Source organism: Amblyraja radiata, chromosome 39 (genome assembly GCF_010909765.2).
Source record: "Amblyraja radiata isolate CabotCenter1 chromosome 39, sAmbRad1.1.pri, whole genome shotgun sequence".
Lineage (NCBI taxonomy): Eukaryota > Metazoa > Chordata > Chondrichthyes > Rajiformes > Rajidae > Amblyraja > Amblyraja radiata.
Window position 1 is genome coordinate 1,321,506 of NC_045994.1, and position 70,159 is coordinate 1,391,664.

Sequence of the window (70,159 nt, forward strand, 5' to 3'; positions counted from 1 at the left end):
AATCTGCAACCCAGGAGTTTAATTTTATCGTGGCATGGGTGGCTTATGCCAGATACTGGGTGAGTTAGCAATTCTGGGCTACTGGGGAAAGTCATTGGGGTCTCGATGACCATGTCGAGGAGCACTGGGAACCATGGCTGTGTAGGCCAGTCGGGTACTATCAAAATACCTGAAGCAGAGTCCATTTGTATTTTGCGTAGTACCCGACTGATGAGGCAGAAGGGAGGAAATACATAAAAGAAGAATTTTCCCCAGTCCAGCACGAACGCATCCACCGCTGCTGCCTCAGGGTCTGGTTCCCAAGCGACAAACCTGGTGATTTAGTCTGGATGCGAATAGATCGATATCTGGCATGCCATATTGCTTTGTAATTTTAGCAAATACTTTATGGGATTTAACATCCATTCGGTGTTATCACTGAATTTGCGTGACCTGGTGTCTGCCACTGTATTTAGCTTACCTGGTTGGTAAGTTGCTGATAGCCAAATATGTCTGTCAACACACCATTGCCAGGTTGTGTTGACCAATTTGTCACATGATATCGATTTTATGCCGCCCATATGGTTAATATAGGCCACCACCGTGGTATTATCTATTTGTAACCGAACATGCAAGTGATGCAAATTTGTTGAATATGCTTTTAATCCATAAAATGCACCCAACATTTCCAGATAATTTATGCCCAGTGTAAGTAGTAACGATGACTCTAGGTTAGTCCATCTACCACCTGTGCTGGATATGGAATTAGTTGCTCCCCAGCCTTGAGCACTGGCATCTGTTTGAATAATTAACATTGGGTTAATGATGATGATAGGGCTGGAACTATGCCAAATGTTCCCTACCCACCACTGTAACTCTGATATTGCTTCAGTGGGTAATTTCATGACTCGGTCAAAGTGACCTGCATGTCGTTTTAAGCTTGCACTTTTGCTCTTTGTAAGTTTTGATAGTGCAGGGGTCCAAATTGTGTAGCTGGAAATGCTGCTACCATCTTTCCAATTACTCTCGCCACTTGTCGAATGGTTGGTCGATCGTTGACCATTAAATTGTTACACGTTTGTGCCAATTCTGCTGCTTTGTCTTTTGGCAAAGTTACAGACATGTGGACTGAGTTAATTGTGAATCCCAGATAGTCCATGGTTGTGGATGGCATCAACTTAGATTTATCTGGACAAATCCCAAGGTTTCAAACAATTGTTTGGTAGCTGACACAGCTGATTTAGCCAAATCCATGGTTTTGCCTACTAATAAGATGTCATCAAGATATGCCATGACAATATGTTTCTGTTTTCTTAATATTGCCAAGGCTGGTTTTAGTATCTTGGTGAATAATCTTGGGGCTGATGTTAAATCGTTAGGCAACGCTTTGAACTGCCATTTTTGCCCCATCCAGGTAAATTTCAGGTATCTGCGATGATCCTTTTGAATGGGTACTGAATAGTAAGCATCTTTAAGGTCGATGCTTGCCATAAAGTATCCTTTGAAAATCAGTTGTTTGGCACTCCTCGACCTCCTGCAGTCCAAGGAATAAAAGATGTCTGAAAAAGGGACCTGACACAAAATGTCACCTCTCCATGTTCTCCACAGATGAGACCCACTATCTGACCCGCTGTTTAGTTCAGAGATGCAGCGTGGAAACATGCCCTTTGGCCCACCAAGTCTATGCTGACCAGCGATCCCCGCACACTGACACTATTCTACGCACACTAGGGTCAACTTACAATTTTTACCAAAGCCAATTAACTTACAAACCTGTACATCTTTGGAGTGTGGGAGGAAGCCGGAGCTCCCAGAGAAAGCTCACGCAGATCACGGAGAGAACATACAAACTATGTACAGACAGCACCCGTAGTCGGGATTGAACCCAGGTCTCTGGTGATGTAAGGTAGCAACTCTACCGCTGCACCACCATGCCATCCATTATTTTCCCATTACTCCATTACTAGTCTCTCGCCAACACACCATTACAACTGCAAAGTAACGTCCCAACTTCTATACTTAGTATGAAGGAACTGCAGATGCTGGTTTAAACGATAGATAGATAGATAGATAGATAGATAGATAGATAGATAGATAGATAGATAGATAGATAGATAGATAGATAGATAGATAGATAGATAGATAGATAGATAGATAGATAGATAGATAGATAGATAGATAGATAGATAGATAGATAGATAGATAGATAGATAGCCTTTATTGTCATTCAGACCGAAGTCTGAACGAAATTGAAGCAGTCATACATACAATACAATAAAAACGACAATAAACACATATTAACATCCACCACAGTGAGTCCACCCAGCATCTCCTCACTGTGATGGAGGCAAAAGTCTTAGGTCTACAGTCTCTTCCCTCCTCTTCTCCCTCTGCGCTGAGGCGATACCCCCCGGGCGATGTTACAAATCAGTCCCGTGGCCCGTGGTGGTTGAAGCTGCCGCCCACCAGTCCTGCAGACGCTGCCGCTGGCCCGCGCCCGAACCCCGGACTCAGGCCACCACCGCCAGAACACCATCCCAGCCACCCTCACGTGAGTACCGTGCCGTCTTCAGCCTCGGGCTGGGCCGCCCCCGACATGGGCGCCGAACCTCCCTCTGGCCGGGCCGCCCCGACTTGGGCATCGCTTCTCCCCCCGGCCGGGCCACCCCGACTTGGGCGTCGCTTCTCCCTCGGGCCGGGCCGCCCCGACATGGGCGCCGAACCTCCCTCGGGCTGCGAGCGCCGCACCTCCCCGAGCTCGGCCACTCCGACGGGAGCCTCGTTCCACCCTCGGGCTGGCCGCCCTCACGGGAGCGTCACAACCTCTCACGGGAGCACTGTTCCAGCCCTGAGCCGGACCACCCTCACGGGAGCGAGCTCAGGGCGAGTCCTGACGGGCTCTGCCTCCGGAGCCTCGAGGTCGCCAGCTCCATTAGGCCTCAGCGCAGACGGAGGCAGAGAAGGGGAATACGACAAAAAAATCGCATTCCCCCGCAGGGAGAGACAGCAAATCCCGTTTCAACCCCCCCCCCCCCCAAAACACAAACTAAGAACCAAAAACTAGACTAACCAAAACGAAATAAACAACACAAAAAACACAAACAAACGGGATTGCCGGTAAGCCGCTGCTGCCAGGGCAGTGCCGCCACTCCGAACTGGAGTATCTCAACGGGTCAGACAGCATCTCTAGAGAAAATAAATAGGTGACATTTCGGGTGGAGACCCTTCTTCAGACTGAGAGTGAAGGGAAAGTGAAACGACAGATAGAGGCGGTGATGTAGAGCGACATAGAACAAATGAATGAAAGATATGCAAAAGAGTAACGATGAGAAAGGAAGCAGGACATTGTTAGCTGTGTGTTGGGTGAGAACAAGTTACAGACTCAACAAGATGACTTTGAAGCTAGTACAACTTAGATGTGGGAGGGATGGAGAGAAAGGGGATGCAAGGGTTACTTGAAGTTACAGAAACCAGAGGTGGAGATGGCAGGGCTGCCAACATTGGGTGAGAGTTGCGAGTGAGAAATTGCGAGAGACCAAGCGCAAGGGAGCATCGTGGCCGGGGGGGGGGGGGTCAGTGTGTCCCCCTCCCATTGGTACGGAACATTCGCACTTTTCAGCTTGAATTGAGCAATATGGTGCATACTGTAGTGAGTCTTTTAACTTACACTTGAATGCAATATATATGCTTTAAATTGGATTGGAGCGTTTTTGAAAGGGGGGAGGCTGTGCGATCACTGATCACTGGCCTTGGGGGTACCCGGTGAGGGAGTGGAGCAACCGTGGGGAGAGGGTGTGGAAGAGGGGTGTCCCCCCTCCCAGGGTAGGAACTTTTTGAAATTTTATGTATTAAAATCATGTTTTAGTGCAGTAGAAGTATGATTTCAATGTTTTTTGTATGAAGTATTTTTAAGAGGTAACGTTTTAAGGGGTAACTTTTTCCACACACAAAGGGTCCACACATGTCAATTGGCCTGCACTGCCTTCTGTGGCAGAGAATTCCACAGATTCACAACTCTCTGCGTGAAGAAAGTTTGTTCTCATCTCAGTCCTAACTGCCCCCCCCCCCTTTATTTTTAAACTGTGACCCATGGTTCTTTTTTTTAATTTTTTTATATTTTATTTTATTAGAAGTAAGTACAATCATATGGCATCAAAGTGCCTAATATATATTTTCATAATACATTTTATGTACAGCTTCTTATTTTTTTTGTTATAATAAAGAAAGATGAGAATAAGAAAGAGAAATTAGATAGTAAAGGATAGAAAGGCGTGAGATATATAGTGTGTGAAGAAATAGAAAAAAGACGAATGAGTGAAGAAAGTTGAGGAAAAGAAAATAGAAAAAAGAGAATAGGACATAAAAAGAATAAAATTAAATTAAAAAAAAGGTAAGATCATTGTTTATAATCTTGATCATCCCTCGTCCAGTCCTGAAACTGTTATTTTTTACAATTGTGTTGCATCGTATGATTCCAAAAAGACGACAAATGGAGACCAACTCGTTATGAATTGGTCTGATTTATCCATTAGGAGGAATCGCATTTCCTCAAGATGTGCGGTGTCCAACATACTTGCAATCCACATTTTAAGCGTTGGTATTGATGTATTTTTCCAAAATTTAAGTACTAATTTTTTTGCTATTATTAAACCATCGTTAAAAAATGAATTTTGAGATGTGTTCAGTTTATTCCCATCTTCCATTATGCCAAATATAATCATTTCAGTATTAGGTTCCATTCTTTTCTTGAATAATTTTGTGAATATTTCGAAAATATCACTCCAAAATCTATAAAGTTTTATGCAGGAAACTAAGGAGTGCATTATAGTTGCATTTTGGGATAGATATATATCACAAATGGGGGATATATTTGGATAAAATTTGTTCAATCTTGTTTTTGAATAATATAATCTATGTAAAATGTTAAATTGAATTAGATTATGTCTTACATTAATCGAACATTTGTGAATATATATCAAGTACTTTTCCCATGTAACCTTCGTAATTTTTTATCATTAGTTCCCGTTCCCACTCTTCTCTAAGTACCTCTGTCAATGGTAGGTCTATATTTAGAATACTATTATATAAATACGATATTAATTTTTGTGAGTCAGCTTCAATATTCATTGCTTCTTCCAATAATTCAGGAGTTATTTTTTGATATCCTTGTGTATATTTTTTCATGAAATCGCAAATCTGAAGATATTTAAAATATTGGTTGTTTTTCAGTTTAAATTTTAATTGTAATTGTTGGAATGATAGTAGGTTTCCCATTTCGTACATATCCCCGAACCTTCCTAATTCCGAGACTTTCCCATTGGTTATATGTCTTATCAATAAGAGACGGTTTAAATAAAGGGTTATTCGCTATTGGCATTAACAATGATAGATTTCTTAATTTTAAAGATAATTTTATTTGTTTCCAAATTCTTATTGTACCATATATAATTGGGTTCTTCTTATATATTGTGTTATTCAGTTTTTTCGGGGAGAAGAGGATCGTTCCTATATTACAAGGATGACAATCCTCTTTCTCCATTTTTATCCATTCTGTCTGTTGGGTAGAACTATCCAGCCAATAAATAATATTCTTAATATGCACTGCCCAGTAATATTACATAAAATTCAGAAGTGAAAGTCCCCCGACCTCTTTTGGTTTACATAAGTGTTTTTCTGTAATTCTATGTGATCTATAGTCCCAAATAAAATTAGTAATATTAGAGTCTAATTTTTTTTTAAAGTATTTTGGTATATTTACCGGTATAGACTGAAATAGGTATAGTAATTGTGGTAGGAAGATCATTTTTATTGCATTTATTCTACCTAATAATGATAAAGGAAGTGTTTTCCAAAATTTAATCAGCGTATTAAGTTTATTTAATAAAGGTATAAAATTAGCGTTGAATAATGCTTTATATTTTCTAGTAATCTGAATACCCAAGTATTTAAATTTTTCGGTTGCGATTTTAAAGGGGAACTTCAGTAAGTTCTTGAGGTTCTTGAGGTTTTAATGTCATGATTTCACTTTTATTCCAGATTATTCTATATCCAGAAAAAGACCCGAATTCCTCTATTAAATTTAATAAATTTGGTATGCTCGTTTGTGACTTTGTAATATATAAAAGTATGTCGTCTGCATATAATGAAATTTTATTCTTTGAGTCCCTAGTATTATAGCCCTGAATATTCGGATGAATTCTTATACTTTCAGCCAGAGGTTCTATCATAAGGGCAAATGGTTCTGAACATTGGGAACATTTTTCCTGCAGTTACAGTAAGTGAAAATCTAGCAGGCAAACAGGATGCTTTCACCAACCACCCCCATTTGAAGTCCACTATCTTCCACCGTATCTACCCAGTGCTTGGTACTTCCTTCCAGCAGCCACTGGTTGTCCTCCAGGATGCACCGAGCCGCAGCCTGTCACCTGGGCGAATTCGGCACAGAGACTCTCACGGCAGCGGTGCAACGCTTCGACACCTCCGATGGCCCGGGACTCTTGCACTGAGGCTGCTCCATGGCGGGAGCTGCAGTGAGCGACTCGCCAGCCCGGCAAACACTTGCCAGCGCCGCTCCCAGTCCACATCTGTCCCCGCCGCTGCTTCTGCTTCCAACACCCGCGGCCCATGCAGTTGATATCAGTTTTGAAATTTTCGTTGATCACAGAATTTCTCACAACAGAGCGAGAGAAATTTGTGATCAGCGTGAGAATTTGGTGAAATGCGTGATTCTCACGCTCAATGCATGGGAGTTGGCAGCCCTGCATCTCTATCCCCCTCTCCCTCTCCCCCCTCGCTCTCTCCCCCTCTCTCTCCCCTCTCTCTCCACCTCTCTTTCTCTCCACTCCATCTCTCCCTCCCACCTCACTCTCATCCCTCTCACTCATCCCTCTCATTCTCCCCTCTCTCTCTCCCCCCTCTCTTCCGCTCTCCTCAACCCCCCTCTCTCCCTTCCCTCTCTCTCTCCCCTCCCCCTCTCTCTCTCCCCTCTCCCCTGTCTCACCCCTCTCACTCTCTCCCCTTCCCTCTCTTCCCCTCTCTCCTCCCTCCTTCTCTCTCCCTTCTCTTTCCCCTAACTCTCTCTCCTCGCTTTCCCCTAACTCTCTCTCCTCTCTTTCCCCTAACTCTCTCCTCCCCTCTCTCTCTCTCTCCCGCTCTCTTTCTTCTCTCTCCTTCTCTCTCTCTCCCTCTCTTCCCCCCTCTCTCCCCCCTCTCTCTCTTTCTCCCTCTCTCTATCTCTTCCTCTCTCTCCTTCTCTACACACTCTCACCTCTCTCTCTGTCTCTCCTCTCACCCCTCTCTCTCTTCCTTCCTCTCCCCCATTCTCCCTCCCACCTCACTCCCCCCTGGCTCTCTCCCCTCTTTCTCCTCTGTCTCTATCTCCTCTTTCTCTTTGCCCCTCCCCCATCTCTCTCTCTTTCCCCCTCTCTCCCTCTCTTTTACCACCCCTTTCTCTCCCCCCTGTCTCCCCCATTCTCTCCTACCCTATCCTCTCTCCACCCCCTCTCTCTTCACTCTTTCTTCCCTCTCTCTCTTCCCCCCCTCTCCCACCTCTCTCTCCCCCCCTCTCCCTCTTCTCTCTCTCCATTCACACCCCCTCTGTCTCTCCCCTCTCTCTCCTCTCACCCCCCTCTCTCTCCCCCCACTGTCTCCCTGTCTCCTTCCCCTCTCTCCCTCCACCTCCCTTTGAGAGTCTGATCCTTCGGCACAGAGACTCTCGCGGCAGCAGCGCAATGCCTCCGACGCCTGCGACGGACCGGGACTTGCACTGCTCCATGGCCGCAGCTGCAGCGAGCGACTCGTCAGCGCCGCAAACACTCGACAGTCCCGGCTCCCCTCATCTGTTCCCACCACTGGTTCTGTTCCCATCCCTTCCTCAGCCCCGGCTCTCCAACACCCGCGGACCATGCAGTTTATCCGAGTTTTGAAATTTTCGTTGATCACAAAATGTCTCACCACAGAGCGTGAGAAATTTCTGATCAGCGTGAGGACGTGAGAGTTTGCTTGAGGGCGTGAGTCTCACGCTCAAAGCGTGAGAGTTGGCAGCCCTAAGATGGGACGATGTGACTAGTGGTGGGATCCCTATCGAGGTGGTGAATATGTTGGAGGATTATGTGCTGTATGTGATGATTGATAGGGTGAAAGCTAAGGAATAGGGGGACTCTGTCCCTGTTGTGACTAGGGGGAGCGGGAACAAGAGCACAGCTGTGGGGTACTGAGGAGACACATGTGAGGGCCCCATCTAAGAGGGGATTCCCTGTTCCCTAAAGAATGAGGACATCTCAGATGTCCTGGTATGGAACACTTCATCTTAGGCGCATATTGGGCGTAGACGGAGGAATTGGGAGTAGGGGATAGAGTATTTGCAGGAAGCAGGGTGGGAAGAAGTATAGTCTAGATAGCTGTGGGAGTCAGTAGGTTTATAATAGACATGAGTCGATATCCTGCGATGGAGACGGTGACATCAAGATCACGAGGCGCTACAAGAGGCTTGGTGTTGGAGCGGTTTTGTACCAGCAGAGAGAGACTTACACACTCGGCTCACATTCACATTGCTACTGGCCAGTGGTGGAGCAGAAAGTGAGGTGACAACACTGGCAAGCACCAACACAAGCACACATAAGAACTAACACAAGGGCTAACACAAGGGCTAACACAAGGACTAACACAAGGGCTAACACAAGGACTAACACAAGGGCTAACACAAGGGCTAACACAAGGGCTAACACAAGGGCTAACACAAGGGCTAACACAAGGGCTAACACAAGGGCTAACACAAGGGCTAACACAAACATACATGCACACACACACTAACACACGCACTAACACACACACTAACATACGCACTAACATACGCTCTAACACACACACTAACACAAGCACTAACACACACACTAACACAAGCACTAACACAAGCACGAACACATGCACTAACACATGCACTAACACATGCACTAACACACACACTAACACACGCACTAACACATGCACTAACACAAGCACTAACACACACACGAACACAAGCACTAACACATGCACTAACACAAGCACTAACACAAGCACGAACACACACACTAACACACACACTAACACACACACTAACACAAGCACTAACACACACACTAACACAAGCACTAACACACACACTAACACATGCACTAACACACACACTAACACACGCACTAACACATGCACTAACACATGCACTAACACACACACTAACACAAGCACTAACACACACACTAACACACACACTAACACAAGCACTAACACAAGCACTAACACAAGCACTAACACACACACTAACACATGCACTAACACACGCACTAACACACACACTAACACAAGCACTAACACAAGCACTAACACACACACTAACACAAGCACTAACACACACACTAACACAAGCACTAACACACACACTAACACAAGCACTAACACAAGCACTAACACACACACTAACACACGCACTAACACACACACTAACACAAGCACGAACACAAGCACTAACACACACACTAACACAAGCACTAACACACACACTAACACAAGCACGAACACACACACTAACACAAGCATTAACACATGCACTAACACAAGCACGAACACAAGCACTAACACAAGCACTAACACACACACTAACACAAGCACTAACACACACACTAACACAAGCACTAACACACACACTAACACACACACTAACACAAGCACTAACACATGCACTAACACACGCACTAACACACACACTAACACAAGCACTAACACAAGCACTAACACAAGCACTAACACACACACTAACACAAGCACTAACACACACACTAACACACACACTAACACAAGCACGAACACAAGCACTAACACACACACTAACACAAGCACTAACACATGCACTAACACACACACTAACACACACACTAACACAAGCACTAACACACACACTAACACAAGCACTAACACACACACTAACACAAGCACTAACACAAGCACGAACACAAGCACTAACACACACACTAACACAAGCACTAACACGTGCACTAACACACACACTAACACACACACTAACACACACACTAACACACACACTAACACAAGCACTAACACAAGCACTAACACAAGCACGAACACACACACTAACACAAGCACTAACACAAGCACTAACACACACACTAACACAAGCACTAACACAAGCACTAACACACACACTAACACAAGCACTAACACACACACTAACACACACACTAACACAAGCACTAACACAAGCACTAACACAAGCACGAACACAAGCACGAACACAAGCACTAACACACACACTAACACACACACTAACACACACATTAACACAAGCACTAACACAAGCACTAACACAAGCACTAACACACACACTAACACACACACTAACACACACATTAACACAAGCACTAACACAAGCACTAACACAAGCACTAACACACACACTAACACAAGCACTAACACAAGCACGAACACAAGCACGAACACAAGCACTAACACACACACTAACACACACACTAACACAAGCACGAACACACACACTAACACAAGCACGAACACACACACTAACACATGCACTAACACACGCACTAACACACACACTAACACAAGCACTAACACAAGCACTAACACACACACTAACACACACTAACACAAGCACGAACACAAGCACTAACACAAGCACGAACACAAGCACGAACACAAGCACTAACACACACACTAACACACACACTAACACACACATTAACACAAGCACTAACACAAGCACTAACACAAGCACTAACACAAGCACTAACACAAGCACGAACACAAGCACTAACACACACACTAACACACACACTAACACAAGCACTAACACATGCATTAACACAAGCACGAACACACACACTAACACAAGCACTAACACACACACTAACACAAGCACTAACACACACACTAACACAAGCACTAACACACACACTAACACAAGCACTAACACACACACTAACACAAGCACTAACACAAGCACGAACACAAGCACTAACACACACACTAACACAAGCACTAACACATGCACTAACACACACACTAACACACACACTAACACACACACTAACACAAGCACTAACACACACACTAACACAAGCACTAACACACACACTAACACAAGCACTAACACACGCACTAACACAAGCACTAACACACACACTAACACAAGCACTAACACACGCACTAACACAAGCACGAACACACACACTAACACAAGCACTAACACAAGCACTAACACACGCATTAACACACGCATTAACACAAGCACTAACACAAGCACTAACACAAGCACTAACACAAGCACTAACACACACACTAACACAAGCACTAACACACACACTAACACACACACTAACACAAGCACGAACACAAGCACTAACACAAGCACGAACACAAGCACTAACACAAGCACTAACACACACACTAACACACACACTAACACAAGCACGAACACACACACTAACACAAGCACAAACACACACACTAACACAAGCACGAACACACACACTAACACAAGCACGAACACAAGCACGAACACAAGCACGAACACACACACTAACACAAGCACGAACACAAGCACGAACACAAGCACGAACACACACACTAACACAAGCACAAACACAAGCGCGCACAGAATGAGATCCTGAAACCATTACTATTCACATCCCACCAACATGGGTCATGCTAGGGCTGGGACCTCACCCAGCGCGCCGCCTCTGGGTAGAGTCGGTACTACAATGCTCTGACAGCACCACCTCCAGACAGAGTCAGTACTACAGTGCCCGGCAGCGTTGCAGTACCGGCCCTACCCGGCCGGGGGCGCCATCGTGCGCTGCAATACCGGCCCTACCCGGCGGGGGCGCCAGCGTGCGCTGCAGTACCGGCCCTACCCGGCGGGGGCGCCAGCGTGCGCTGCAGTACCACCGTGGGACCACCTGATGTGAATGGTAATAGTCTCAGGATCTCATTCTCATGAGAAAATGCAGCAAACACACAAAAATATTACATCTCACTATGCATCACCTATGTCATCAAGCGCTGTTAAAAGACCATCAAATAGAGTGATAGTGTGGAAACAGGCCCTTCGGCCCAACTTGCCCACACCAGCCAACAATGTCCCAGCTGCACTAGTCCCACCTGCCTGCGCTTGGTCCATATCCCTCCAAACCTGGCCCATCCATGTACCTGTCTAATTGTTTCTTAAACGATGGGATTGTGGTGCCACCCGGTGGTTAGGCCACTTGTATTCCAACCCTTGGCAGTCGGGGGTTGGGTCAAGTGACTGGGTAATGGCAGGAAGCAGTTGTCACGAGGTTCTGGGGGTGTGTCATAGTATATGTATGGAGCCCTAGGTCAGCTCCGCCCCCTGGGTCAGCTCCGCCCCCTGGGTCAGCCCCGCCCCCTGGGTCAGACCCCCCCGGGTCAGCCCCGCCCCCTGGGTCAGCCCCCCCCCCCGGGTCAGCCCCGCCCCCTGGGTCAGCCCCCACCCCCTGGGTCAGCCCCCCCCCCTGGGTCAGCCCCCCCCCCTGGGTCAGCCCCCCCCCCCTGGGTCAGCCCCGTCCCCTGGCACACCAAGGTGCAGGGTGGCTCGTCGATCGAGTTGACATGGGGGGGGGGAGAGAGGGGAGTGCAGGGGAGAGATACGTTTTTTGCCTTCCATCACAGCGAGGAGGAGATGCGCTGCGATGGATGTCTGTGTAAATTGTGTTGTGTCTTGGGTCTTTTTCTTTTTGTATGTATGACTGCAGAAACAACATTTCATTTGGACCTCAACGAGGTTCAAATGACAAATAAAATTGTATTGTATTGAGCAGCGGTGGTGCCTTGGAGGGCCCAGTAACCAGACCCTGCGCCAACCGGGAGTTCAGCTGCGCCACCTGTCCCGAACGGCCCAGCTAAAGGGGAAGTGGTGTTACTACCAGCAGCATTGGGGCCTCGCAGCCCATCAGTGCCGCCCACACTGATCGCATCCAGGAAACGCCAGGGCCGGCCGGCCGCCATGTAGTCACTGCGGCACTTGGCCTAAAACATCGCCTCTACGCGTGGGATCGACACTCAGGACAACGGTTCCTGGTCGACACGGGTGCGGAGATTAACGTTTTACCCCCGTCGGGGTTGGACACTCGTTCCGGCAAGTGGGGGCCTTCCCTCACTGCAGTCAACGGCAGCACCACAGACGTATGGAGTTCGCATGAACCCGCTCATCTTTGGCCCCTGCCATTTTACCTGGACCTTTGGGGTGGCCGACGTCTCCCAGCCGTTGCTGGGCGCAGATTTCCTCCGGGCCCAATCCCTGTTGGTGGGTGTGCCCCCCCCCCCCCCCCCCCCCCCCCCATCCCCATCCCACCCCCATCCCCCATTCACGTGCGTTGATCTCTTTACCGGAGCAATAACGTTCGCAAATACAACGCTAACGACAATGTGGAGCCGCGGAAAATGTTGGAGAGATTTTGAACAGTTCTTGTTTAATAAGGTCATGCGCAGAATGAGGCCATTCGGCCCATCAAGTTTACCCTGCCATTCAATCACGGCTGATCCTTCTCTCCCTCCTAACCTCATTCTCCTGCCTTCTCCCCGTAACCCCTGACACCCGTAGTAATCAGTACGGGTTCCTGCACAGGGAGGAACTGCAGATGCTGGTTTAAACCGAAGAGAGACACAAAGTACTGGAGTAACACCTCCCACTTTGTGAGGCAGGTAGCTCTACCAATGTGCTGCCCATTTGCAGTTCCCCGTGCGAGCGGGTTTCAGCTAAAGGCCGGAGTTTCAGCAGTGACCTCAACACCACACAAGCGGCTCAGTGTCAGACTGAAACAACAGCGCCCTGTACCACACGCTCGAGTGTCATTGTTATATGCGAGCGCTCACACTGACACTAAACTATGTGTGGCAAGGAACTGCAGTTGCTGATTTAAACTCAACATTGACACAAAGTGCTGGAGGACAGAAGGCGTGGGTGACGTTTCTGGTCTTCTTCAGAACCGAAACGTCACCCATTCCCTCTCTGCAGAGATGCTGCCTGTCCCTCTGAGTTGAAGAATGAACCGGCTGCAGAGCCCGAGCCACTGACTTACTCCAGCATTCTGTCTTTTTTTTGTAAAACAGCACCTGCAGTTCCCCGTTTCTGCTAAGTCAGCTGTTTTTTAGGCCAAGTTTGAGGGGATGAGCGAGTTCCTCAGTAGAAATGACCTCGCTCGCGATGGTGAAACAACGGCACAAAGTGCTGGCGGGTCGGGCAGCATCTCTGGAGACCATGGACACAGAGTGCTGGCGTAACTCAGCTGTCGGTCAGCCTCTGTGCCACTTGTCTCCGTGTTTGGCCCAACCTTCCCCATACAAATTAAAGTACACCAAATTAAATGAAAGAAGACACAAAGTGCTGGAGTAACTCAGCGGGTCGGGCAGCATCTCTGGAGAACATGGACACAGATGCTGCCTGACCCGCTCAGTTACTCCAGCACTCTGTGTCTTTTTTGTTGACATCCAGCACCTGCCATTGCATGTGCCTCTGGAATGAACGAGGCCCCTGTCTGCCGAGTCCGGGATCGTGGTTTCTAAGCGAGGTTTTGCTGCATTCCCCGGATTGCGCCGTGGATACGCGAGTCCCGACGAACCCATGACTTCACTGGGCTAACTAACAATCGATGCTTTGAGTCCTGCCCCCGTTGTTCACGCCGCTGTGTGCGGCTGGCATTGGCACATGCGGCTTTGCAGAGAGCGGGCAGATGCAGTGGCCCCGTTATCAGAGGGACATTGGTATGCAAGCGGGCCCGGGGCCGGTTCTCCGCGGTAGCCGGGGTCCCAGTATGTCCACGCCGCCGGGAAGCAGCAGGGAACAGCGCGGAGGAACTGGCCGCGTCCACCGTGGAACAGTGAGAGGCAGCGCCGAGCGGCCGCGCCGGGCCACGATGCCCCTGGGCTGGATACTGCTGCTGCTGCTGCTGCTGCTGCTGCCGGAGGCGGCGGAGGCCAAGGCGCCCCGGGACCCTCACTGCCCCGCCACCTGCTCGTGTACCAGCGACAGCGCTCTGTGCATCGCCTCCAGGTCTATCCCACACGGCTTCGCCGGAGACCTCATCTCCCTGTAAGTCACAGCCGTCAGTCAGTCAGCACCGGGCGGGGGCGATGTCACCAGAGTGGCGCCGCGGGTAGAGTTGCTGCTGTCTGTGCAGAGTTTGTACCTTCTCTCTGTGACCGCGTGGGTTTTCTCTGGGTCCTCCGGTTTCCATCAATGATTTGGATGAAGGGATTCTAAGTAACATAAGCAAATTTGCACTTGACACCTGTCCTATCCATGTACCTGACTAACTGTTCCTTAAACATTAGGAAACTGGTGGCCGATTAGGAAAAGGGGAGATGCAAGGAGATCTGGGTGTCATGTTACACCAGTCATTGAAAGTAGGCATGCAGGTGCAGCAGGCAGTGAAGAAAGTGAATGGTATGTTAGCATTCATAGCAAAAGGATTTGAGTATAGGAGCAGGGAGGTTCTACTGCAGTTGTACAGGGTCATGGTGAGACCACACCTGGAGTATTGCGTACAGTTTTTGTCTCCTAATCTGAGGTAAGACATTCTTGCCATAGAAGGAGTACAGATAAGGTTCACCAGACTGATTCCTGGGATGTCAGGACTTTCATATGATGAAAGACTGGATAGACTCGGCTTGTACTCGCTAGAATTTAGAAGATTGAGGGGGGGATCTTATAGAAACTTACAAAATTCTTAAGAGGTTGGACAGGCTAGACGCAGGAAGATTGTTCCCGATGTTGGGGAAGTCCAGAACAAGGGATCACAGTTTAAGGATAAGGGGGAAGTCTTTTAGGACCGAGATGAGAAAAACATTTTTCACACAGAGAGTGTGGAATTCTCTGCCACAGAAGGTAGTTGAGGCCAGTTCATTGGCTATATTTAAGAGGGAGTTAGATGGGGCCCTTGTGGCTAAAGGGACCAGGGAGTATGGAGAGAAGGCAGGTACAGGATACTGAGTTGGATGATCAGCCATGATCATATTGAATGGCGGTGCAGGCTTCAAGGGCCGAATGGCCTACTCCTGCACCTATTGTCGATTGTCTATTGTCTATTGTCCTCCCACAATCTAAAGACGTAAAGATGTGTAGCTTAATTGACTTGGGGTAAAGTTGTAAATTGTCCCTGGTGTGAGTTGGACAGTGTTAGTGTGCGGGAATCGCTGGTCGTTGCGGACACCATCGGCCGAAGGACCTGTTTCCGTGCTGTATCTCTAAACTAAACTAAACAAGGAACTGCAGGCAAAATGTGTAGGAAGGAACGGCAGATGCTGGTTTAAACCGAAGATAGACACAACAAGCTGGAGTAACTCAGCGGGACAGGCAGCATCTCTGGGGAGAAGGAATGGGTAACGTTTCGGGTCGAGACCCTTCTTCCGAGGCGCTGAGATCACGAGGAAAACACAAAGTGCCGGAGGAACTCAGGAGGTCAGGCAGCATCTGTGGAGGACATGGATATGTGAAGGTGGGTGGGGACCCTTCTTCAGACTGACCCGCTGAGTTCCTTTGTGTGTGCGTGTGTGTGGGATTTGTATCCACCCAAACTGTATAGAGAGCATCACCCAATCTAGACTGTTGCTGCCACATTCTGTCCCGTTGTTGCCACATTCTGCCCCCATTGTTGCCACATTCTGCCCCATTGCTGCCACATTCTGTCCCCATTGTTGCCACATTCTGCCCCATTGTTGCCACATTCTGCCCCCATTGTTGCCACATTCTGCCCTATTGTTTCCACATTCTGCTCCCATTGTTTCCACATTCTGCCCCCATTGTTGCCACATTCTGCCCCCATTGTTGCCACATTCTGCCCTATTGCTGCCACATTCTGCCCCCATTGTTTCCACATTCTGCCCCCATTGTTGCCACATTCTGCCCCCATTGTTGCCACATTCTGCCCCCATTGCTGCCACATTCTGCCCCCATTGTTGCCACATTCTGCCCCCATTGTTGCCACATTCTGCCCCCATTGTTGCCACATTCTGTCCCATTGGTGCCACATTCTGCCCCCATTGTTTCCACATTCTGCCCCATTGCCTCTCGGAGATTCCAGGGCCATTCCCACAGAAGCCACTGTTCCTGCAGCCCAGATTGGGGGCAAGGACTGCACTGTCAGTGGAAAGAGAAACAGGATCGTTGATTCAGGTGGAAGACCCTTCAGCGGGAGGTTTATGAGGGTCTTTCTCTCTCTCCACAGTTGCTGCCTGACCTACTGAATGGTTCCAGCACGGTGGCGCAGCAGGTGGAGCTGCTGCCTCACAGCGCCAGAGACCCGGGTTTGATTCTGCCCGCGGGTGCTGTCTGTGTGGAGTTTGCACGTTCTCCCTGTAACCTCATGGGTTTCCTCCGGGTGCTCTGTTTGCTCCCATATCCCAAAGATGTGCGGGTTTTGTAGGTTAAATAGCTGTTGTAAACAGCGCCTAGGGAGTGAGAGCCGTTTAATTTAGTTTAGTTTAGAAATACAGCTTCGGCCCACCGAGTCCGTGCCGACCAACGATCACTATCCTACACTCGCTAGGGACAACATTTTTACATTTCAGATGAGTTATTGCAGCAATTTGTGTTTTTTTGCTCAATGTACTCTGCCCAATTAGATCCATGTCTTCACCAGAAGTACACTGTACATGAACTGTTTACAGTAAGTACAGCCACATCGCTGTTCATTACAGCCTTCATCCCAGCAGCTCAATACATTGTCCTCCAACAATGCACTCACTCCACATACATTATTCACTCTGCTTACTGTGCAAGGACATTTACAAATGATGTCAACATACACAAAGAACTGCAGATGTTAGAATATAGTCAAAAACAAGGTGCTGGAGGAACTCTGTGGGTCAGGCAGCATCTCTGGAGGGAATGGACAGATGATGTTTTGTGTCGGGACGTTTAATCAAACGGTAAAAGGTCCACAACCCAAAACGTCATTTGTCCATTGTCTCCCGAGTTGCTGCCTGACCCCCTGAGTCTCCAGCACTCTATGTTGTGCTGGCACATTGTGTTTGTGACATGAGCAACAAGGTTTCAGTGAGTGCCTGCTGGGTGTGTTTATTGTACACACACACTCATATGCACACACACTCACACATACACACACTCACTCATACGCACATGCACACACACACACACACGCTCACACACACATGCACACTCACACGCGCACACATTCACGCACATGCACACACATATGCACACACACTCACACACACGCACACACACTCACATACGCACATGCACACGCTCACACACACATGCACATTCACACATGCACACATTCACACACACGCACATGCACACTCAAACACACACATGCATGCACAAACACACTCACACACACATGCACACTCACACACACTCACAAACACATTCACACACATGCACACTCACACGCATGCACACCTACTCACACACGCACTTGCATACGCACTCACATGCGCACACTCACACATACACATGCGCACTCACACCTGCACACACACACAGACACTCTCAGGCACATACACAAACATTGTCACACACACAGACTCACTTGCACACACGCACGCATGCTCGCACAAACACGTACATTTGCATGCACAGTCATCCATGCTCTCACTCACAAACACACACGGGCACACGGGCACACACACTTGCGCACACACACACACACACACTTGCACACACACACACACTTGCACACACACAAACACACACGCTCACACACGGGCCACGAACAGCTGGAACAACTGGAATCCACTAGCAGATTCAGTTCAGTTTAGTTTATTGCCACGTGTACCGAGGTGAAGTGAAAAGCTTTTGTTGTGTACTATCCTGTCAGCAGAAAGACAATACATGATTACAATCACAGTTTACATATACATGATAGGGGAATAACATTTAGTGCAAGTAAATGCAAAGCCAGTAATGTCCAATCAAGGATAATCCGAGGGCCGCCAATGAGGTAGGTAGTAGTTCAGCGCTGCTCTCTGGTTGTGGTAGGATGGTTCAGTTGCCTGATAACAGCTGGGAAGAAACTGTCCCTGAATCTGGAGGTGTGTGTTTTCATACCTATACCTTTTGCCTGATGGGAGAGGGGAGAAGAGGGAGTGGCCAGGGGTCATGGATGGAGCTGTTCCCAAACCAAGATGTGATGGATCGTGATAAAATGCTTTCTACGGTGCATCTGCAGAAGTTGGTGAGAGTTCTTGGGGACATGCCGAACTTCCTAAGCCTTCTTGGGAAGAAGAGGCGTTGGTGTTCTTTCTTGGTCGTTGCTACAATATGGGTGGTCCAGGAGAAGTTGTTGGTGATATTGAATCCGAGGAATTTGAAGCTTTCATCCTCTCTATTTCGGCACCATCAATGCAAACTGGGGTATGTGAACCACTACGCTTCCTGAAGTCCATCACTACAATACAATACAATACAATTCAATTTATTGTCATTTGGACCCCTTGAGGTCCAAACGAAATGCCATTTCTGCAGCCATACATTACAAACAAATAGACCCAAGACACAACATCCTTTGTCCTTTGTCTTGCTGGCATTGGGAGAAATGCTGGAGTAACTCAACGTCTCTGGAGCGAAGGAATGGGTGACGTTTCTGGTCGAGACCCTTCTTCAGACTGATGTCAGGGGAGGGGGAGGGACAGAGATAGAATGTAGGTGGAGACAGTAGGACTGGTGGGAGAACTGGGAAGGGGGAGGGGATGGAGAGAAAGCAAGGGCTATCTGAAGTTAGAGAGAAAGGTTGTCTCAACATCAGGACACTGCTACAGGGCTAAATGGAGGGGAGGTATGCAGTAATCCATGGACTTTATTATACCAGCAGAATCCCATGTAACCTCATGCAGTTCCACATTCCAGCTAATTTACAACAAATTTCAATACAACGAGACCAGTTTAGGTTTATGTGTACCGAGGTACAGTGGAAAGTTTGGTTTTGCAAGATATCTAATCAAAACTTAAAAGACATTCGGCCAGGTACCTGGATAGCATGTGGTTTAGAGGCAGGTGGGACGTGTAGGTGGAGATCTTGGTTATGGGCAAGTTGGGCAGGAGAGCCTGTTCCGTGCTGTACGATAATATGACTCTAAATCAGATAATACTGATTGTACATCAAGTATGTACATGAATACAATCAAATCAAACTCAAGTACAACAGGTAGAACAAAGGGAAGACACAGAGTGCAGAATATAGTTCTCAGCATGTAGTGCGCACCAGTTCCAGAGACAAAGTCCAATGTCTGCAAAGGGGTAGAGGTGAATCGGACAGCACCCTAGCTAATGGAAGGAGCGTTCAGAGCCTGATAACAGAGGGGAAGAAGCTGGTCCTGAGTGGTGGGGTCAGATTTGCACATGTCTCAGCTTGCCCTGCTTTGTATTCATGTCAAGGTTCCCTGTGGGTTTTACATTGTCCTTTGTACCCAAGCAAATCTGCAGCAGTTAGACAAACAAACAAACAAACTGCATCTTATATTTCTTATTATTTGTATGTTATCTTGTGTCTTGGCCATGAATGAAACCTCATACCTTGGAGCAACAAAGTGAGCAAGGAATTTATAATTTAAAAAAAAAAATGTATTCAGAAATCATAATTCCTGTTTATATATATATATAAGTTTGTGTACAGTTTTTTGTTTTGTGTAAACTATATAAATATATGTATTAATAAAGTTTATTCAGAAATATATATATATATATAAATTATAAATATATTATAACAAATTATATATGTATATAAATGATATAGATATTGTAATAAATTATATATATATATATATATATATAAATGCTAAAGGAACAGTGGTGCAGCAGGTAGAGCTGCTGCCTCACAGCACCAGGGACCCTGGTTTGATCCTGACCTCAGATGCTGCCTGTGTGGAGTTTGCACATTTTCCCTGTGACCGCGTGGGCTTTCTTTGGGAGCTCAGGTTTCCTCCCACATCCCAAAGACGTGCAGGTTTGTAGTTTATTGGCCCTCTGCAAATTGCCCCTCGTGTGAGGGGAGTGGATGAGAAAGTGGGATAACATGGAATTAGTGTGAACGGGTGATCGATGATCGACGTGGACTCGATGGGCTGAAGGGCCTGTTTCCATGCTGAATCTTTCAATCAATCAGTAAATATCTCAGCATGTCAGGCAGCATTCGTGGAGGAATGGAGAGGCAACGCTTCAGGTTGTCACCCTCCATCAGTCTAATGAAGAGTCTTGACCTGAAATGTTGTCTGTCCATTCCCTTCACTGATGCTGCCTGACCCGCTGAGTTCCTCCGGCACTTTGTGTTTCTTATTCAAGATTGCAGCATCTGCAGTTCCTTGTATCTCCGTTCAAATAACGCCCCTTTCACAATGTATTTCATGTTAACACTGAGGTTGAAACCAAACAGGTAATTTTAAATGAATGGTTTCTGCAAATGGCGCATACACTGGACATAGAAAAATATATATTTTCATTATTAATTGACATTGGGCTTTTACTGTTTGACACATGTGACCATTATCTATCCGACAGGACCTTTGTGAAGGCGAAGTTCACACTGATTCCTGAGCGTGCGTTTTCCCACATCCCCACGCTACAATTCCTGTAAGTACGGAGGGCGTGATAGGTGTGTGTGTGTGTGTGTGTGTGTGCGTGTGTGTGTGCGTGTGTGTGTGTGTGTGTGTGCGCACGTGCGTGCCAGTGCCAGTGCCAGTGCCAGTGCCAACATTGGGTGAGAGTTGGGAGTGAGAAATTGCCAGAGACCAATCCCGAGGGAGCATAGCGACCGGTGTGGGTGGAGGGGTATCCCCCCCCCCCCCCCCACCCATTGGTATGGAAGTTCTGCATTTTTCACCTTGAAATTGTGCAATATGGTGCATACTGTGGCCACTCTTTTAACCAACACTTGAATGCAATATATATGCTTTAAATTGGATTGGAGCGTTTTTGAAAGGGGGGAGGCTGTGCTATCACTGATCACTGGCCTTGGGGGTACCCGGTGAGGGAGTGGAGCAACCGTGGGGAGAGGGTGTGGAAGAAGGGTGTCCCCCCCTCCAAGGGTAGGAACATTTTGAAATTTGATGTATTAAAATCATGTTTTAGTGCACTGTAGAAGTATGATTTCAATGTTTTTTGTATGAAGTATTTTTAAGAGGTAACCTTTTAAGGGGTGACTTTATCCACACAAAGGGTGATGGGTGTATGGAACAAGCTGCCAGAGGAGGTAGTTGAGGCAGGGGCCATCCCAACATTTAAGAAAAAGTTAGACTGATACATGGATAGGACAGGTTTGGAGGTATGGACCAAAAGCAGGTGGCGTAGCTGGGACATGTTGGCGGGTGTGGGCAAGTTGCGCCGAAGGGCCTGTTTTCACACTGTATCACTCTATGACTACATTATACCTCCACCATGCATGAATGCTTCAAAATCAAGTGATCGAGTTTTATTGCCATATACTCAAGCATAGAAACATAGAAAATAGGTGCAGGAATAGGCCATCGGCCCTTCGAGCCAGCACTGCCATTCAATATGATCATGGCTATTCATCTAAAGTCAGTACCTCTTTCCTGTTTTTTCCCCATATCCTTTGATGTTGTTAGCCCCAAGAACTAAATGTAACTCTCTCTTGAAAACATCCAGTGAATTGGCCTGCACTGCCTTCTGTGGCAGAGAATTCCACAGATTCACAACTCTCTGCGTGAAGAAAGTTTGTTCTCATCTCAGTCCTAACTGGCCCCCCCTTTATTCTTAAACTGTGACCCATGGTTCTGAACGCCCCCAACATCGGGAACATTTTTCCTGCAGTTACAGTAAGTGAAAATCTATCAGGCAAGCAGGATGCCGCCCCCACTTGAAGTCCACTATCTTCCACTATTTCTAGCTAGTGCTTGGTACTTACTTCCAGCAGCCACTGGTTGTCCTCCAGGATGCACCGAGCCGCAGCCCGATCCATGCCGGTCACCTGGGCAAATTCGGCACAGAATTTCTCACAACAGAGCGAGATAAATTTGTGATCAGCGTGAGAATTTGGTGAAATGCGTGATTCTCACGCTCATTGTATGGGAGTTGGCAGCCCCGCCTCTCTATCCCCCTCTCCCCCCCTCTCTCTCCTCCACTCTATCCCTCTCTCTCTACCCATCTCTCTCCTCTCTCTGTCCCCCTCTCTCCCACTCTCTCCCTCCCCTCTCTCTCCACCTCTCTTTCTCTCCCCTCTCTCTCTCCCACCTCACTCTCATCCCTCTCTCTCTCTCTCCCCCTCTCTTCCGCTCTCTCTCCTCTCAACCCCCCTCTCACTCTCCCCCTCTATCTCTCCCCTCCCCCTCTCTCTCCTTTCTCCCTCCTCTCACCCCTCTCACTCCCCTGTCTCCCCCTCACTCTCTCACCTTCCCTCTCTCTTCTCTCTCCCCCCCTCTCTCTCTCCCCCCCTCTCTCTCTCCTCTCGCTCCCCTCTCTCTCCCCCTCTCTCCTCTCCCCCCCTCTCTCTCTCCCCCCTCTCTCTCCCCCTTCTCCTCTCTCTCTTCTTCCCCTTCTCCTCCTCTCTTTCCCCTCTCTCTCCTCTCTCCCTCACCTCTCACCCCTCTCTCTCCCCTGTCTCCCCCTCACTCTCTCTCTCCCCTTCCCTCTCTCTTCTCTCTCTCCCCACTCTCTCTCTCCACTGCTCTCGTCTCTCCCCCTGTCCTCTCTCCTCCCCCCTCTCTCCTCTCTTCCCCTCTCTCCCCCCCTGTCTCTCTCTCCCCCCTCTCTCCTCTCTTCCCCTCTCTCTTCCCCCTCTCTCCCACCTCACTCTCCCTCCTCTCTCTCGTCCCCTCTCTCCTCTCTCTCTCCCCCTCTCCCCTCTCTCCCTCTCGCTCCCCTCTCTTTCCCCTAACTCTCTCTCCCCTCTCTTTCTTCTCTCTCTTCCTCGCTTCCCCCTCTCTCTCCCCCTCTCTCTCTCTTTCTCCCTCCCCCTCTATCTCTCTCCCTCTCCACACACTCTCCCCTCTCTCTCTGTCTCTCCTCTCACCTCTCTCTGTTCCCCCCCTCTTTCTCTCATCCTCTCTCTCCCCCATTGCCCCCTCCCACCTCACTCTCCCCCTGGTTCTCTCTCCCCTCTCTCTTTCTCCTCTGACTCTATCTCCTCTTTCTCTTTGCCCCCCCATCTCTCTCTCTTTCCTCCGTTTCTCTCTTTCCCCCTCTCCCTCTTCCCCCTCTCTCTTTTACCACCCCTCTCTCTTCCCCCTCTCTCCCATTCTCTCCTACCCTCTCCTCCACCCCTCTCTCTCCCCTCTTTCTTCCCTCACCCTCTCTCTCTTCCCCCCCTCTCCCACCTCACTCTCTCCCCTCTCTCCCTTACCTCTTCTCCCCTCTCCCTCCCGCCCTCTTCTCTCTCTCCATTCTCTCCCCCTCTGTCTCTCCCCTCTCTCTCTCCTCTCACCCCTCTCTCTCTCCCCACTGTCTCCCTGTCTCCTTCCCCTCTCTCTCTCTCCATCTCCCTTTGAGAGTCTGTCCCTTCGGGACAGAGACTCTCGCGGCAGCGGCGCTTCTGACGCCTCCGACGGCCCGGGACTTGCACTGTCCGGAGTGCTCCATGGCCAGAGCTGCAGCGAGCGACTCGTCAGCCGCGCAAATACATCGCCAGTCCCGGCTCCCCGCATCTGTTCCCGCGGCTGGTTCTGTTCCCATCCCTTCCTCAGCCCCTGCTCTCCAACACCCGCGGACCATGCAGTTTATCCGAGTTTTGAAATTTTCGTTGATCACATAATTTCTCATCACAGAGCGTGAGAAATTTCTGATCAGCGTGAGGGCGTGAGAGTTTGCTTGAGGGCGTGAGTCTCACGCTCAAAGCGTGAGAGTTGGCAGCCCTGGTGTGTGTGCGCGTGCCTCTACACCAGGACAACGTGTCTGGAATGGTCCATCTTTCCCCTCGCCCTTACCAACCTCTCCACCAGGGGATGGGGCCATCAGTCCCCCCCCCCGTCCACCACTCCCCACTCCCCTCCCCCCAGTTCCCTCCCCCATCCCACCCTACCCCCTCCCCCCACCTTCTCTTCCCACCCCTAAATGGTCATGGGTACCGACAAGTGACAATGACATCCTTACTTGTAGCAGAATGACAGGCATGTAAACACTCCATACATGACAGGCATGTAAACACTCCACACATGACAGGCATGTAAATAATCCACACATGACACGCATGTAAACACTCCATACATGACAGGCATGTAAACACTCCATACATGACAGGCATGTAAACACTCCACACATGACAGGCATGTTAAATCTCCACACATGACAGGCATGTAAACACTCCATACATGACAGGCATGTTAAATCTCCACACATGACAGGCATGTAAACACTCCACACATGACAGGCATGTAAACACTCCACACATGACAGGCATGTAAACACTCCACACATAGATTATATAGAATAGACAACATTCTAGAAATTAATAACCCTCCTATGAGTGCAAATAAAAGGCTGAAGCCCTTTGTGCAACCTATGCCAGTCCTCGTTGATGTTTGAGGTTAGTGTTGGGTAACGTTCCAGGGACTGGTGCTTGATGGGATGAAACTCATCCTGAACCTGGTCTCATCCAAGCTTTGCCCAATTTAACGATACTTCATTGTCACATGTACGTCGGTGCAGTGAACTGTGTTGTTTTACATACAGCCCGGTAGAATCATTCAGCACACCTCACCCTGGCAGTCCACAAAGTGTCACCACGTTTCTGGAGCCCACTAAGTTACAGAAAGTCCTTTCGAACCAGGCATGCCAATGCACATGGGCCACAGGCGACCCCCTGCTGGCCCCCCTTTGTTCTTGGCTCCCCCCCCCCCCCCCCCCCCCCCCCCCCCCCCGCCCCGTCTGGGTCCCCCTCGTTCTCGTCACTTATCCAGGGACTCCAGCTCCCTGTTTGAAATCCTGGGTGCTGTGGGATCTGGGAAGTTCTCCAGATCTGCGGCTTTAGCCAGATGAACGAACTACACAGATCATTGAAAATCAGGCGGTCGACAAAAATGCTGGAGAAACTCAGCGGGTAAGGCAGCATCTATGGAGCGAAGGTTTCCTTCGCTCCATAGATGCTGCCTCACCCGCTGAGTTTCTCCAGCATTTTTGTCTACCGCCTGATTTTCCAGCATCTGCAGTTCCTTCATAATCATTGAAAATCAGGCAATATTTGGATTATATCATAGTGCTATACAGCTCAGGAAGAGGCCCTTCGGCCCAACTCGTCCATGCTGAGTGGATTGGCATTCTGACCGATATCATTTGCCCATTATGCCCCATATCACTCAAAAGCTTCCTTTTGTTGAACCGTCCAAACATTGTTTACATGTTGTAATTGTATCAGTCTCTTCCACTTCCCCTGGCAGCTCGTTCCAAGTGCCCACCACTCTCTCAGCCCAATGCCTTATAGTTTGACACCCACCCCAACCCCCACCCTGGGAAAAAGAATGGTCTCAATCCACCTTATCTCTGCCCCTCATGCTTGTATCATCCTCCATAATGTCACCTCTCAGCTTCCCATGCTCCATGGAAAAGAGTCCAGCTTCTCCCTAACTCGAGCGCTCCAGTCCCACCAACATCCTTGTGGATCTCTGCCCCCTCTCTAGCCTGACCACGTCTTTCCTCAAGTATGTCGGGTGGAGCTGCCCGCAGTTTTCCAGGCAGTCCCACCAACACCTATAAAAATCATGAGAGGAATAGATCACGTACGATGCACAGAGTCTGTTGCCCAGAGTAGGGGAATCGAGGACCAGAGGACATAGGTTTACGGTGAAGGGGAATCTGAGGGGTAACTTTTTCACACAAAGGGTGGTGGGTGAATGGAACAAGCTGCCAGAGGAGGTAGTTGAGGTAAGGACCATCCCAACATTTAAGAAACAGTTAGACAGGTACATGGATAGGACAGGTTTGGAGGGCTATGGACCAAACGTGGGCAGGTGGGACCAGTGTAGCTGGGAGATGTTGGCCGGTGTGGGCAAGTTGGGCCGAAGGGCCTGTTTCCACGCTGTATCACTCTATGGTTCCATGTCCTTCACCATCAGGGAGCTCCAGCTCTGCTTCCCTGCTCCCCGCTGACAGGAATGGACCAAGCCCATCCTTGAATCATCTGCTTTGCTGTTAAACATGTACCAGTCGACATTTAATTTTACTTTCCCCAGCCAAGCTGTCCTTCGTTGCCTTTGAGGTTAACCCTCCTCTGACGTTGAATATCTACTTTACATTTCTCCTTGCCTTCCTCGTTTATTAATCTATGATTCAAAGACTCAATCCTCTCACTGACTTCTGGAACCTTGAGCCACCTCTCTCCACAGAACCTAATCTGGCAATGTCCTCTTCTGTACCTTGTCAAAAACAAACTGAGTTTCTCTTGAGTTTCAAAAACTCCTCTTCACCCCCTTTCTCTATCAGTGTTGCAGTGAGGATTGGAATAAGTCAGCTCTCCACACAGTGGGCTAAAGAAGGGTCTCCACCCGAAACATTACCCATCCTTTTTCTCCAGAGATGCTACCTGACCCGCTGAGTTACTCCATCATTTTTAGTTGAGAGATACAGTGCGGAAACAGGCCCTTTGGCCCACCGAGTCCGCACCGCCCAGCGATCTCCACACGTTACATTATCCTACACACTAGCGACAATTAACCGTACGCAAACCCAAGCCAATTAACCTACATACCTGTACGTCTTTGGAGTATGAGGAATCCAAACATTTTGGAGAAAGTATACTAACTCCATACAGACAGCACCCGTAGTCGAGATCAAACCAGCGTCTCTGGCGCTGTAACGTTACGATCCGATCGTGTACTAGGCAGCAACTCTACCGCTGTGCCACCGTGTCACCCTTTGTGTCTATCTTCAATGTCTCTCTCACTGCTGGGGGCCATGGACACCTTCCCACTCTCAGTTCAAATCAAACGCCTTCCTTTACTGACCTCTCAAAAACATTATCAATCTCCGAAACGTTCTCCCTGAGACCGCGTGGGTTTCCTCCGGGTGCTCGGGTTTCCTCCCAAATCCCAAAGACGTGCGGATCTGTAAGTTAATTGCCCCCTAGTGTGTAGGGAGTGGATGTGAAAGTGCAATAACAGAACTAGTGTGAACGCGGGTGATCGATGGTCAGCGGCATAGTTGTATCTCTAAAAACAAACTAATATATCTTTACCATTAGAATTAGCTTTTTTAAAACAAATTAACTTTATTCAGGGGAAAATATATTTACAAAACAGAAACTGTGCCGACTCTTCATACATTCCCGTTGTCTATACTTCCAGTTGTGTTATATTCAGCAGTGTTCAACTGAATAAGGGGGGTGGGGTGTCGAATGGGCTAGTGGAGGATGGAGTTAAAGGGAAAGGGTTTCTTAAATGTGTGAGCGTAGAGACAGAGGGGTGTAAAATGAGGGTAGAAGCAATAGGTAGCAAGGTGAAAAGTAAAAGTGGCAGGCCGGAAAATCCAGGGCAAAAATCAAAAAGGGCCACTTTTCAACAAAATTGTATAAGGGGTAAGAGTGTTGTAAAAACAAGCCTGAAGGCTTTGTGTCTCAATGCAAGGAGCATTCGTAATAAGGTGGATGAGTTGAATGTGCAGATAGATATTAATGACTATGATATAGTTGGGATCACGGAGACATGGCTCCAGGGTGACCAAGGCTGGGAGCTGAACATCCAGGGATATTCAATATTCAGGAGGGATAGAGAGAAAGGAAAAGGAGGTGGGGTAGCATTGCTGATTATAGAGGAGATTAACGCAATGGAAAGGAAGGACATTAGTTTGCAGGATGTGGAATCGGTATGGGTAGAGCTGCGAAACACTAAGGGGCAGAAAACGCTGGTGGGTGTTGTGTACAGGCCACCTAACAGTAGTAGTGAAGTTGGAGATGGTATCAAACAGGAAATTAGAAATGCGTGCGACAAAGGCAAAACCGTTATAATGGGTGACTTCAATCTACATATAGATTGGGTGAATCAAATTGGCAGGGGTGCTGAGGAAGAGGATTTTTTGGAATGTATGCGGGATAGTTATCTAAATCAACATGTAGAGGAACCAACGAGAGAGCAGGCTATTTTAGACTGGGTATTGAGTAATGAGGAAGGGTTAGTTAGCAGTCTTGTTGTACGTGCCCCCTTGGGCAAGAGTGACCATAATATGGTTGAGTTCTTCATTAGGATGGAGAGTGACATTGTTAATTCAGAAACAATGGTTCTGAACTTAAAGAAAGGTAACTTTGAGGGTATGAGACGTGAATTGGCCAAGATTGACTGGCAATTAATTCTAAAAGGGTTGACGGTGGATATGCAATGGAAGACATTTAAAGACTGCATGGATGAACTACAAAAATTGTTCATCCCAGTTTGGCAAAAGAATAAATCAGGGAAGGTAGTGCATCCGTGGATAACAAGGGAAATCAGGGATAGTATCAAAGCGAAGGATGATGCGTACAAATTAGCCAGAAAAAGCAGCATACCGGAGGACTGGGAGAAATTCAGAGACCAGCAGAGGAAGACAAAGGGCTTAATTAGGAAAGGAAAAATAGATTATGAAAGAAAACTGGCAGGGAACATAAAAACTGACTGCAAAAGTTTTTATAGATATGTGAAAAGAAAGAGATTAGTTAAAACAAATGTAGGTCCCTTGCAGTCAGAAACAGGTGAGTTGATCATGGGGAACAAGGATATGGCAGACCAATTGAATAACTACTTTGGTTCCGTCTTCACTAAGGAAGACATAAATAATCTGCCGGAAATAGCAGGGGACCGCGGGTCAAAGGAGTTGGAGGAATTGAGTGAAATCCAGGTTAGCCGGGAAGTGGTGTTGGGTAAATTAAATGGATTAAAGGCCGATAAATCCCCAGGGCCAGATAGGCTGCATCCCAGAGTACTTAAGGAAGTAGCTCCAGAAATAGTGGATGCATTAGTAATAATCTTTCAAAACTCTTTAGATTCTGGAGTAGTTCCTGAGGATTGGCGGGTAGCAAACGTAACCCCACTTTTTAAGAAGGGAGGGAGAGAGAAAACGGGGAATTACAGACCAGTTAGTCTAACATCGGTAGTGGGGAAACTGCTAGAGTCAGTTATTAAAGATGGGATAGCAGCACATTTGGAAAGTGGTGAAATCAATGGACAAAGTCAGCATGGATTTACAAAAGGTAAATCATGTCTGACGAATCTTATAGAATTCTTCGAGGATGTAACTAGTAGCGTGGATAGGTGAGAACCAGTGGATGTGGTGTATCTGGACTTCCAGAAGGCTTTCGACAAGGTCCCACATAAGAGATTAGTTTACAAACTTAAAGCACACGGCATTGGGGGTTCAGTATTGATGTGGATAGAGAACTGGCTGGCAAACAGGAAGCAAAGAGTAGGAGTAAACGGGTCCTTTTCACAATGGCAGGCAGTGACTAGTGGGGTACCGCAAGGCTCAGTGCTGGGACCCCAGCTATTTACAATATATATTAATGATCTGGATGAGGGAATTGAAGGCAATATCTCCAAGTTTGCGGATGACACTAAGCTGGGGGGCAGTGTTAGCTGTGAGGAGGATGCTAGGAGACTGCAAGGTGACTTGGATAGGCTGGGTGAGTGGGCAAATGTTTGGCAGATGCAGTATAATGTGGATAAATGTGAGGTTATCCATTTTGGTGGCAAAAACAGGAAAGCAGACTATTATCTAAATGGTGGCTGACTAGGAAAAGGGGAGATACAGCGAGACCTGGGTGTCATGGTACACCAGTCATTGAAAGTGGGCATGCAGGTGCAGCAGGCAGTGAAGAAAGCGAATGGTATGTTAGCTTTCATAGCAAAAGGATTTGAGTATAGGAGCAGGGAGGTTCTACTGCAGTTGTACAGGGTCTTGGTGAGACCACACCTGGAGTATTGCGTATAGTTTTGGTCTCCAAATCTGAGGAAGGACATTATTGCCATAGAGGGAGTGCAGAGAAGGTTCACCAGACTGATTCCTGGGATGTCAGGACTGTCTTATGAAGAAAGACTGGATAGACTTGGTTTATACTCTCTAGAATTTAGGAGATTGAGAGGGGATCTTATAGAAACTTACAAAATTCTTAAGGGGTTGGACAGGCTAGATGCAGGAAGATTGCTCCCGATGTTGGGGAAGTCCAGGACAAGGGGGTCACAGCTTAAGGATAAGGGGGAAATCCTTTAAAACCGAGATGAGAAGAACTTTTTTCACACAGAGAGTGGTGAATCTCTGGAACTCCCTGCCACAGAGGGTAGTCGAGGCCAGTTCATTGGCTATATTTAAGAGGGAGTTAGATGTGGCCCTTGTGGCTAAGGGGATCAGAGGGTATGGAGAGAAGGCAGGTATGGGATACTGAGTTGGATGATCAGCCATGATCATATTGAATGGCGGTGCAGGCTTGAAGGGCCGAATGGCCTACTCCTGCACCTAATTTCTATGTTTCTATGTTTCTATGTTCATACCCAGGTTAAGGTGAGGCTTAGGGTCTCTGGCGCTGAATGGCTCTGACCCTTCCCTTGTCTGAGGGGTGTCCCCACCAGACTCTGCCCCTCAATATCCTGCAGGGGAAGGATTCCAGACTGTGGTCCTCTCCCACAGAGCCTCGGCATTGGCTGCAACGAGCATCAGTATGTCCCTCAGTAACAATCTCTGACACGTTCGCCCTGTGACCACATGGGTTTCCTCCAGGAGCTCCGGTTTCCTCCTACAGTCTGGAGCGCCTGGGCCTGTCAGTAGCATCATCACCAGTTGATGATCTTCCAGCAGCACTTGATATCCGTCTCCAATGAGATCTGGCTCCTTTGTCCCTCCATGTGTTCCCTGACCACCGGGTACTGGACTTGGTGCAGTTTAGTCTCTGCTGCAGCCACTGTTCAGACATAACAACTACATCATAATTTCACCCGGCCAAATAGAGTGCAGCACGGTGGAGCAGTGGTAGAGTTGCTGCCTCACAGCGCCAGAGACCCGGGTTCGATCCTGACTACGGGTGCTGTCTGTACGGAGTTTGCACGCTCTCCCCCCGTGATTAGGTTTGGTATAAATGTAAATTGTCCCTAGTGTGTGTGGGATAGTGTTGGTGTGCGGGGGTCGCTGGTTGTTGCAGACTCGGTGGGCCAAAGGGCCTGTTTCCGTGCTGCATCTCTAACCTAAACTAAACCAAACTGTAGATAGACACAAAATGCTGAAGTAACTCAGCGGGACAGGCAGCATCTCTGGGGAGAAGGAATGGATGATGTTTCGGGTCGAGACCCTTCTTCAGACGAGAGACAGAGATGCTGCCTGTCACGCTGAGTTAGTCCAGCTTTTGTGTCTATCTTCGGTTTAGACAATAGACAATAGGTGCAGGAGTAGGCCATTTGGCCCTTCGAGCCAGCACCACCATTCAATGTGATCATGACTGATCATCCACAATCAGTACCCCGTTCCTCACTTCTCCCCATATCCCCTGACTCCGCTATCTTTAAGAGCCCTATCTAGCTCTCTCTTGAAAGCATCCAGAGAACCTGCCTCCACCGCCCTCTGAGGCAGAGAATTCCACAGACTCACCACTCTCTGTGAGAAAAGGTGTTTCCTCGTCTCCGTTTAAACCAACATCTGCAGTTCCTTCGTAAACAAAACTGTTCTCTCTTCCACAGCTTGCTGAACTCAAACACCTTCACCATGATTGGAGATGACGCGTTCAATGGCTTGTCCCACCTGCAGTATCTGTAAGTGTGAGGGTAATTCTCCACACGCCCACCAGCACCAGACATAACCACACCCTGGTGACGCCTGCCTTTCTTTGTGTGTTTGCAGGTTTATTGAGAACAACAACGTCCAAGCTCTCTCCAAGCACACGTTCCGGGGCCTGAAGTCATTGAATCACCTGTAAGTCTTTCACGGTTACCGATGTAACAGAGAGTTGGATTGGTTGGTGAGGAGAGGGCTGAGGTTTCAGGAAGATCCCCATGCCCTCTTGTACAGGATGCCAGCACACAGTCACAGGATGGGGGGGGGGGGGGGGGGGGGGGGGGGAGTAGTGTAAATGGTGGCATTGTCCACCTCGGGGGAGAATAGAGTGAATAGAGTGGATAAAGAAATCATCTCTCACAGTCCACCTTGAAGCTTACAAACTCCGCCTCACTGACTACAAAGATGCTCTCATTGCTGCAAAATCTGCCCACCTCTCCTCCATATTCACCGACCCCTGCCTAAACCACAGAACCCTCTTCTCCACAGTGGGCAACCTCCTCAAGCCTCGAGCCAACACTCTCCCTACCTCTACTCCAGATCTCTGCAACTCATTCCTCCACTTTTTCACTGATAAAATCAGCACCATCTATCAATCTTTATCCCCTGTACCCGACTCCCCAGCATCTACTCCACCACTTACCAAGGCCCCTCCTTTCATCATCTCCACTGACCTCCTTACCCCTCCTCCACACTGCTTCCTCTCCCAGTTTGACCTGGTCACCCCTATTGAAATCTCCAAACTCATCAGCTCTTCCAAACCCACTACCTGCTCCCTCGACCCTCTCCCCACTCCCCTGTTGAAGTCCTGCCTCCCCGTTCTCTGCCCCTACCTCACTAATCTCTTCAACTCCTCATTGTCCCAAGGAATTGTCCCCTCCGCTTTCAAAACTGCTGCTGTTACACCAATCTTAAAGAAACCTGGTCTTGATCCCTCCTCTCTCATTAACTACCAATCTCAAACCTCCCCTTTCTTTCAAAAACCCTGGAGCGTATCGTTGCGTCACAACTTCATTCCCACCTCCTTGCGTATAACCTACTTGAACCCCTCCAATCTGGCTTTCATAGCACAGAAACTGCTCTCCTCAAAGTCCTCAACGACCTCCTCACCTCTGCTGACACTGGTTCCCTCAACATCCTCATCCTCCTCGACCTGAGCGCAGCCTTCGATACAGTGAACCATAACATCCTGCTCACCAGACTCAAAGACCCCGGCATTGAAGGCTCTGCACTCAGCTGGCTCCGTTCCTACCTTTCCAACAGATCCCACTTCATCTCTCTCCACAACCACACCTCTGCTACAGCCACAGTCACTCAAGGCGTTCCCCAAGGCTCCGTACTCGGCCCCCTCCTCTTCATCATCTACATCCTCCCCCTTGGTCAGATACTCCGCCACTTCAACCTGGACTTCCACTGTTACGCCGATGACACCCAGATCTCCCTCGGCACCAAATCCCCCCACAACCCCCCCCCCTCTCCCATATCAACTCCTGTTTGTCAGCTATAAAAACCTGGATGCAACATAACTTCCTCAAACTCAACAGCGATAAGACAGAATTCCTCCTCATAGGCTCCAAAGCCACACTCAGCAAAATCAATAACCCCACTCTCACCATCGACGGCACCACTGTCTCCCCATCTCCCTAGGCCCGCAACCTTGGCGTGATCTTTGATTCCACCCTCTCCCTTGAGCCTCACATCCGCCATGTCATTAAAACCTCCTTCTTTCATCTCCGCAACATCGCCAAACTCAGATCCTCTCTCACACCTCCCGCTGCTGAAAGACTCATCCATGCCTTCATCTCCTCCCGACTGGATTATTGCAACTCACTTCTCCTTGGCATCAGCTCTACCTACATCAACCGACTCTAACTGGTCCAGAACGCAGCCGCCCGACTCATCATCCACACCAAATCCTGGCATCACATCACTCCAGTCCTCAAACAACTTCACTGGCTTCCCATCTCCCACCGGATCACCTACAAAATCCTGGTCCTCCCCTACAAAGCCCTCCACCATCTGGCCCCCCCATATCTCACTGACCTCCTCTCCCCCTACCAACCCTCACGGTCCCTCAGATCCACATCAGCCGGTCTCCTCTCCATCCACAAGTCCAACCTCCGCAGTTTTGGGGACAGAGCCTTCTCCAGGGCAGCTCCCAGGCTCTGGAACTCCCTCCCCCAACTGATCCGCAATTCCGTGTCCCTCACCATCTTCCAGTCTCGCCTCAAGACCCATCTCTTCACCTCTGCCTATCCTTAGCCCCACGTCCCCCTCCCTTTTCATCTGTGCATTAATTGCCTCATATTGTGTTTTGAATTGAATTCTGTCTTTACTTTGTGTACTAGTCATGTCTCTACTATTTATTTCATTCCCCTTACATGTTTTTCCTCTACCTGCTAAATTTTTGTCAGGTGGACTTGAGACTCTTGAAAGGTGCCCATAAATAAAATTTATTATTATTATTATTATAGAGTGGATGTGGAGAGCAGGGGGCGGAAATCCCGGGGGGGCCAGGGGACAAATAGTCCCCCCTCCCTCTGTTTTGAGTGGAGGGGGACATCCCCCCCAAGTTTTTGTAATCCGGATTTTAAAACCTGGCGAAATCTCCGCTTTCCGCGAGACAGATCGAGGGCGTCGATTGGACGAGAGAGACGTCGGTCAGCAAGCAATGGTGGCGGGACATGATGATTCAGCGCAGTGATTGGAGGAGAGAGGTGTCGGTCAGAGGCGGAAGTAGGGGAGGGGTGGGGACTGAGGATAGAGCGTAGTGATTAGAGGAGGGAGATGTGGCACAGACCTGCGCCTCATCCGCCGCCAGGATCGATCCCGGCTCTCCGGCGCTGTCCCGTCCCCACCCGAGTGCCCCCCCCCCCCGTGCCCGGGGGTGGCCTGACACGTCGGGAATCAGACGGGAGCTGTGCCCCCAGGCCCACAGCCAGCCCAGAGGAGCAGGGTTAAACCCAGCTCAACTCTGCCTGTCCCGCCAGGTTAACCTGCAGCCCTGCCTGGGCTTGCGGGAAATATGGCCCAGGTTTACAGCAGCGCGGAGAAGCAGCGCTGGTATCCCGTCAGTCCAGGCAGGGCTGTAGGTTAACCCGGCAAGACAGGCAGAGTTGAGCTGCATTTAGCTTGGTGGAGACGATGTTTCCACTAGTGGGAGAGTCTAGGACTAGAGGCCATAGCCGTTGAATTAAAGTGCGTTCCTTTAGGAAGGAGATGAGGAGAAATTTCTTTCGTCAGAGGGTGGTGAGGAATTCTTGCCACAGATGGCTGTGGGGGCCAAGTCAGTGGATATATTTAAGGCAGAGATAGATAGTTTCTTGATTAGTACGGGTGTCAGGGGTTATGGGGAGAAAGCAGGAGAATGGGGTTAGGAGGGAGAGATAGATCAGCCATGAATGGATGGCAGATTAGACTTGATGGGCCGAATGGCCTAATTCTGCTCCTATCACTTATGACATTATGAGAAGGATCGGGGAAACTGAAATGTGGGGAGATCTGGACCACATGAGATGGAATCAAAGACTGAGATTTGTATGGGTGTGAATCAATCGGCAATATTCAGACAGGTACTGTCTGATTTACCTCTTTCCCATTGGACTTTGTATCTGAAACAGATGCGCTGGTACTGGTGAGAACTCCGTATCTTCCCCATTGTTCTACATATTGTACAGAGTTTGACATATTTAAGTGTAATATTATCTCATCTGTTCGCAGGAACAATGAGACATTACACCAGGGGCAATGAGACTGTTCAGTTATGTTTAGTTTATTGTCACGTGTACCGAGGTTCAGTGAAAAGCTTTTGTTGGGTGCAATCCAGTCAGCAGAAAGACAATACATGATTACAATCGATCCATTTACAGTGTATAGATAACTGATAAGGGAATAACGTTTAGTGCAAGGTAAAGCCAGCGAAGTCCGGTTAAGAATAGTCCAAGGGACATCAGAGGTAGATAGTAGTTCAGCACTGCTCTCTGGTTGTGGTAGGTTGATTTAGTTGCCTGATAACAGTTGGGGAGAAGAGGCTTTTGGCACATTGGCCTTCATCAGCCACAGTTTCCTACAACTTTAGGCTGTGCACGCCATACGCAAGAAGAAGAAGTTCAGCCAGAGTATTGAGTATAGAAGTTGGGAGGTCAAGTTGCAGTTGTATAAGACGTTGGTGAGGCCACATTTAGAGAATAGTGTTCAGTTCCGGGCACCATGTTATAGATAAAATGTTAGAGACAATTATTAAAGAAACACTAACGGGGCACTTGGATAAACATGACTTCATCAGACAGAACCAGCATGGTTTTGTGAAGGGGAAATCGTGTTTAACGAATCTGCTCGAATTCTTTGAGGAAGTAACAACCCGGGTGGATAAAGGGGAACCGGTGGATGTGGTATACTTGGACTTCCAAAAGGCTTTTGACAAGGTGCCACATAAGAGACTATTGCTAAAAATAAAAAATTATGGGATTGGGGGTAATATATTAGCATGGGTAGAGGATTGGCTAACAAATAGGAAGCAGAGAGTGGGGATAAATGGTTCATACTCGGGATGGCAACCGGTAACTAGCGGGGTTCCGCAAGGGTCGGTGCTGGGACCCCAGTTGTTCACAATTTATATAAATGATTTGGAGGAGGGAACCAAGTGTAATATATCAAAATTTGCGGACGATACGAAAATGGGAGGGAAAGTAGGGGATGAGGAGGATAGGAAGAGTCTGCAAAAGGATATAGATAAGCTAGGTGAGTGGGCAACAACTTGGCAGATGAAATTTAATACTAATAAATGTGAAGTCATTCACTTTGGGGAAAAAATGATAGGGCAAGTTATTTTCTAAATGAGGAGGAGCTGCGTTGTAATGCAACGCAAAAAGGATCTAGGGGTATTAGTACATGAATCACTAAAAGTCAGTATGCAGGTGCAGCAAGCAATCAGGAAGGCCAATGGAGTTTTGGCCTTTATTGCTAGGGGGATTGAGTATAAAAACACGGAGGTCTTGCTGCAGCTGTACACGGTATTAGTGAGACCACATTTGGAATACTGTGTACAGTTCTGGGGTCCATACTTAAGAAAGGATGTACTAGCCCTGGAGGCAGTGCAGCGAAGGTTTACAAGATTAATTCCTGCAATGAGGGGATTGACATATGAGGAAAGGTTAAGTAAGCTGGGACTCTACTCTTTGGAGTTTAGAAGAATGAGAGGCGATCTCATTGAAACGTATAAGATCGTGAGGGGCCTTGATCGGGTGGATGCACCGAGGATGTTCCCAATGATCGGGGAGGCTAGAACTAGGGGACATAGTTGCAGAGTGAGGGGGGGCTCTTTTAAAACTGAGATGAGGAAGAACTTCTTCACCCAGAGGGTGGTTAGTTTGTGGAATTCACTGCCCCAGGGAGCAGTGGAAGCAGAAACGTTAAATATATTTAAGTCAAAAATAGATGGTTTTTTAGCTGCCAAGGGGATAAGGGGCTACGGGGAGAGGGCAGGGATATGGACCTAGGTATGGTTAGTATAGTAAGACCTGAGTGATCTCCTGGACAAGTGTCGATCGCCTGGATTGGGGTCGGAGAGGAATTTCCCGGATTTTTTTCCCGAATTGGACCTGGGTTTTTGTCCGTTTTTTTGCCTCCCCCAGGAGATCACGCGGTTCTTGGGGTGGAGAGGGGTGATAGCGGTATAAAGGGGAGGGTAGTGTCTTGTGTTCTGTGTCTTGTGTCTACTGTTTGTGGGTAAGTGTGTCTGTTTAGTGTTCAGCCATGAGTGAATGGCGGTGCGGGCTCGACGGACCTGGTGGTCTACTCTCGCACCTACTTTCTATGATTCTATGATTCTATAGGAAAAATGTTGTCAAGCTGGAGAGGGTACAGAGAAGATTTACGAGGATGTTGCCAAGACTGGAGGGTCTGAGCTACAGGGAGAGGTTGAGTTAACTGGGACTCTATTCCTTGGAGCGCAGGAGGATGAGGTGATCTTCTCGAGGTGTATAAAATTATGAGAGGAATAGAGCAGGAAGATGCACAGGATCTCTTGCCCAGAGTAGGTGAATCGAGGACCAGGGGACATAGGTTTAATGTGAAGGGGAAAAGATTTAATAGGAATCTGAGGGGTGGGCGGTGGGTGTATGGAACAAGCTACCAGAGGAGGTAGTTGAGGCTGGGACTATCCCAATATTTAAGAAACAGTTATACAGGTACATGGATAGGACAGGTTTGGAGGGATATGGACCAAACGCGGGCAAGTGGGACTAGTGTAACTGGGACATGTTGGCCGGTGTAGGCAAGTTGGGCCGAAGGGCCTGTTTCCACACTGTATCACTATGACTCTATGAGATAGTACAACAGGAGCAGTGAAGCTGAGAATTTGTCAGCATTTGTCAGCCCTCAGCTAAGGGACTGGCAGCAGTGGGGGGGTGGGGGGGGGGGGGGGCTGGGGGTGGTCTCGTGGGGCAGATCCGGGGCCACATTGCGGGGCCTGGCGAGTATTTGCTGCACTGCTATAATTGTGGTAAGTGTGGGAGGTGTGGGGCACTGGGGAAATAACACTGGACTGAGAATGCTGAGCAGTTGTGACCAGTGTTGGCATCAAGTTGAACACGTATACAGAGACACAGTGAGAAGCTTTGTTGTGTGCTATCCAGTTAACTCATACTGTACATGAGTGTAATTAAAGCATTGATAATTGCAACAGGTTATGGAAAAGGAAATCTGAGTGTAGAACATGGTATCAATGCGTTACAACTTCACTGTTGCAGGGCAGCATGGTTGAGCAGTGGTAGAGTTGCTGCCTTACAGCACCGGAGACCCGGGTTCCATCCTGACTACGGGTGCTGTCTGTACGGAGTTTGTAAGTTCTCCCCATGTGTGCTGTGTGTGTGAATGTGTGTGTGAGTGAATGTGTGTGTTCGAACGTGTGTGTAGGTGTGTGTACATTTCCTTTCTTTAGAACAAAACAGTACAGCCCAGGAACGGGCCCTTCGGCCCACCATGCCTGCACTGACCACAATACCAATCTAAACATGATCCCTATCCCGCCATGCCCTACCTGTCTGGTACCCGGATGGGACGCCAAAGGTCGAGAAGCTGCAGGAAAGAAGTCGAAGCCAAGATGCAAAATGGACACGACGCCAAAAGGATACGAAGCCGAACGGACATGAAGCCAAGTGTACACGATGTTGAACGGACATGAAGCCAAGTGTACACGATGTTGAACGGACATGAAGCCAAGTGTACACGATGTTGAACGGACATGAAGCCAAGTGTACATGACACTGAACGGACATGAAGCCAAGTGTACACGACACTGAACGGACATGAAGCCAAGTGTACACGACGCTGAATGGACATGAAGCCAAGTGTACACGATGCTGAATGGACATGACGTCGAAAAGACGTCGAACGGAAAAAAAAAAGTAACAAAATCTTACTTTTCTTTTTTTTACTTACTTATTGACATAGAAAAGCCTCTGTGGCAATCGATGCAGCTTGGAGTCACTGCCACCATTTTACAAACGCAAGTTGAAGCTCCCTCCCGTCTCCTCCCGGCCAATGATGTGATGGACGCGGGGGGTCTGGACCAATTGCTGACCTTTGTCAATGACTGACAAGGTGTCGGACCAATCCCGTTCCCCGGAGACATCATGTCCGTTCTGCATCTTGTCCGTTCTGCGTCGTGTCCGTTCGGCTTCGTTTCCTTTCCGCGTCGTGTCCTTTTGGTATCTTGGCTTTCGGCGTGATGTAGGTTCGGCATCTTGGCTTCTTGGCCTCAGCTTCTCATCCTTCAACATACCTGTACCTGCCCATGTATCTGCTGAAGTGCCTCTTGAACACCACTATCATATCTGCCTCCACACCAACTCTGGCAGCAAGTTCCAGGCCCACACCCTGAGTAAACATAGATAATAGGTGCAGGAGTAGGCCATTTTGGTCCTTTGAGCCAGCACCGCCATTCAATATGATCATGGCTGATCATCCAAAATCAGTACCCCATTCCTGCATGTTCCCCATATCCCTTGATTCCGTTAGCTTGAAGAGCTAAATCTAACTCTCTTGAAAACATGCAGTGAATTGGCCTCCACTGCCTTCTGTGGCAGAGAATTCCACAGATTCACAACTCTCTGGGTCAAAAAAACCCAAACATGCCACACTTTAGGTTAGTTTAGTTTAGTTTAGAGATACAACACAGAAACAGGCCCTTCGGCCCACCAAGAACGTGCTGACCAGCGATCCCTGCACACTTTACAATTTACAATTTTTACTGAAGCCATTATCATACAAAGTCTTTGGAGTGTGGGAGGTAACTGGAGCACCCGGAGAAAACCCACGCTGTCACAGGGTGAAAGTACAAACTCCGTACAGACTGCAGGATCGAACCCAGGACCCTGGCATTGTAAGGCAGCAACTCTACCGCTGCGCCACCGTGCCACCACGCTGCCCCCAAATGTAAGTATTATGTCTCGCTGTTTGACCAGCGCAATAATCAACCATTAACGTTGGTATTTTTCTCTTGCAGATCATTGGGCAACAACAATCTGCCCACACTTCCCCGAGACCTCTTTGCAAACCTTCAGGTCTTGATACATTTGTGAGCAAACTTTTATTCAGCTTTTGAAGACTGTCTGTATTTCACAAACTAAATCGCATCTCAAAATAAAACTGGGGGGAGGGGGGGGGATCATAAGATGCAAGATTTCTGTGTTCAGATAGCGAATGTACAAAGCTTCATCTCAGCAGAAGGTCTGGATGATTGAGAACTAGATGCAGAGAGTCTCTTGCCCAGAGTAGGGGAATCGAGGACCAGGGGACATGGGTTCAGGGTGAAGGGGGAAAGATTTCATAGGAATCTGAGGGGTAACTATTTCACACAGAGGATGGTGGGTATATGGAACAAGCTGCCTGAGGAGGTAGTTGAGGCTGGGGCTATCCCAACGTTTAAGAAAAACTTAGACAGGTACATGTACAGGACAAGTTTGGAGGGATATGGACCAAGCGCAGGCAGGTGGGACTAGTGTAGCTGGGACATTGTTGGCTGGTGTGGGCAAGTTGGGCTGAAGGGCCTGTTTCCACACTGTATCACTCTTTGACTCGATGACTCTAAGTAGGAATCATGAGCAAAACACAGTGCGCTGGAGGAACTCAGCAGGTCAGGTTGCATGTGTGGAGGGAATGGACAGGTGACATTTTAGGCCAGGACCCTTCTTTAGACTGATAAAGCATCCTAGACTGAAGCATCATCTGTGCATTTCCCTCCACAGATGCTGCATGACCAGCTGAGTTCCTCCAGCACTTTGTGTTTTACTCAAGATTCCTACATCTACTGTTTCTTGTGTTTCCAAATAGTACTACTGTCTTTGATTTTTTTAAATGTTACCTTGTGGGTATTATCAAAGCTACTGAGAGTTATTTATTGAATAGATCAGAGTAATCTAGGAGTGCAGGTACATGGATCCCTAAAAGTGGCAATGCAGGCAGATAGGGTTTAGTAAGCTTTTGGCATATTGGCCTTCATCAGTCAGGGTATTGAATATAGAAGATAGACACAAAATGCTGGAGTAACTCAGCGGGACAGGCAGCATCTCTGGAGAGAAGGAATGGGTGACGTTTCGGGTTGAAACCCTTCTTCAGACCTGAAACATCACTTATTCCTTCTCTCCAGAGATGCTGCCTGTCCCACTGAGTTACTCCAGCATTTTGTGTTTATCATTAGTGTAAACCAGCATCTGCAGTTCCTGCCGACGTGTAGAAGTTGGGATGTTTTGTTCCAGTTCTGTGTAGGAAGGAACTGCAGATGCTGGTTTCAACCGAAGATAGACACAAAATACTGGAGTAACTCAGCGGGACAGGCAGCATCTCTGGAGAAATCGAATAGGTGACGTTTCGGGTTGAAACCCTTCCTCAGATTGAGAGTCAAGGGAAAGGGAAATGAAAGATATAGACGGTGATGTAGAGAGATATATAGAACAAATGAATGAAAGATATACAAACAAGTAACGATGATTAGGGAAACAGGCCATTGTTAGCTGTGGGCTGGGTGAAAACGAGTATACACAATGAGACTCAACAAGATAACTTTGGTATGACTTGGGTGGGGGAGGGATGGAGAGAGAGGGGATGCAGGGGTTACTTGTAGTTAGAGAAATCAATATTCATACCGCTGGGTTGTAAGCTGACGTACCCGACAAAGAGGCAGGCGTAGCTGGGGCCCATGCGCGTGCCCATAGCTACGCCTTGTATTTGGAGGAAATGGGAGGAGTCAAACGAAAAGTTATTGAGGGTAAGGACCAACTCCGCTAGGCGGGGGAGAGTGTCAGTGGACGGGGATTGGTTGGTCCTGCGGTCGAGGAAGAACCGGAGGGCTTTAAGATCATCCTGGTGGGGGATGGAGGTGTAGAGTGACTGGACATCCATGGTGAAAATGAGAGGATGGAGGCCTAGAGAATGGAATGCCTGGAGACGACGGAGAGTGCCTGAGGTGTCTTGAACATAGGTTGGGAAGGATTTAACCAGGGGGGATAGGATGGAGTCAATGTATGTGGAAATAAGTTGGATAGGGCACGAACAGGCAGAGACAGTGGGTCTACCGGGACAGTCCACATTGTATTACTGTGTTAACACAAATGAACCAGTCGGGGTGGGCTGATGTATAGTGGGTCCGGGTGCAGGAAGCATGGTGGGGACAAGCTGGCCTGTGACATGTGCAGTAAAGTAAACCCACTTGCCATTCCTGATGGCTGGGCCATGATGGCTGTGATTGAGTAATGCCATGGTCTCTGGTCTAAGCTGACATTGGACAGAAACATGGGCATTGCCAACCAACAAACCCACCCGTAAATGTGAGAGCTGAGAGCAGGTGCTGTACTGTACAGTCAGGGTTCATGGGGAGAAGGCAGGAGAACGGGGTTAGGAGGGAGAGATAGATCAGCTATGATTGAATGGAGTAGACAATTGGCCGAATGGCCTAATTCTGCTGCTATCATGACCGTATGACCTTAAGGTGAGCCAAGCTGCGCTGTCCTGTTTTGTTTCATTATCCTCAGAAGACGATGCAAGGAGAGGTTTGGATAGGATGGGACTTTATTCCGTGGAGTGTACAAGGTGGAGGTATATTAAATCATAAGCATTGTTGATAAAAATGGAAGGCCAGTCTTGGTCCCGGGATAGGGGAGTCTAAAACCAGGTGGCATTGGCTCAAGGTGAGAGTGGAAAAGACTTCATAAGAACCCGAGGGGCACCTATTTCACACCGGAGGTGGTAGATACTTGGAACGAGCTGCCAGTGGAGGTCGTTGAGGCAGGTACTAACACAACAGTGGTCTGTGTCTATTTTAATTTAAGTTAGGTTACTTTAATTTGGATGGGCAACGTTCACAAGGATATGGGCCAAACATGAGCAAATGAGACAAGCTCAGATAGACATCTTGGTCGGTATGGACTAGTTGGGCCGAAGGGACTGTTTCTGTGCTGTACGACTATGACTGACAAGGTACAATGTCTCTGCAGACTGTCCCAGCATGAGATGTGTCACAGGCGGCACAGTGGCGCAGCAGGTAGAACCACTGCCTCACAGCGCCAGAGGCCTGGGATAAACCCTGACCATGTGTGCTGTCTGTGTGGAGCTTGCACACTCACTGTGACCTGGCGGGTTTTCTCGGTTTCCTGCCAAATCCCAATGATGTGCTGGTTTGTAGGTTAATTGGCCCTCGGTAAATTGTCCCTAGTGTGTAGAGAATGGATGAGAAAATGGGAAAACATAGAACTAGTGTGAACGGGTGATCGCTGGTCGGCACGGATTGAAGGGCCTGTTTCTATGCTGCATCTCTAAACTAAAACAAGCAGAGATGAGAAGTGTTGTGGATTGGAGGATTTATCAAACCCTTGGCAACCAGCGTTAGCCAGAAGGGTGAGGAGAACTCATCATTTAATTTACTTTAGATCAAATGCTGAAACTGGCCCTTCAGCCCACCGAGTCCACGCCCACCAGCGATCCCCGCACACTAACACAATTCGACACACACTAGGGACAATTTACAATTTTACCAAGCCAAGTAACTTACAAACCAAGATAAACACAAAATACTGGAGTAATTCAGCGGGACAGGCAACATCTCTGGAGAGAAGGAATGGGTGACGTTTTGGGTCAAGACCCTTCTTCAGACCCATTCTTTCTCTCCAGAATTGCTGTCTGTCCCGCTGAGTTACTCCAGCATTTTGTGTCTATCTTCAGTTTAAACCAGCATCTGCAGTTCCTTCCCACATAACTTACAAACCTGTACGTCTTTAGAGTGTGGGAGAAACCGGAGACCCCGGAGAAAACCCATGCGGTCATGGGGAGAAGGTACAAACTCCGTACAGGCAGCACCTGTAGACAGGATCGAACCCGGGTCACTGGCACTGTGAGGCAGCAGCTCTACCACTGTGCCACCATGCCGTCCTGTGGTGGAGTTTGGTAAGGCTGTGATAAACTACAGTAAATGTGTTCAGTGTATGCAAGTGTTGTAGACTGCCGGGAGAAATCTCTGGCAGATACCAGCTGTAGACATCAATCTGGGCCAGGATTTTAATGGGCAGTGTTTATTATCTACTGCTCCTGATTGGGAGTCATTTACATTCTGCACCGCACTCACCATGTAAGTGGGCACCTTGGCAGGATGTTCCCCTCTGTGCCAATCCACCCCCTCTCTCCAGAATCCAGGCTGTCTTACACATGGCACTGAGAGTGTCAATGCCCAACGGTGCCGCATCCATCCAACACCACCACCTAAATCTGCAACTGACCTGTACCGACAACCTCACAAATAAACCATTAGATTGTATCACAACTGACATTAAAACAGCAAGCCAGAAATAGTTGCAGAATATTTTTATAGCTATCAATCACAGTTTTTCTCCAGCTGTTATCAACTGAACCGTCCTCTCACCAGCTAGAGAGCAGTCATGACCACCCATCTACCTCAATGGAGACGGAACTATCTTTAATTGGACTTTACTGGATTGATCTTGCACTAAACGTCATACCCATTGCATGTATCTGCACACTGTGGACGGCTTGATTGTAATTATGTGTAATCATTCTGCAGACTACAGCACACAACAAAACATCCTTCTACCTAACCTAGGTACATGTGACAATCTTAAACTCAATTAAACTAAACTAAATTAGACAAAACTAGACTAGACTGGACTAGACTCCAAGTACGATAGTTGATGAAGTCCATGAGTTCTGCGTGGGTGTAGGAGGTAGCAACGATGTAGACATCAATGTAACGGAGATAGAGTTCGGGGATAGGGCCAGTGGACACCTGGAACAGGGATTGTTCAACGTACCCTACAAAGAGGCAAGCGTAGTTGGGGCCCATGCGGTTGCCCATAGTTACGCCTTAGACTTGGAGGAAGTGGGAGGGGTCAAAGGAGAAGTTGTTGTGGGTGAGGACCAGCTCCACTAGGCGGAGTAGAGTGTTAGGAGAGGGAAATTGGATGGTTCTGCAGTTGAGGAAGAAACGGAGGGCTTTAAGGCCTTCCTGGTGGGGGATGGAGGTGTAGAGTGACTGAATGTCCATAGTAAAGATGAGGGAGTGGGGGCTCGGAAAACAGAAGTCATTGAAGAGATGAAGGGCATGTGAGGTATCTTGGACATAGGTCGTGAGCGATTGGACCAGAGGGGATAAGATGGAGTCGAGCTAGTTTTTTTGGCCTTCCATCACAGCAATGTGATGGATGTTTATGTAAATTATGTTGTGTCTTGGGTCTATTTGTTTGTAATGTATGGCTGCAGAAACGACATTTCGTTTGGACCTCAAGGGGTCCAAATGACAATAAATTGAATTGTATTGTATTGTATTGTATTGTATTGTATTGTATTGTATTGTACGTGGAAATCATTTCAGTGGGACAGGAGCAGGCAGAAACAATGGGTCTGTCAGGGCAGTTCTCTTTATGAATTTTGGGGAGAAGGTAAAACTGGGCTGTGCGGGGCTGGGAAACGATAAGGTTGGAGGCTGTGGAAGGCAGACAGCCAGCAGTGATGAAATCTGAAATGGTATGTGAGATTCAGGCCTGGTGCTCGTCTGTGGGGCCATGGACAAGTAGGAGGTGTAAGAGTTGTCGCCTGGCCACAGCCCGGTAGAGGTCAGCGCGCCAGACTACCACGGCACCTCCCTTGTCGGCGGGTTTGATTGTAATGTCAGGGTTGCTGCAGAGTGAGCGGAGGGCTGTACATTCAGAGGGGGTGAGGTTAGAGTAGGTAAGGGGAGTGGAAAAGTTGAGACGGTGGATGTCACGCCAGCAGTTCAAAATAAAGAGGTCCGGAGAGGGTAGAAGGCCATTCTGGGGAGTTCTGGGGACTAGACTAGACTATACTAGACTAGACTAGACTATACCGGACTAGACTAGACTAGACTAGACTAGACTAGACTAGACTAGACTGGACTAGACTATACCAGACTAGACTAGACTAGACTATACCAGACTGGACTAGACTATACCGGACTAGACTAAACTAGACTGGACTAGACTATACCGGACTAGACTAGACTAGACTATACTAGACTGGACTAGACTATACCGGACTAGACTAGACTAGACTAGACTAGACTATACTAGACTGGACTAGACTATACCGGACTAGACTAGACTAGACTAGACTGGACTAGACTATACCAGACTAGACTAGACTAGACTAGACTATACCAGGCTAGACTATTGGAAATATATCACCACACCAAACATGCCATAGAACACAGAACAGTACAATGTAGGAAGGAACAGCAGATGCTGGTTTACACCGAAGATAGACACAAAGTGCTGGAGTAACTCAGCGGGACAGGCAGCATCTCTGGAGAGAAGGAATGGGTGATATTATGGGTCGAGAACCTTCATCAGACTTGCAAGCAGAAACAATGGGTCTGCCAGGGCAGTTGTGTTTATAGATTTTTGGGAGGATTTTGCCTGTCCCGCTGAGTTACTCCAGCATTTTGTGTCTAGAACAGTACAACACAGGAACAGTGCAGGTTTGGGTCACAATGTCCGTGCCAAACAGGATGTCATAGAGTGATACAGGCCCTTTGGCCCAACTTGCCCACATGGCCAACATATACCAGCTGCACTAGTCCCACCTGCCTGCATTTGGTCCATATCCCTCCATACCTGTCCTATCCATGTGCCTGTCTAACTGTTTCTTAAATGTTGGGATAGTCCCAGCCTCATCTACCTCCTCTGGCAGCTTGTTCCATACACCCACCACCCACTGTGTGAAAAATATACCCCTTGGATTCCTATTTAATCTTTTCCACTTCACCTTGAACCTATGTTCTCTGGTCCTTGATTCCCCTACTCTGGGCTAAATTTAAAGTTATATTAATGTAGAGATTAGCAGAGGAGATTAATTTAAATTTAAACTCTGCCTGCATGTGATCCATATCCTCCATTCCTTGCATATCTATGTGCCTATATAACAGGCTTTTACAATATCACTATTGTACTTGCCTCCAACACCACCCCTGGCAGTGTGTTCCAGGCACCCACCACCCTCTGTGTAAAATACATGCCCTGCACATCTCCTTTAAACTTTCTCCCACTCAACTTGAATCCATGCCCTCTAGTCTTTGACATTTCCACCCTATGGAAAAAGGCTCTGACTGTCTACCCCATCTATCCATCATCTTTTTATATACTGTACCTCTATCAGGTCTCCCCTCAACCTCCGACACTCACGTACAAAATCATGAGAGGAATAGATCTGGTAGATGCAGAGTCTCTTGCCCAGCATAGAGGAATTGAGGACCAGAGGACACGGGTTTAAGGTGAATGAGAAAAGATTAATGGGAATCTGAGGGGTAACTTTTTCACACAAAGGGTGGTGGGTGTATGGAACAAGCTGCCAGAGGGAGGTAGTTGAGGCTGGGACTATCCCAACGTTTAAGAAACAGTTAGACAGGTACAGATTCAGATTCAGATTCAAACTTTATTGTCATTGTGCAGTGTACAATACAGAGACAACAAAATGCAGTTAGCATCTCACCCAGAAGAGCGAACATAGAATAATGAGCAATAAATATGGATAGGACAGGTTTGGAGGGATATGGACCAAACGCAAGCAGGTGGGACTAGATTAGCTGGGACATGTTGGCCAGTGTGGGCAAGTTGGGCCGAAGGGCCTGTTTCCACACTGTATCACTCTATGACTATGACTCCAGGGAAAAAATCCAAGTTTGCCCCAGCTCCCTTTACAGCTAATACCCTCCAATCCAGGCGGCATTCTTTCCAAAGCCTCCAGATCCTTCCTGTAATTTCGAGCGGTTGTATTAAATTAAACTCCGTTGTGCAAACTAAGTTAATCTTCTTGATTTTCTGCAGAGATATCCGTGGGAACGCTTTCCATTGTGACTGTAAAATGAAATGGCTGGTGGAGTGGCTGCAGACAACCAACACCTCAGTCCCTCCGTCGTACTGCGTCAGCCCAACCAAGTATCAGGGCCACACCATCAACAACCTGCCTCTCCACCAGTTTGACTGCATCACCACAGGTCTGTATCTGTTCTGTAACCACAGAACAGCAACAACAACAAATTCCTTTCTTATGTTTAGTTCTGGGCACCATGTTATTGGAAAGATGTTGTCAAGCTAGAAAGAGTACGGAGAAGATTTACGAGGATGTTGCCAGGACTAGAGGCTCTGAGCTGCAGGGAGAGGTTGTGTAGACTGGGACTCTATTCCTTGGAGCACAGGAGGATGAGGGGTGATCTTATAGAGGTGTAAAAAACCCTGAGAGGAACAGATAGGGTAAATCCACAGTCTCTTGCCCAGAGTAGGGGAATCGAGGACCAGAGGATATAGAAGGGAAAAAGATTTAAAAACAATCTGAGGGGTAACTTTTTCACACAAAGGGTGGTGGGTGTATGGAACAAGCTGCCAGAGCAGGTAGTTGAGGCTGGGACTACCCAACATTTAGAGTCATAGAGTGATACAGTGTGGAAACTGGCTCCTCGGCCCAACGTGCCCACACCGGCCAACACGTCCCAGCTACACTAGTCCCACCTACCCGCGTCTGGTCCATATCCCGCCAAACCTGCCCTATCCATGTACCTGTCTAACTGTTTCTTAAAATTTTGGGATAGTCCCTGCCTCAAGGATATCGTCTTTTCTTTGTTATGCATCAGTGCACCCTTTGTGGGAACAACTAATAGTAAGATTAAACAAGAACTTACCAGTTTGAAGTTTGATCTGTATTTTATGAGGAGTTACGATGAGGGATTACGTGAAGAACCCGCTCAGTGCGCAGGCGCGGCATACTTCCAAGCAGCGGTGTGGAATCACAGATAGACACAGTTATTTTGAAGTAAACATAGTAAAGATAAGGAGACATCAATTTATTAGTTTGATCCATATAATGAGGGTGGGAGCGGAGGGCACGTAATCCCTCATCGTAATTCCTCATAAAATACAGATCAAACTTCAAACTGGTAAGTTCTCGTTTAATCTTACTATTTTACTTCGGAGTCACGTGAGTGACTACGTGAAGATTTCAAAGCTCTGTGATTTCAAACCGTGTAACAGTTTCATTTCACTCACTGCCGAAGTTCTTGAGGGAGGAAGTGTTATCGTAAAGAACCAATGAGTCTATTTGTAGAAAAAACACAATGGTATTTTTTAAACAATAACAACAAATAATTAAGTTGCTCCCCTGGGCTTAAATTAAATATTTGCAGTTCGTAAATCTTTACTGCAAATAAACCAGGTTTTGCCAACGGCTTATTATAAAATTTCTGAACGGTCTTTTCCCTTCCCACCATCCTGCTGTAGCCAGGATGTGGTCTATAGGCATGTCCATTCTTTAGCCGTCGACATGGATGCTGCCCTGGTGGAATAAAATTTGTACATGTTAGTGTTTATCCCAGCAGTTTCTAGCACCTGCTTGAGCCATCTCGCAATGGTTTGGCTCGTACCCCACCATAAGGTTTTTGTGACTGACCCACAAGGCTTTTCATCTCCCTCTAATATTCTGGTTGTGTCTATATAGGATAGTAGGTGGGTCATGGCACATAACCGTGGTTCTGGTGGGTAAGGCACGACTGGATTAGGTGTTCCTGGTCTGCTCTGTTTGACCAGTCGCTGGATAACGACAGATCTGGTCTGGAGCTGTGATCATGTTGTCCAGTCGCAATAGGTGTAGTGACTGAACCCTCTGAGCGGATACAAGTGCCATCAACATGAGCGTCTTTAGTGTAGCTTGCTCGAGGCCGGGGGATCTGGCTGGTGGCCATTCCCTGAGATATGTCAGGACCACACTGATATCCCAAATATGGGTATACCTGGACTTAGGGCTTGATATTGTAAATGCCCTTCATCAGTTTTACCACCAGTGGATGGGATCCCATCGCCTGTTGTCCTGCCGCTGGTTTGAGATAAGCAGAAAGAGCACTCTGCGCTGTGTTGATGGCACTGTAGCTGATCCCTACATCGTGGTGTAGATGGTCAGGAACTCCAGTATGTTGGTGGCCGTAGCTGTTGCGTATGTTGTCCATGTTTCCTGGCAGTACTTCTCCCTTTTTTGATGCTGGTTAAGTACTGCCTCTTGGTGGATGTTCGAAGGGATGCCGACATGGTGGTGATGGTTTGTTTGGACAATCCCAGTTCCAGGTAAGGTCTGTTCAAACTTGCAACCCAGGCGTTTAATTTTCTCATGGCATGGGTGTTTAGCTTACCTGGTAGGTAAGTAGCTGATAGCCAAATATGTCTTTCGACATACCATTGCCAAATCATGTTGACCAATTTGTCGCATGATAATGATTTTATGCCACCCATATGGTTAATATAAGCCATCACCGTAGTATTTATCAATTTGTAACCAAAAATGCAAGTGCTGCATATTAGATAAGTATGCTTTTAAACCATAAAAGGCGCCCAACATCTCTAGATAGTTAATGCCCAGTGTAAGTAGTAATGATGACTCTAGTTTAGTCCATCTACCACTTGTGCTGGATATGGAGTTAGTCGCTCCCCAGCCTTGAGCACTGGCATCTGTTTGAATAACTAAAGTAGGGTTAGTGATAAAGATAGGGCTGAAACTATGCCAAACGTTTTCTGCCCACCACTGTAGCTCTGATATTGCTTCAGTGGGTAAGTTCATGACACGATCATAGTGACCTGTATGTCGTTTTATTGCCCGTACCTTTGCTCTCTGTAAATTTTTTGATAGTGCAAAGGTCCGAATTGTGTAGCCGGAAATGCTGCTACCATTTCCCCAATTACTCTTGCTACTTGTCGAATAGTTGGTCGCTCGTTGACCATTAATTTGTTGCATGATTGTGCTAATTCAACCATTTTTGCCTTTGGCAAGGTAACAGTCATATGGACTGAGTTAATTGTGAAGCCCAGGTAGTCCATGATAGTGGATGGCTTCAACTTAGATTTATCTGGATGTAGGACGAACCCCAGAGTTTCGAGGAGCTGTTTTGTAGCTGATACTGCTGCCACAGCCAATTCCATCGTTTTCCCTACTATGAGAATATCCTCCAGATATGCCATGACAATATGTTTTTGTTTTCTTAGTATTGCTATGGCTGGGTTCAATATTTTGGTGAATAATCTTGGGCTGAAGTTCGCCCATAGGGCAATGCTTTGTACCATCCAGATAAATTTTAGGTATCTGCGATGATCCTTGTATATGGGTACTAGATAGTAAGCATCTTTAAGATAAATGCTTGCCATGAAGTGTCCTTTGGAATTCAGTTGTTTGGCAGTAACATATGTCTCCATTTTGAAATGTATATACTTAACAAATTTGTTTAGTGATGTTAAGTCAATGATGATGCGACAGACACCATCTTTTTTGGTTTTAGTGAATATATTCGATACAAATTCCAAAGGTTCATGTTTGGTCTTTTCGATGACCCCCTTTGTGATAAGTCTCACCAGTTCAGCTTGTCCCTCACGTTTCTTTTTGACGGAGGGAGAAATACCCTTTGGGGCCATTGTTGAACTGGCGGCGTTTTTTCTGACATGAATTGTATTTTATATCCTGTAATGTTGTTGAGTATATACTTGTCACTCGTGACCATACCCCATGCTTCTTTAAACAAGTGTAATCTCCCCCCTGTTAATAAAGCACCCTTATTCTCTATATGCTGGTAGGGACCAGACCCACCTACCTCCATGGTTATTGGCGATTCTGTTTCTTCATTTTCCTGAAGATTTTGTTCTGACGTGCTGGTGATGTTGGGGGGAGGCGCATTTTCCAGGGGGTCCGCTGCGGGCCCTGATCTGAAAGATCTTTGGGGATAATGTGCGGACCCCACGCGTTCACCAGTCCCATATTGCGGACGTCGACTGGTGGATGCCGTGGGGTGCTGCCGCTTGGGTATCGGAGGTCTTGGTTTGCTCGTCCCGGGGCCTGCCCTCATTAGGCCGAAGGTTTTTGATGCTTCCTGCATCTCCTTCAGTTTTTTATTGAAATCTTTCCCAAATAGCAGCGCGTCCGTCTCCGCAGCTGGGGCTTTACACAAGCCAGCAAATTTGGGATTGAGGGCAGGTCTTATGTTTCCCTCCGGAGATTGTTGATCTCAAATTGTGTGGTACACATTAATGCCAGCACATCCTGCTGGCAGGTATCCATCTCCGTGCTCTCCACGGAACGAGCAAAGGCTGTGATGGCTGACGTCAGGAGCCTTAGGATCCGCTGTAGCTTGAGTTCTTGGGTCTGGATGTGTGACCCACATGCCCCCAGATTTGGCTGTTGACACTTTTTACTTTGAGGGCCTCACCGTTTTCTGGTGCTGTGTTGTTTCAGCACCTCAGCGAGCACCTTTTCCAGTAATGGTTGATGCTGGCCGCCATTCTTGGTTCCAGCGGTGCTCCAGCCCGTGGGGTTGCTACAAGCGGTCCATCACACCCAACAGCTCTTCATGTTCCTGCACCCCTGGCATACTCCCGAATTTGTCCGCCTGCCCCTGTTCCAGACCAGCCCAGCCCTGGTCACCAATGCTAGCCTCCAGTAATGAGGGAGCAGAGGGCAGTGCATGAAGCACTGTGGAGGGGGTGCCTGACCTCCCTCCTCGAGAGCGCTCTTTCTGCGCATCTCGCTGGAGCTGCTCCAATTGCTGTTGGATGCAGCTCAGGCGGCTGTCTCTCCTCCATTTAGGTGGAGACATGTCCCCGTCCGACGAATCGGACGCCACCGGCCGGATGCCTGTTCGGATGGCTAGACATCCAGCCCGCAGTTCAGGCACTAGCGGGACTGGGCTCGGCGCGGTGATGGGGATAGCGGGGCGACCGGTAATTGTTCCTACTGCCTGTTGCTGCCCCCCCTCCTGCAATGGAACGCTCCTCCGCTGGAGTCGAGCAGGGGACAGGTTCTTCTGGAGCTTTTGTGCCTTGTAGTAGCGAGAGCGCCCCTCAAGCAGCGCGTCTCGCAGGCACTTGCTCCGTGAGCCGCTCCAGCGGCTCAGGCGGCTCTCTCTCCCCCCGTGCGGGTGGAGAGACGTCCCGTCCGACATCGGGAAACACCTGCCGGATGCCTCTCGAGTGGCTATGCGTCCAGCCCGCTGCTTCAGGTACTAGCGGGCTGGCCTCGGCACGGTGTCGGGGAATTACGGAACACCGGGTAACGCTCCTACCGCCTGTTGCTGCCCCCCTCCCCAACGGGAAAACGGGGGACAGTTTTGTTCCATAGCCTTTTTCTCTGCCTGTAAAAAACACAAGCAGAAAAAGGCTCACCTGTAAAAGAAAACCCGACCTCAGGGTACTCACCTGACGGTCCGGTTCATCCTGTAACGGGAAAGCCTAACTCCCGTGGCAGCCGCTGTTGCACTGCTGGCGTAAAATGCCGCGCCTGCGCACTGAGCGGGTTCTTCACGTAGTCACTCACGTGACTCCGAAGTAAAATCTATGTAGCACCACAGTCTCACCTCAGTAGATTCAGGGGTGGAGTACAGGCGGATAGAACTACTTTTGGGAGATCAGAGGTCAGCATCAAGACACAGATTTGTTTGAGGACAATTGAGAATATGATAGGCAAATGAAAGGAAGGTAAATGCAATCTAGCATTTATTTCAAGAGAGCTAGAAATAAGAACAGGGATGTAATGTTGGAGCTCTATAAGGCAATGGTCAAACCGCATTTGGAGTATTCTAAGCAGTTTTCAGCCCCATATCTGAGGATGTGCTGGCATTGGAGAGATTCCAGAGGCGGTTTACGAGAATGATCCCAGGAGTGATAGGGTTAACATATGATGAGCGTTTGACAGCACTGGGCCTGTACTTGCTGGAGTTTAGAAGGTTGGGGTGGTCCGAATAGTGAAAGGCCTGGATAGAGTTGATGAGGAGAGGATGTCTCCTCTAGTGGGAGAGTCTCAGACCGTGACCTCACAATAAAAGGAGGAAGGAGATGAGGAGGAATTTCGTTAGCCAGAGGGTGATGAATCTGTGGAATTTCTTGCCACAGATGACTGTGAAGGACGTCAATGGATGTTTTTAATTTAGAGATTGACTAGACGGGATTTTGATTAGTACAGGTGTCTGGGGTTACGGGGAGAAGGCAGGAGAAGGGGGTTGAGAGGGAAAGATAAATCAATTATGATTGAATGGCATAGTAGACTCGATGGGCCGAATGGCCTAATTCTTGTCCCAGAACATGAACTTATAGGACAATGCAGAAGGAACCTTATTTCCTAACTGGTAATGCCCTGTCTTATAATTGTTTAATGCCACAATACAATGGTGATTTTACTCTGGATCTGAGGCAGAAATGACTCTAATTATTGAATGATTCCTGTAAAAAGAGCTTTGTAAGTGAGGTTTGGTAATGTGCCAGTGCTGACAGGGCCATTACTTATCCCAGCCCTGTAAATGTTGATGAGCTCATTATCATAGTGCTGTGGTCATAATACCAGTCACAAGAATACATGACAATATTATCACTCATTTGTCTTCACAGAGTTCACTATACATCAAACACTACCATTCCAGTCCATCTCAGCTGAATCGTTTTTATATGGCGATGATCTTTTCATAACATTTGCCCAGGCCAATAATGGCAACTGTACCTTTCTGATGTGGGATCACGTTGAAATGGTCTTCAGGAAATCTGAAAATATCTCTGGTAAGCTGAGGGATTGTTATTAAGTAGATACGTTAAAATAAGTTTGATTACAGTTAGATGTCTTCATATGTTGATCATTTTTAGGAGCAGAATTAGGTCATCATGTATACTCCGTCTTTCAATCCTCTTTCCCTCTCAACCACATTTGCCTGCCTTCTTCCCATAACCCCTGACACTCTCCCTAATACTGGAGAGTATTCTGAGGGATAGGTTATACAGGCATTTGGATGGGCAAGGGCTGATTAGGGATAGTCAGCATGGGAGATCATGTCTCACAAAACTGATTGAGTTTTTTGAAGATGTGACCAAAAAGGCTGATGAGGGCAGAGCTTTAGATGTTGTGTACATGGACTTCAGTAAGGCATTTGACAAGCTTCCGCATGGTGGGCTGCTCTGGAAGGTTAGATAACATGGGATCCAAGGAGCTGAATGGATTACAAATTGGCTCCATGGAAGGAAGCAGAGAGTGATGGTGGAAGGTTGCTTCTCGGACTGGAGGCCTGTGACTAGTGATGTGCCTCAGGATTCGGTGCTGGGCCCGTTACTGTTTGTCATCTACATCAATGATTTGGATGAGAACATACAGGGCAAGATTAGCAAGTTTGCTGATGATACAAAAGTGGGTGGTTTTGCAGATAGTGAAGATGGTTGTGAATGATTGCAGCAGGATCTGGATCGGGCGGCCAGGTGGGCTGATGGAATTTAATACAGAGAAATGTGGGGTGTTGCATTTTGGGATGTCGAACAAGGGCAGGACCTACACAGTGAGTGGTAGGCCTCTGGGGAGTGTTGTAGAGCAGAGGGATCAGGGAGTACAGGTGCATGGTTCCTTGAAGGTGGAGTCGCAGGTAGATAAGGTGGTCAAAAAGGCTTTTGGCACATTGGCCTTCATCAGTCAGAGTATTGAGTATAGAAGGTGGGAGGTCATGTTGCAGTTGTATAAGACATTGGTGAGACCGCATTTAGAATATTGTGTTCAGTTCTGGGCACCGTGTTATAGGAAATATATTGTCAAGCATGAAAGGGTTCAGAAAAGATTTACGAGGATGTTGCCAGGACTAGAGGGTGTGAGCTATAGGGAGAGGTTGAGTAAGCTGGGTCTCTACTCCTTTGAGCGCAGGAGGATAAGGGGTGATCTTATAGAGGTGTATAAAATCATGAGAGGAATAGATCGGGTAGAGTCTCTTGCCCAGAGTAGGGAATTGAGGACCAGAGGACATAGGTTTAAGGTGAAAGGGAAAAGATTTAATAGGAATCTGAAGGGTAACTTTTTCATACAACGGGTGGTGGGTGCATGGAACAAGCTGCCAGAGGAGGTAGTTGAGGCTGGGACTATCCCAACGTTTAAGTGACAGTTGGACAGGTACATGGATACAGTGTGGAAACAGGGGGGCAGGTGAGTGCAGTGAGTTAGGGTCAGGGGTAGACTAACCCTCACCTTCACACCTTTACATTTACATCGAGCCTTTAATGTGGGAAATAATGGACTACGAGCCCACTGAGAGCGAGTGATAGAAATAACATCAAATCATTGGAGGCTGGAGATAACTGAAGGGGTGACAAAAATAGTGTAAGGAGATTCTTATAGGAGGAGGGAGAGGGGGAAGGGTTGTTGGAAGGAGTTTGGACCATTTGTACGATACAATACGATACAATATTTATCCCAAGAGGGGAATTGGTCTGCCATCAGTCATAAATACACAACAAGATACATGAAACGTGACATTAAAGTGGCCAGTGGAATGTTCAGCATTGGGGATGGGCAAAGATTAGGGGGGGGGGGGGGGGGGGGGGGAGGAGTCAGTCTACCATACGACAAAAGGGGGAGGAGTTGTAAAGTTTGATAGTCACAGGGAAGAAGGATCTCCTGTGGCGTTCTGTGCTGCATCTTGGTGGAACCAGTCTGTTGCTGAAGGTACTCCTCAGGTTGACCAGTGTGTCATGGAGGGGGTTAGCCCGGATGCTGCACAATTTGAGGAGCATCCCCCCCCTCCAAGACCAGCTGCCATGAATGCAACTGATTACGTCCCTGTTTTAATATTGTAGTGCTCTGGAGCTAACTGCTAACATTGTGTTTGCGTTGAGCCACTGGAGCTGGCACAGACAGTAACAGTGCCCTGGTCTTTGTCCCCTGAGCCCGTGCAGCCGTGCACTGCAAGCCGCTGGTGATTGAGGACAAGCTGTACGTCATCGTGGCCCAGCTCTTCCACGGCTCCCACATCTACCAGTGGGACGACTACGGAGGGAAGTTCATCAAAATCCAGGACATTGACGGCAGCAAGATCCGCAAGCCCAACGATGTGGAGACATTCCGGATGGATGGAGACTGGTACTTCATTGTGGCCGACAGCTCCAAGGCTGGAGCCACCACCGTGTACAAGTGGAACAAGGGCGGCTTCTACACACACCACTCGCTGCACGCCTGGCACCGCGATACCGATGTGGAGTACGTGGAGATGGACAACAAGCACCGGCTGGTGGTGTGCAGCAGCACACAGGGCCCAGTGGTGTATCAGTGGAACAAAGCCCAGCGGCAGTTCAGCCCACATGCCGAGATCCCCAACATGCTGGATGTTCACGCTGTCCGTCACTTCAAGCTGAAGAAGGTGGTGTTCCTGTGCCTGGCCCGCTTCATCGGTGACTCCGCCGTGGTGAGGTGGGAACACCAGCGCTTCACCGAGCTACAGGCCCTGCCGTCCAGGGGCACCATGGTGCTGCAGCCCTTCAGTGTAGCGCACTGGCACTACCTGCTGCTGGGCTGTGACTTCTCCTTCTCCCATGTGTACCAGTGGGACCAGGACAAGCTGACCTTCGCCAAGGTGCACGAGTGGAGCGTGCGGGCACCCCGAGCCTTCCAGCTGGTCCACACCGACGACATGAGCCTGGTGCTGGCCGCCAGCTTCAAAGGCAGCACCATAGTCTACCGGCACCGTGTGGTGGACACCAGTGCCTAGAGCACCACCACCGTGCGAGGAGATGCCCTGCAGTCTCCCGGCAACAAACACTGTCACCCCACCTACAGTATCCCAACAACAACCACCATCTCCACATCTACAGCCGAACAACTACCACCGGCAGTGCACCCTGCAGTCTCCCGGCAACAAACACTGTCACCCACCTACAGTATCCCGGCAACAAATACTGTCACCCACCTACAGTATCCCGACAACAACCGCCATCTACAGCTGAACAACCACCACCGCCACTGCTCCCTGCAGTCTCCCAGCAACCGGCATCATTGCCCAACCTACAGCCAACAAACAACCACCATCTCCACACCTACAGTCTCCAAACACCAGTCATCGTCACACAACCTACATGCCCCCAGCAACAACCATCGCTGCCCCTACAGTCTGCGAACAACATCCATGACTGCCCCTCCGGGCTCCGAACAACAGCCATCGATCTCACCCAGTCCACAGCCTGTTTCCTTTATCACCGTTACTTGTTTGCATATAACCATATAATAACCATATAACAATTACAGCACGGAAACAGGCCATCTCGGCCCTACAAGTCCGTGCCGAACAATTATTTTCCCCTAGTCCCATCTACCTGCACTCAGACCATAACCCTCCATTCCTTTCCCATCCATATACCTATCCAATTTATTTTTAAATGATAAAATCGAACCTGCCTCCACCACTTCCACTGGAAGCTCATTCCACACAGCTACCACTCTCTGAGTAAAGAAGTTCCCCCTCATGTTACCCCTAAACTTCTGTCCCTTAATTCTCAAGTCATGTCCTCTTGTTTGAATCTTCCCTACTCTCAATGGGAAAAGCTTATCCACGTCAACTCTGTCTATCCCTCTCATCATTTTAAAGACCTCTATCAAGTCCCCCCTTAACCTTCTGCGCTCCAGAGAATAAAGACCTAACTTACTCAACCTTTCTCTGTAACTTAGTTGCTGAAACCCAGGCAACATTCTAGTAAATCTCCTCTGTATTCTCTCTATATTGTTGACATCCTTCCTATAATTGGGCAACCAAAATTGTACACCATACTCCAGAATTGGTCTCACCAATGCCTTGTACAATTTTAACATTACATCCCAACTTCTATACTCAATGCTCTGATTTATAAAGGCTAGCATACCAAAAGCTTTCTTTACCACCCTATCATTAAACTCCATCTGCCTTCTTTCAGCCCATTCTTCCAAATGGCCTAAATCTCTCTGTAGACTTTGGAAAACTACTTCATTATCCACAACACCACCTATCTTAGTATCATCTGCATACTTACTAATCCAATTTACCACACCTTCATCCAGATCATCCAGATCTTTCATTCATTTGTTCTAGATCTCTCTACATCACCGTCTATATCCATCATTTCCCTTTCCTTTGACTCTCAATCCGAGGAAGGGTTTCGACCCGAAACGTCACCTATTCCTTTTCTCCAGAGATGCTGTCTGACCTGTTGAGTTACTCCAGTATTTTGTGTCTATCTTCGGTTTAAATCTTCCTTCCTACACAGAACTGCAAATGCAGCCCCTTCAACATCTTGTACAATTGTAACATCCCAAATTCTACACGTCGGCAGGAACCACAAATGCTGGTTTACACTGAAGATAAACACAAAATGCTGGAGTAACTCAGTGGGACAGGCAGCAACTCTGGAGAGAAGGAATAGGTGAAGTTTCAGGTCTGAAGAAGGGTTTCGACCCGAAACGTCGCCTATTCCTTCTCTCCAGAGACGCTGCCTGTCCCGCTGAGTTACTCCAGCATTTTTTGTCTATCTTCGCTTTAAACCAGCATCTGCAGTTATTCCCTACACACATGGTTCATGAGCCTGATAGTTGACGTGAAGCAGTTGCTCCTGGACCTGGAGGTCAGGGTTTTATGGCTGTTGTACCTTCTTCCCGAAGGTAGCAGCGAGATGTGTGTGGCCAGGGTGGTGTGGGTCTCTGATGACGCTAGCTGCCTTTTGGAGGCAGCACTTCCTGGAGATCTGTAGGTGGTGGGAAGGTCAGTGCTGGTGATGGACTGGGCAGTGTCCACCACAGCCTCCTTTAATGGAAGTCACTGGCGACTTGTGACCAGCCCTGGGCAGAACATTCCTCCTGGAAATTCCTCAGTACAATGTGGCCAACAGCTCAGAATCAAATCCCAGCCTCACTGGAGTAAAGATCGGCTGGGCCATGGTGCATGGAAGCAGTCAGGGCTGTTACCAGAATGGCCCAATGCAGCCCGTAGTTGTTGCAGCTGCAGCTCCAGCGATGGACCACTGGGAAACCACGCAGCAACCCTGCTTAGATCCAGGTGACAGACCTAGGAACTGGGAGACACGGAGAATGGGAAGGAGAGGCAGAGGTTGGGGAGGGGAGCTGGTCCCATATGTCCCAGTACATAGCCAGGAACAGCAACCTCTCTGATGTGACAATCTACAGTCTAGTTTAAAACCCCATCCCCACATCATCCTGCCCTCTGTAAACAGAGGCACTCATCAAGCTGCCGTCGGGGACCCAGGGAGCGCTTCAACGTTCATTTTGAAAGAATTTTCAATTCATCTGAATTCAATTTGAATGAATTTTCAATTCATTTTGAACCCTGAAGGAGGTTTCGTATCCCTTTTCTCCAGAGATGCTGCCTGAGCTGCTGAGTTACTCCAGCACTTTGAGTCTAGCTTCATTTTGAAGGGACGTTTTACGCTGGCTCAGTTTGCCTCTTTGCTCTGTGTAAAAGGTGACATGTACCGTTGGAAGGAGTGGCCGTGCCCGGCGTTTGGCCGCTGTATATTTCCCCGTCCAATATTTCCAGGCAGATTTGCATCATTTCCCTTCGACACCATGTTATCGGATGCTTCAGCCGCATCCAAACACGATTGCAAGACAGGGTCATTGGCTGTGACATCCGTTGCAACATCCTGAGGATGTCAAAGCTGCTAGAAAAAATATAGAACACAGAGCAGTCCAGCACAGGAGCAGACGCTTTGTCCCACGATGTCCGTGCCCAGTGGTGGAGGGTGGGTTTTGCGCGCCCGGGGCAGTTTAAAATATTGCGCCTCCTCATTAGCGGGTTTTGGTCTTTTCCTTCGGGGCGCGGCTTTGACAGCGGCAGCGGCGGCTTTGACAGCGGCGGCCTGGCCTCGGAGCTGGGGCGGCGGCAGCGGCCGCCCGGCATCGGACCCGGGACGCCAGCGGCAGCGGCTGGGACAGCGGCAGCGGCGGCCTGGCCTCGGAGCGGGGACAGCGACAGCGGCCGCCCGGCATCGGTGCAGGAGCAGCTACAGCGGCGGCCTGGCCTCGGAGCGGGGACAGCGGCAGCGGCGGCCTGGCCTCGGAGCGGGGGCAGCGGCAGCAGCCACACGGCATCGGACCTGGAGCAGCTACAGCGGCGGCTTGGCCTCGGAGCGGGGGCAGCGGCAGCGGCAGCAGTCACACGGTATCGGCGCTGGAGCAGCGGCAGCGGCGGCCTGGCCTCGGAGCGGGGGCAGCGGCAGCGGCAGCAGCGGCAGCGGCAGCAGCCACACGGTATCGGTGCTGGAGCAGCGGCAGCGGCGGCCTGGCCTCGGAGCGGGGGCAGCGGCAGCAGCCACACGGTATCGGAGCTGGAGCAGCGGCAGCGGCGGCCTGGCCTCGGAGCGGGGGCGGCGACAGCGGCGACCTGGCCTCGGAGCTGGGACAGCGGCGACCAGAACTCGGAGCTGGGGCACGTTCCGGCGGCAGCGGCCACTCCGACCCGACTACGGGCCCAGTGGACGACAGCGGCGGCTGGGACAGTGGCAGCGGCCTCGGCGCAGAGATCGCTGGTTGATTAAAATTGTTGGATAAATTTTTAGGGGCTCAAAAAAATTGTTAGATAAAAAAAATTATAAAATGGCAAAAATTTTTATTACAATAATTCAGGGGAAGGCTGCTAAAGAGGTGCAGCGTGCCTTTAGAACAAGTTTTTTTGTGCCTCTAAAAATTTATCCAACAATTTTTTTGCGCCCCTAAAAATTTAGCGCCCGGGGCAACCGCCCCTCGGCCCCCCCCCCCCCCCACTGTCCGTGCCCAACATGATGTCAAGACTGTCTGAAGAAGGGTCTCGACCCGAAACCTCGCCCATTCCTTCCTTCCAGAAATGCTGCCTGTCCTGCTGAGTTACTCCAGCTTTTTGTGTCTATGCTCGGTTTAAACCAGCATCTGCAGTTACTACACATGTTGTCAAGCCAAACTTCTCTGCCTGCACGTGATCCATATCTCCCCCATTCTTTGTGTTTCCATGTGTCTATCTAAAAGCCTCTTAAACATTACTATCGTATCTGCCCCCACCAACACTGCTGGTAGCGTCTTCCACACACCCACCACTTGTCCCACACATCTCCATTCAACTTGTCGCCCTCGCCTTAAAGCTATGCCCCCTAGTATTTGATATTTCCACCTTGGGGAATAACGTTCTGACTGTCTACCCTATCTACGCCTCTCATAATTTTATATACTTCTATCAGGCCTCCCCTCAACCTCTGACATTCCAGAGAAATCAACCCAAGTCTGCCCACCCTCTCCCTGGAGCTAATATCCTCTCACCCAGGCACACATCTCACATTCGGTGAGACCAAGCGTAGGCTTGGCGATCGTTTCGCCGAACACCTCCGCTCGGTCTGCAATAACCAACCTGATTTCCCTGTGGCTCAGCAACTCCCCCTCCCATTCCGAATCCGACCTTCCGGTCCTGGGCCTCCTCCGTTGCCAGAGTGAGCACCACCGGAAACTGGAGAAGCAGCACCTCATATTCCGCTTGGGCAGTCTGCACCCCAGTGGCTTGAACATTGACCTCCAATTTCCGATAGCCCTTGCTGTCTCCTCCCCTTCTCAGCTCTCCCTCAGCCCTCTGGCCCCTCCTCTTCCTTTCTTCTTTCCGCCCCCCTACTCTGCATCAGTCTGAAGAAGGGTTTCGGCCCGAAACGTTGCCTATTTCCTTCGCTCCATAGATACTGCCTCACCCGCTGAGTTTCTCCAGCATTTTTGTCTTCCTTCGATTATCAGCATCTGCAGTTCCTTCTTGAACATCTGGTAAACTTCTTCTGCACTCACTCCAAATCCTCTATATCTTTCCATTTTTGGGGCGATCAGAACTGCACACAATACTCCAAATGTGGCCTAACTAAAGTCCTAAAACGCTATATCATGACATGCTGACCCTTATACTCAATAGCTCGACCAATGAAAGCAGGCAGACCATACGCTTTGCTCACCACTCTGTCTACCTGTGTTGCCACTTTCAGGGAGTTACGAACTTGGACCCCAAGACCAATACATACATCAATGCTGTTATGGGTCTTTCCTTTAACTGTATATTTTCCCCATACATTCTTCTCCCATAGTGCAACACCTAGCATTTACTTGGACTAAACTCCATCTGCCATTTCTCTGCCCATTTCTGTAGCTAATCTATATCCCGCTGTAGAAATGCTGGTTCATATTATCTATCTTTCCATTTCCCTTGTCCACCCATTGCCTTAATGTCACAGATCTACTGATCCTTCCTCTCGGTAATGTTATCCTCTATTATATATACAAATACAGCTTTTTAATAGTCTGTTATGCTGCCTCATAAGGTGCTGATAAACCGCCCATGCAGTGTATTGTGCTACATAGCTGCTTTGTGCATCACTCTGCTTTACGCTGGTCAATGCGTGAGTGATTTGAGACTTTGTTTATGCTTCCTATGTATGTTCACCGTTCTTTGAATGGTTTATATGCAACAGTGAGAATTCTCTGTTCAAAAGGGAACTGCAGATGCTGGAATATCGAAGGTACACAAAATTGCTGGAGGAACTCAGCGGGTGCAGCAGCATCTATGGAGCGAAGGAAATAGGCGACGTTTCGGGCCGAAACCCTTCTTCAGACTGATGGGGGGTGGGGAAAGAAAGAAGGAAATAGTGAGAATTCTCTCTTGTCACATGGTAACATGAGCCCTGAATTCCCCAGCCACCTTGTCAAATCTCATGCTTAACGTTGGCAGAATAAAGTCAAAATGCTATAAAAAACTGTGTGCCTTTGAGAACATTCAAGTGTTTAATTGCATATGGACGGGAAATGGAACAATGACATTCCTAGTGGAAGCAGCTTTAACACAACAAATAAATATACACTAATCAGTAACACTGTAAATTATCAATAATACCACGTGACCGGACCAGAGAGAACGGTTTTGATTGATGTTCCAGTCCTTAATTCATGGTATTCTTTGAATAAACCACAGTGTTGAGTAAAACACAAACACAATTGAAGTTGTTTTATTCTGGGCTTTGACCGACTAATTGAACCCACTATATTGCTGGTTGTGGGCTGGCTGCTAGTGTTCAGCTCCTGTGTATCACTGACTCTGAAACAGCTTCCAGTTCGGCATCTTTTCCCCCTGTAACAGAAAGTGCCCGGGAAGGTCCTAAAGAGCGGGTAGAGCCGCTGCTTCACAGCACCCTCAGATGCTGCCTGTGTGGAGTTTGCACGTTCTCCCTGTGACTGCATGGGTTTCCTCCACATCCCCCAATTTTCTCCCACATCCCAAAGGCGTGCGGGTTTGTAGGTTAATTGGCCCTCCATAAATTGCCCCTAGTGTGTTAGGAGTGGATGAGGAAGTGGGATAACATAGAACTAGTGTGAACGGGTGATCGATGGTCATTGTGGACTCGATGGGCCGAAGGGCCTTTTCCAAGCTGGATCTCTGAACTAAAATGGTTCTATTATCCTTTCAGGATATATATTTCATATCTCATTCAGCACACGTGTGAAAATAATTCTCATTTGGCCTTCTTCTTTTGCATATTGTTTTAATTCTGCAGTTACTGACTGAATAGAATAGTTCTGATATACTCCTTAATCTTCACTGCTCTGGCACCAAATTACAGATGATAGCAAAATTGATGTTGCTGCGGACAATCTCAGGCTGCAGAAAGATATTGATCAATTGATACATTTTGCAGAGCAATAGAAGATGGAATAATGATCAGCATGTATTGATGCTTTTTGTGAGGTCAAACACCACTGGGGCATACACAATGAATAGTCACCCCACAGGGAGTATTGAACAGAGGGATAGGGAGACAATTCCAGACATCCTTGGAAGTGGCCGTGCAGGTAAATAGCGTGGTAAGGAAATCTTGTAGTTTACTTTTGTTTAGTTTAGAGATACAATGCAGAAACAGGATCTTCGACCCACATGCACTAATGCTATCCTACACCCACTAGGGACAATTTGCAATCTTTACCAAAGCCAATTAACCTACAAATCTGTACATCTTTGGCATGTCTGAGGAAACTGGAGTAAACCAGAGAAAACCCACGCGGTCACGGGAATAACATACAAACAGCGTAGAGACAGCACGTGTAGTCAGGATCTAACCCAGGTCTCTGGTGCTGTAAGGCAGCAACTCTACCACTGCGCCACCGTGCCACCTGATATATATTTCATCATAATTCATCCATTTATTTGTCCTCCACATGAGACCTAGGCAGTGACTCATAAACTGCATGCATGACTTGCCCCCTATTTAAAAACTAATTACTGCACAGACTCTCTCAATCATCTCTCCAGCCATTCTACCAATTATTTCCTGGAAATCTATCCTTCCCCACCATCAAAATAATCCACTCTCCATAATTTCCTTCTGCAGTGGTTCATATTGCATCTTCTATGCGTTTCCTCATTTCTCCAACTAGCACAGACAGCCACCACATGGTCCTTGACAGATCTGGGTCAGGATCAAGTGGCATTGAATCCATGACGACCGGAGACCCTTTTCTGCTGCAACCTTCATCCGCCTTCCCAGTCGTTGTGACTCTCCACTAAAGTCAGCCATCATCCTCCGCCTGTTCCAACGTTGAGGTCTTGGTTGGATTGCTCTTTGTCATGGACCTCCCCCTCAACCTTACCGCCATGGGTGACCCTACCAAGAGGATAGCTTCAGACAGCATCGCTCTCAGGATCTCAGGACCACACAAGCTTCTCCACCACGACAAAGTGACAATCCACGGAAATACTGTATATCTGCCCGAATGTCTGATAGCAGTCGTAACTGTATCTCCTGCTATATAACCATATAACCATATAACAATTACAGCACGGAAACAGGCCATCTCGGCCCTACAAGTCCGTGCCGAACAATTTTTTTTCCCTTAATCCCACCTGCCTGCACTCATACCATAACCCTCCATTCCTTTCTCATCCATATGCCTATCCAATTTATTCTTAAATGATACCAACGAACCTGCCGCCACCACTTCCACTGGAAGCTCATTCCACACCGCTACCACTCTCTGAGTAAAGAAGTTCCCCCTCATGTTACCCCTAAACTTCTGTCCCTTAATTCTGAAGTCATGTCCTCTTGTTTGAATCTTCCCTATTCTCAAAGGGAAAAGCTTGCTCACATCAACTCTGTCTATCCCTCTCATCATTTTAAAGACCTCTATCAAGTCCCCCCTTAACCTTCTGCGCTCCAGAGAATAAAGACCTAACTTATTCAACCTATCTCTGTAACTTAGTTGTTGAAACCCAGGCAACATTCTAGTAAATCTCCTCTGTACTCTCTCTATTTTGTTGACATCCTTCCTATAATTGGGCGACCAAAATTGTACACCATACTCCAGATTTGGTCTCACCAATGCCTTGTACAATTTTAACATTACATCCCAGCTTCTATACTCAATGCTCTGATTTATAAAGGCTAGCATACCAAAAGCTTTCTTTACCACCCTATCTATATGAGATTCCACCTTCAAGGAACTATGCACGGTTATTCCCAGATCCCTCTGTTCAACTGTATTCTTCAATTCCCTACCATTTATCATGGTGGTGGAATGAGCTTCCTCTGAAAGCTCATTCCACATACAGACTACCCTCTGAATGAGAAAGTTGCTCCTGAGGTCCCGGACGATTAGGTGAAAGATTTCCCTTTGAGATGAAAGAGTAGGAATAAACAGGGCTTCAGGAGATAGCAACAAGTTGTTAATGAGGAAGAATCATGGCAGGTGGAAGATAATGCAAAAAATGTACGGCCACCCCCCTTGGCAGATAAAGGGGAAAGACAGAAAATGTTTACATGGTGTGAGGCTGAGAGATGTAGCGTTGGTGTATACACGATATTTTGTGTATTATATACACTTTGCCTCCTGGCGGGCCGTGGGGAAGCCGAGGCCAGAGCCTCACGTGTCAGAGCCCGCGGCCAACAGAGTTGACGGAGCCTGTGGCTGAGACCTGGGTCAGCTCCACGATGAGGTCCCAGCAGCAATAGTGGAGAGGTCGGTGCAGCGGTGGGTCTTGTATACTTTGTAACTTTGTAAGAGCCCTTTTATGTAAGCGCCCTGATACCTTTCTGCAAACATTGAGACTATAATTAGAATAGCTTGTGTCTTTCTCCTCAGGCACAATGGGATGACAATGATGAGATTGCAGTAAAGGCTGGCCAGATTTATTCTTGGGACAGTGGGATTGTCATTTGAGGAAAGTTGAAGAAGCTGGTCCAATACTCTCCAATGGGTTATAGACTGGAGGAGATTTCTGTGACGTGTACGAGATTCACACAGGATTGACTGGGATGTCGAGACCAGGGAACAGAGATTGACAATACAGATCTTACTCCAGCCACCAGTACTGCGTACCTTCTCCCGTATCCTTGTCAATTGGTTCACTAACTTCCTATTGTTTCTTTACATTTATATGTTTCTATTTCTGTAGTTTCATGGCCCTCCATTTCTTCTCTGAACAGAAACACAATCAGTTCCCCCTCTATTAACACTCTCCACTGCCTGGCATAACCTGTCCTCACCCTCAACAACTTCTCACTGTCTCCAAGCTAAAGGTGTGGCCATGGGCACTCGCATGGACTCTAGCTATACCTGCCTTCTTGTTGGTTACGTTGAGCAGTTCTTGTTCCAGACGTACACTGGACCTATCCCCCAACTCTTGCCCCACTACATCAACGTGTGCATTGGGGCTATCTCCTGCACACATGCAGAACTTTCATCAAGTTCACCATCACTCACAGGCTGGGCCCACTGACGCCAACATGCCCATGTTCTCCACAGATGCTGCCTGACCCGTTCAGTTACTCCAGCACTTTGTGTCTTTCTTTGGTAAACCAGAGCACCTGGAAGAAACTCATGCGGACACAAGAAGAATTTGCAAATTCCACAGAGACAGCACCTGAGACCAAAATTTAACCTCGGTCTGTGGCGTTGTGAGGCAGTGGCTCTCTTCGCTGTGCCACTGTGCTGTGTGTTGATGGAAGGCCAACCCACCTGAGGTTCCCAGATATATTTGAATAAGTAGAATTCTTTGCCACAGAAAGCTGCAGGGGTCAAGTCAACGATGAGGACTGATCTTCCTGTCTTCTGGTACTGCACCCGTGGCGATTGAAGATGCAAAACTCTGCACCAGAGCCTCAATGCTCGGCAAGGCACAGCGGAAAGAGACAAGGCAACAAAAGCTTTTCACTGTACACGTGACAATAAACTAAACTGAACTGAGTGTTTAATTGTCAGTGTGTTGAAAGGAACTGCAGATGCTGGTATATATCGAAGACAGACATAAAGTTCTGGAGAGGCTCAGGAACCGAAACGTCACCCCTCCTTTTTCTCCACTCCAGCACTTTGTGTCTTTCTTCCGTGTTTAATTGTCATATGTATCGACAACAGAACAATGAAATTCTTACTTGCAGCAGCACAACAGGTCTGTAAACACAGTACACATAGATAATATATAATAAACACCATTATTGGTGCAAATAAAACCCTTAATGCTTATAAATAAAAGCCCAAAGTCCTTCGTGCAGGCAAAGGCAGTCGATAGCTCACAGTAGAGGTCAGTGTTGTGCAGTGTTCACGAGCCTGATGGGTGTGGTAAGTAGCTGTTCTTTAACCTGGAGGTCATGGTTTTTGAGCTGCTGAACCTGCTTCCCATGGTCAGACTGAGATGAGAGCGTGGCCAGGGTGGTGCGGGTCTCTGATGATGCTGGCTGCTGTTATGAGGCAGCGACTCCTGTCGATCCTTACGATGGCGGGGAGGTCAGTATTGTTGATGGACCGGGCAGTGCCCACTGCCCTCTGTCATCTCTTTCATTCCTGGATGTTCGAGTTCAGCACTGGGCTGTGATGCAACCGGACTAGTCCTGGTCACTCACCCCTGGTTCACTATGCCCTGGTCACTCACCCCTGGTTCACTATGCCCTGGTCACTCACCCCTGGTTCACTATGCCCTGGTCACTCACCCCTGGTTCACTATGCCCTGGTCACTCACCCCTGGTTCACTATGTCCTGGTCACTCACCCCTGGTTCACTATGCATTGGTTCTCCTACCCCTAGTTCAATTCCCTTCCAGTGGGTTTGGGGGAATTTGTAGAGACAGTGTCTCTCTCTCTGTTCCAGTGCTATAAGCAGGGCCGGATTTAGATAAAG

General features: G+C 48.1%; 1 protein-coding gene across 1 annotated transcript; it reads left to right on the forward strand.

Moving 5' to 3' along the window:
- Positions 1 to 14,724: 14,724 nt before the first annotated feature.
- On the forward strand, positions 14,725 to 59,227 carry LOC116967502 (leucine-rich repeat LGI family member 3-like). The gene is made up of 8 exons (XM_033014133.1): positions 14,725 to 15,097; positions 21,527 to 21,598; positions 32,602 to 32,673; positions 32,762 to 32,833; positions 41,202 to 41,273; positions 49,039 to 49,208; positions 55,615 to 55,779; positions 57,916 to 59,227. Exons 1-8 carry the CDS (start codon positions 14,739 to 14,741, stop codon positions 58,731 to 58,733), a joined length of 1,800 nt encoding a protein of 599 aa, XP_032870024.1. The 5' UTR covers positions 14,725 to 14,738; the 3' UTR covers positions 58,734 to 59,227.
- Positions 59,228 to 70,159: the final 10,932 nt, after the last annotated feature.

Coding starts and splice junctions, on each gene's coding strand:
- LOC116967502 (XM_033014133.1), top strand. CDS start 14,739: ATGCAGTGGCCCCGTTATCAGAGGGACATTGGTATGCAAGCGGGCCCG. Junction 21,599..32,601: donor ATCCCCACGCTACAATTCCT/GTAAGTACGGAG, acceptor TCTCTTCCACAG/CTTGCTGAACTCAAACACCT. Junction 49,209..55,614: donor GTTTGACTGCATCACCACAG/GTCTGTATCTGT, acceptor TTGTCTTCACAG/AGTTCACTATACATCAAACA.